The 70462-nt window shown below is 40.0% G+C and overlaps 7 protein-coding genes and 1 long non-coding RNA gene across 17 annotated transcripts in view; 6 read left to right on the top strand and 2 right to left on the bottom strand.

Moving 5' to 3' along the window:
- Positions 1–26, top strand: part of LOC115634722 (probable serine/threonine-protein kinase cdc7) — an 8803-nt gene extending 8777 nt beyond the window's left edge. The window contains exon 2 of the mRNA XM_030532605.1: positions 1–26. This exon is cut by the window's left edge and continues 538 nt beyond it. Coding sequence (XP_030388465.1) covers positions 1–26 — 26 coding nt within the window.
- Positions 18–5103, top strand: LOC115625815. The gene is made up of 4 exons (XM_030521005.1): positions 18–706; positions 882–2309; positions 2862–3530; positions 3700–5103. Exons 1-3 carry the CDS (start codon positions 90–92, stop codon positions 3331–3333), a joined length of 2517 nt encoding a protein of 838 aa, XP_030376865.1. The 5' UTR covers positions 18–89; the 3' UTR covers positions 3334–3530; positions 3700–5103.
- Positions 5104–18932: 13829 nt separating this feature from the next.
- On the top strand, positions 18933–19370 carry LOC115634749. Its single transcript, XR_003996456.1, has 3 exons — positions 18933–19049; positions 19116–19296; positions 19350–19370. It is a non-coding gene; the product is annotated as an uncharacterized LOC115634749 (long non-coding RNA).
- A 371-nt stretch (positions 19371–19741) lies between these two features.
- LOC115630214 (E3 ubiquitin-protein ligase Topors) lies at positions 19742–26629 on the top strand. The gene is made up of 4 exons (XM_030526780.1): positions 19742–19880; positions 22422–22876; positions 22943–23418; positions 23475–26629. Exons 2-4 carry the CDS (start codon positions 22511–22513, stop codon positions 25732–25734), a joined length of 3102 nt encoding a protein of 1033 aa, XP_030382640.1. The 5' UTR covers positions 19742–19880; positions 22422–22510; the 3' UTR covers positions 25735–26629.
- On the bottom strand, positions 19906–21590 carry LOC115630229. Its single transcript, XM_030526786.1, has 3 exons — positions 21319–21590; positions 20619–21237; positions 19906–20558 (listed from the first exon to the last, which is right to left on the bottom strand). Exons 1-3 carry the CDS (start codon positions 21517–21519, stop codon positions 20308–20310), a joined length of 1071 nt encoding a protein of 356 aa, XP_030382646.1. The 5' UTR covers positions 21520–21590; the 3' UTR covers positions 19906–20307.
- Positions 26630–27618: 989 nt separating the features above from the next.
- LOC115634720 (E3 ubiquitin-protein ligase Topors) lies at positions 27619–28804 on the top strand. Its single transcript, XM_030532604.1, has 2 exons — positions 27619–27870; positions 27928–28804. The coding sequence occupies exons 1-2, from the start codon at positions 27758–27760 to the stop codon at positions 28802–28804; spliced, it is 990 nt and encodes a 329-aa protein (XP_030388464.1). The 5' UTR covers positions 27619–27757.
- Positions 28805–37374: 8570 nt separating this feature from the next.
- LOC115634495 lies at positions 37375–40031 on the bottom strand. Of its 3 annotated transcripts, none has more exons than XM_030532254.1 (4): positions 39910–40031; positions 39704–39833; positions 37603–37747; positions 37375–37542 (listed from the first exon to the last, which is right to left on the bottom strand). In XM_030532254.1, the coding sequence occupies exons 2-4, from the start codon at positions 39731–39733 to the stop codon at positions 37442–37444; spliced, it is 276 nt and encodes a 91-aa protein (XP_030388114.1). In that variant the 5' UTR covers positions 39734–39833; positions 39910–40031; the 3' UTR covers positions 37375–37441. The 3 variants fall into 3 exon arrangements, with proteins under 3 accessions (XP_030388114.1, XP_030388113.1, XP_030388112.1); XM_030532253.1 differs by having other exon boundaries at positions 39704–39857; positions 39910–40004; XM_030532252.1 differs by lacking the exons at positions 39704–39833; positions 39910–40031 and adding an exon at positions 37827–37980.
- Positions 40032–41306: 1275 nt separating this feature from the next.
- LOC115634361 (RING finger protein nhl-1) lies at positions 41307–68452 on the top strand. 8 transcript variants are annotated; one of them, XM_030532058.1, is made up of 13 exons: positions 41307–41620; positions 44853–44937; positions 50632–50772; positions 52401–52536; positions 55064–55206; positions 55282–56580; positions 59164–59840; positions 63723–64001; positions 64775–65512; positions 66764–66923; positions 67338–67478; positions 67766–67842; positions 67913–68452. In XM_030532058.1, exons 3-13 carry the CDS (start codon positions 50638–50640, stop codon positions 68124–68126), a joined length of 3999 nt encoding a protein of 1332 aa, XP_030387918.1. In that variant the 5' UTR covers positions 41307–41620; positions 44853–44937; positions 50632–50637; the 3' UTR covers positions 68127–68452. The 8 variants fall into 8 exon arrangements, with proteins under 8 accessions (XP_030387918.1, XP_030387901.1, XP_030387884.1 ...); XM_030532041.1 differs by having other exon boundaries at positions 59116–59840; XM_030532024.1 differs by having other exon boundaries at positions 55282–56607; positions 59116–59840.
- The last annotated feature ends 2010 nt before the right edge of the window (positions 68453–70462 follow it).

Raw genomic sequence — 70462 nt, 5'->3', positions numbered from 1 at the left:
AGGAGGACGAGCAGCCAGTCCAATGAAATTTACTCTCATTTAATGTTCAATTGGCGCGCAGCAAACTGCTTTCGTTTTTCAACCGCGACATGGCCGCCACCGATGGCCAAATAATATTGGCAGCCTCACGGTTCGGCGACACCACGCCCGTGTACCTGCGCGACTTTTCCAAACAGCCGCTGCCGGCAGTGGCAAAGATCCTCAAAGGTCAGCATCAGGCATTGGGTGTGCCCACACTATCGGCGCCCTCCCTACAGAGCACGGCGCTGTTCCTGAGCGCGGGCAAAAAATATCAGATTTTGGCACAGCCCATTAAGATCAAAGAGGGACGCAAGCCGACCAATGTTGGCGCCAAGGTGCTTATACCGGAGACCTATTCGGGCTACTTTGAGCTGCTCAGCGAGGACGGTCGTTCAACGCGCTGCATCGACTCGGTGCTGGAGCTGGCGCGTCGGCGAAACACCCGAGTACTTGTACGTGAGACATTCCGTTGCACGCAAATGAATCGCACCATTCACGCCGGCGAACTGCTGACCACCATGAACGACAATGGCAAGTACTTGCAGTGCCGCAACATCAAAGACGAGATCATCAATCTGCCCCTAGATACCAAAGCCAAATTCTCGCCCATCGCCCGCGAGGATAGCATCAGTGGCGTCCACACCGTCAAGAATCTACTGATGAAGCGCATGCCGGTTATTGTGCGGTAAGAATTCTGATATAAAATCTCAATATCTTCCATATCTAGCTGTAATTGAGAATTTATTTATTTACTATATAGTTAAGTTTTATTAGATAGGCTTATAGGCTTATACAAGAAAACAGTGCATTTTGGTAGAGCAATTCATAAAGTACCATTTTTTCTAAAATTAATCTTACAGCCTTGTGCACGGCACTGCTCCCAAGGGTCTTAAGCAGCCGTTCGTGCCAGAACTGCGATTACTCGGATGCGTTGAGATTGATCGCATCTTCGCGCTGCCACTGCAGAAGGACACAGATCTGGTGCCAGTGCCACTAAATGCCAAGATCAAGCTGCAGCGGGCCAAGAACATGGAGCAGCTAGAGCATTTTATCGAATACACACGGTTCTTGGATAAGGCGCAGCGCCTGCTGGCGGATGCACGAGATCGCCTGCAAATTGTCGATCTGAAGTTGTCAGAGAAGGAGAAGAAGGACTCGAAGTTTAGTAGTCGGAACAAGCTGCCCGTGGTGATGTTACCCTCGGCGGCGGGTATGGCCAGTGGTCTAGCAGAGAGTGGCTATGTGTTACGCAAAAGCGCCAGCTGTGATTCATGGTCTAAACAGCAGCAGGCGCTCCAAAACACTGAAATTGCCGAAGAGTACAGCGAGATCGATCACATCTACGACTATGTGAGGGGACTGACGCCTCTCTCGAAGGGTCTATCCCGCTTCGAACCCATCTGCGAGTCGCCAACCCTCAAATCTCATCACACGGACAGCAGCGGCAATTATTGCAGCCTGATACGTGTGCCCATCGTACAGCAGCAACAGCAGCAACAACAACAGCAGCAGCAGCAAAGTGCTGCAAATAATAACAACCATATTAATGGCAATGCCAACAACAACAACAACTACAGCAGCTTGGAATCGAACAAACATACAAACAGCAGCAGTGGTAGCAACCATCACCACCACCACCAGCACCATCACCACCACCAACCAAGCCATTCGCACAACCATCAGATCGGACTGGTGGTCAACCATTACCAACACAGCCATATACAGGAGGACATAAAGCCGGTGCCGCCGCCCATCGAGACGATACCGGGCAAAAAGCCGGCAGAGAAACGCCAACGTCCCACACTACCAAAGCTTTACATCAAGAACGCCCATAGCGCAGGCAGCAGCAGCAACGGCAACTCGACGGGCGGCACCAGTCACAGTCACAGCCATAGTCAGAGCCAGAGCCAGAATCACAGTCATACCGCGACGCCACAGACGTCACAGCCTCCCCCGCATCATGGCAATACCAACAATGGGAACGGGAATGGAAGTGCCAATGGAAATGGAAATAGTACGGCGGCTGTTGTGGCCAATGCTGCAGCCGCCGCTCTGGCCGCACATCATGCACACACCCACCCGCATCCGCACCCACATCCGCATCCGCATCCCCATCCGCACCCACACCAACTCCAACACCCTCATAGCCATCCACATGCGCATCCACATCACGGCAAGGTGCTGACGCCCAACAATCATTTACCGAGCAACCACAGCCCCAGTGGCCTGCTGACCAGCAAGGACTGTGCCGGTCTACTGGAGCCGCAATCGCCGCTTTTTCACATCAGGTGAGTAAGACTTTAAGTGTCTTTCACTTTTCCGTTTTGGGAAAATAATAATTCTATGGAAGACCGGTTGAAGGCTCTTCTAAAAAGCCAGCGATGTTATAACCTAGCTACAATAATTTGAAATTAAGACACAGTTTTATAAAAAATACAAGTAAATATCTGCAAGCATCACAATTATACATAAAACAAGGGTCATTTGCAAAAATTGCTTATTAAATTTTTAAGTTTTGAGTAAATTGGTCGGTTTTTGCGTTGGTAGGGTTTCATACTTGAATCGCTTTAACATATTTTTTCTTTTGTTTTCTTTTCTAAGTAACTCGTTTTATCATCAAAAAAGGGAAACTAAAGTTGCATAATCAGTAAAATAACTTTATCGCCATCGCTAAGCTCGTCTGCACAACTACCACAACTAACAGCTAAATAAAAAATAAAAAATACAAAATAAACGCTATGTGAATAACTTTTTCGTTCCGCTCCACCTTTGTTTAGATGGATGCTTTGCTACAATTTATTAGAGCATATTTTTCAATTTGGTACTTCTTTCAATCGCAGGTATAAGAGCCTCAGCAGCCTGCAGCTGACGCCCGACAATACCGCCGCCATACATGCGAATGCAAATACGCCGCCGATCTCAACGCATCCCAAAAGACAGTCAGGGCCGGCGGGCAGCGCCGGAACGCCGCCTGATGTGGTGCTCAAGTGTAGCAGCATATTAAATACTCACGCCTATCTGCCGCATAGTCGCAGTTCTAGCACCAATGGTGGTGGTGGTGGTGGTGGCGCCGGTGCAGGCGGTCTGCTGCACCATCACAATCCGCGCGAGGGTACGCTGGACTCGTCTCGTAGTGGCGGTCGAACTTCCGGCGATTCGAACAAGCTGCCGGAGAAGAAGACACGACGGTTGTCACGACCGCGTAGCTTGTCGAATCTTGTTTGGGACTTGAGGCCATCCAAAGAGAAGTCAAAGAAGAAGCTCTACATACACCACTTCGATCATCGCCAGCAGGCGACGCTCTATCTTTAGGCTTTCCATCCAGCCCATTCAGCCCATCCAGCCAGCCAGCCAGTTAGTCAGTTAGTCAGCCAGTCAGTCAGCCAGTCAGCCGGATGCAGTGCAAAGCTTCCGGCCGTCGCCAACTCGTTTTGCTGCCATCGACCCTCCCAACCACCCAAGATTTGCATTTCGTTTAAGCGTGCCCTGCGCTGTGTGTGTTCCAGCAGGTAAGTGGGGGTGCTGTGAATTGCGGGGCTGTGCGAGTGCGAATAAAATCGTGCAACATTTTGATTGTTTTTCTTTATTATTAAATTCGTGCTTCGCAATAGACACGCCGCATTTAACTAAACTCCTTCATTTCAATTTCCCTCTCTTTTTCTCTCTCCCGTTTTACAGGCAGTCGGCATCTTATAGCGCCAGCAGCTTTCACCATTTGGCTCCAGAGTAGTTCTTTGGTTTTAATTTCGTTTCGACGAGAAGCTTTGCTTTTAATTGTGCGGTTTTATTTGTTGTGCGCGGCGCCCGAAATTATGCTTTAAAAGTTCCAACGAAATATTTTCAAAAATATTTTTCTTGGATAAATGATGAAGAAGATTATTATGATGACGATGATGATGGATGAAAATAATACGCTGCCAACTATTGGTTAAATATCCTCTGCGCTGTCCAAAAAGTTTGCCAAGTGAGTAAACTAACTGCTCTTACTAGAGAAGGCAGCGTGCATTACGCATACGCAGCGTGAAAAGTATTCAATGAAAATGCAAAAGAACACACACACACACACACATACACACATCAAGTCTATGAAATTGTGATTTTAATTTTATGTTTAATTTAATATTATGCAACTGTGCAACTCAATCAACACACACACACACACTTACACATTCGTACAGACTTTAGTAGTTAATGACGATACATGTTGATATGTGCGCAGCCCCAGGCGATACATGAAAAGGCCATTTGCATATTGCTACTGCTACTGCTAGCAATTTGAAGTCACATTTAACGAGCAAACAAAAAAAAAGAAAACGAAAAACAAAATAGCAATACATACTATATATAACCTGGCATGTTAATCAAAAGATAAAATTAACTAACGGTGGCCCAATTAAATAATACAACAGAAATGTAATAAATGCGCCCAGCGATTTATATTTTATAACAAAATATATACGATTTATGCGCGCCCACTCGAATACAGCTCAGCCCACTGGCTACTACCCAAGCAGGCAGTGCTTGTAGAATTTGAGACGAATAAACATAAATAAATAAATACATACTCGTACATACAAGTACATGCATATGGACAACAGAACTACAGTAACAACACACAAATACTACATCAAGAAATTGCATAAATATGCATATATGTGCAGCAAAATATAAATAAATAGTTAATAAAGTTAAACAACAGCTAAATATTTAAAGTTATACAACTAGTTGAAATGAATTTATAAATTTCTCCTCATAATTTAAATGTTGTAATTGTATGTGAATTGTAATTGTGTAAGCATTTTAATTAATTAATTAATTGCAATAGAATTTCCCATGTTAGTTTTAGTTGCTCCTGTGCCTCGGCCGGCACAGAAAATTATGTGAAATGCAATGTGAAAATATGTGAGAGACACAAAAGATAACTCGAGCACTTGCAAATGCTGAGCAATGCATTGTCTTAGTCGTTTAGTATGTACATTTTAGTTGCTACAATATTACATATATGGCAAATAAATTACAAATATATACATATATTAAATTGTATTTGTGTCTAATAAATGTCTCAGAAAATTACAAACAAAACAACCAACTCTTCCATTTCTATGAGATTGACTATTACAGAAAGGTAAGCTATTTATAAGATATAATTACACTTCCAAAGGCAAATCATTGAATAATTCTAAATAACTTCCAACAGTAGAGAAGGAAACTGTGCCATACTTTCGAAACATAACTACAGGACTAAAAGTTGAAACAATAATAAAACAATAATAAAACAATAATAATAATATATGCTAACATTTATTTTCCTATTTTAAAAAGTGTTTGTTTCGGGAAGAAAATGTTTCAAATTATTTGGAAGTTTTATTATAATTTTAAATCTTATATTCCGAATAAAACCAGCAACCCAAAACAGTTTCATGTTATTTTTTAATTCAAAACAATATGTAGCTTGCATAAGAGTTACTTGTTTTTTAAAGAATTTCAATATAATATATGATATGTCCAGTCTACTAGCTCTAAAAATGAGTTACATTCTAGTGTGAGCATTTGAAAATATAAACATATCAATTTTTATTACCATGAGCAGGCTTTTTAATGAGGCGTCGAGTTGAACATTTTATAAGCTTACAAAAAAGTTGAGGGAGCTGTTGCTTTAATTTTAAATTTTTGGGGCTTTAAGTGATAATGAGATAGGCCATAATTTTGAAATCTTTGAATAAAAACGATAAGATAAGAATTTCTGGGGATTGTGTAAACATTTTGGGATAAAAGTGCAGGTGCTGCAAGTTTTATGAAAGCAATCATTTGAAAAATCAGTTGCAAAAAGGTTTTCATTTTTTTTATTTACAACTAATGAACCTATGGCAGATACATGATATAGAGCAGATTTTAAATTTTTAAATATAGTGAGACATCCTAATATGCATGGGTTATCTTTATAAACAAATATTTTATCATACTAAGACCACCTTGCCAGCATTAGACAATAAAAAGAAAGTATGTTAATACTTATAAGTATCAAACATTTCGCTCATAAAAATTTTTAGTATTCGAATATATTTTTCAAAATAAATGGTAATCGACATATTTAAAAAAGTTATAACTTAATAATAATAAGTACATTTATGAGTTGCTTTTTTGAATAAAATGTTTTTGTTTGGAATAAAAATGCATCCTATCAATATAAACGCTAGATACTTCACAGTGTTACATATGTATGTCGCAAATTTACGTTATTATTTGTACATAGTAAGTATATGCGAACTTTTCATTTATTGCCATTTACACCTGCATCAACAGCTTGAAATAGGCACAATTAATAGCAGCAGGAACAACAACTATTCATTTAATTAAAACGTACATCAAAACTTGCTGTGACCATAGAGAGCAGAGCAGGTGAAAAACTGCGCATTTGCTGCCTCTATAATGTGTATGAATTTTTCTGTTTTGAATGGCAGCTTTCCGAGCCCGTGACTGTCGACACAGGCACGCACAATCTTTTCAAAATTATAGAGATATAGCCGGGCAGAACGCTTCCTGCTAAAGCAGAAACGAATAGAAGCAATAGAAGCAAACACCTGCTATACTCGTACAACACGCAGCGGCCTAATTTGGCAAGGAATTAAAGTTCAATTATATTTCAGAAGCAAAAAAAAAAAAAAATTGTAAGTGGAATGGTGAAATGGAACGTAACGTGTTGTAAAATTGCTATAATGTTTGTAATTAGTTGCAATATCGATGGATTTAATTTGGGTACCAAAACGGTACGTCATACAATGTATGGCAAACGAGTTCGTTGCCTAAGTCTTTTGTTATGGCAGGCCATATAAAACGCTATGCAAATACGCTCGCAATACTGTTGCTGTTATTGCTGCTTGGACCGCTTTTGCTCTGCGGCAACGAATTGAATAACATGAAAAATGCGCATACATTGCGATATCATCACGTTTATGACGTTAACACAATTAATCAGCCGACATGCAACCGCTAAAAGGCTAAAACGCAGCGCTCAGACGACGCTGGCCACTGCAGAGACCGAGAAACACCGCGGCGCGTAGAACAGCGCTCGCATACAGCTGCATAGAAGAATGGCCAGCATTCTCAGGAGGCTTTCTCAATTTTCTTGCCCAAGAACTAAACTAAACTAAACGTTTCTCGACTCATCAAATGCGCAATTTATAACATTTTCGTATGCAACAACACAACAGACAGACGCCTACGCTGATTTCTCAGGCTAAGGCCACATATTTGCTGCTGTTGTTGTTGTTGCTATCGGTGCTGCATGTTGTGCCGCCATTTGCTACAGTTATGGCACCAGGAAGCCTTTGCCGTGGATTCCTTACAGCTATCAGTTTGTGGGGCTGCCAGTTGCAAAATCAGAAAACAAAATAAAAAGGAGAAAAAAACAAACAGCTGCTCTCAAGTTGCCTGCTTTTTGCTGCTGTTATTGTTGTTGTTGTTTTTGTTGGGCTTAGTAAAATGCGTGCAAAATCGCTGGCTCATGTGCGCGGCGATTTGTATCGCCGTCTGTTTAAACTGTGTAAATCGCCCTAAACTACGCATCAGTTTCGGTTTCAATCTTCGGCGAGGCAGCATTGAACTTGACGTCGCAACCGTCTTTCGTTCCATCGTTTCTTCATAAGAAACCACTGTAGCCCCACTCCGTGTAGCTGCACTTAGCGAAAAGCAAAACGAAACATTCTAGACTGATTTGGCTTGAGCTTCTGCCGTTTCGTACTTAAAGTATGGACTGAACAATTATAATTTTAAAATATATGTAATCGATATTGAAAATAATAACAGTAGAATAGAATAAAGAAATCAATTAGCGCTTTTGTATCACAAGGAACTTTGAGACATGTGGTTTTATAGCTTAGATTTATATCAGGTATTGCAGCATAAATTGTACAAGACTTTCAAACTCAGCGAAAAATAAAACGAAAAATATTTATTCTATTTGGCTTCAAATATATACTTAAAAGTGCGAGTGTATTGCATTAACAGTAATGATTAGAAAATAAGACAAAATATGCTTAAATGGAAAGATGTTTTAAGAAAGCAGCTTCATTTTTATTTACGCGGACATTTTTTCAAATTGATTTCGCGCCTTATTGCTTGTAAAAGATTCTTTTATGAAAGTCCATTGAAAAAAGTTTTTTGAATTTACTTAGTTCTGCTTTATTTGCAGTCTCCTTAGCTCTTATTTACATATAATTTGTCGATTCTATTGTGATACTGATTGATGGTTTTTGTGACTGAGCGTTCTCGATTGCTCATAATTTTTTTATTTATAACATAGATTTAAGTAACAACGAAACTACACATAGAATTGAATTTTGCAATGAGATACTTGATTTCTCCTAAGTGTACTTAGTCATATAGTCTACACAGTCTGTATTTGTATAGTCGAGGAAGTAGTTTAGTTTCGCTTTAATCTGCAAGCATTTATAAATGGCCGTCTGTGTGTTTTTATCGCGATATACAGCACACTATAGCGGTAATAAATTGGTTGGGTTCTTAGTAAGTCCTGGCCCAGTTCTTCGCATTTGAGGCGTTCATTTCACGAGGCGGAAGTGAGTGCAAAATTCAAACAGCTGTACACGCAATTAAAAGAGTACCCACAAATGCATACACACACAAAATCACATTAGGCTCAATTATTGCTCAGCTCGAGTGGTTGTACCGGGCCGGGCCGTGCCGTGCCGGGCCAGACCAGGCCAGTTCCTTGGCTAGGGTTGCGTTGTGCCCCACCATAATTAGCTTGATCGTTGAGTTGTATGCGATTCGCTCGTTCTTGGCAATTGCGCAATAACTTCGCATCTGGTTGCAATAAGCAACTTGCAACTGCCTCGATAATCATTCAAATTTACAAGAAAACAATCAAAAACAAATTCCTGGAACACAAATCGACGAAACTCATTTCATTTCAATTAAAGTTGCACGCCGCAGCGACAGAGGCAGCAGCCTGAGAAAAGTGCATAGACAGCAACGTCTGGCATGCGCTAGAACAAGCGGGAGTAGCAATGGCAATGGCCATGGCCATGGCAATGGAAACGACTATAGCAATGGCAATGGCAATAGCAATGGCAATGACTATAGCATTGAAATCCAGAAGAAAACAAATTTAAATAAGACAAACGTCAACCAATTACCGTCAATCGCATTTTCCGCAACTAGCGACGTTGCAACCTTTTGAGCATTTTTGCTTGTTTGCAAAACTGCAAAATTGCCAAACGGCAACCCAGACGAAGACGCTTGCCATCCCAGCTATCCCAGCCATGGCTGCAACTAGACCCACAGCTCCAGCTGAGGGTGAGTTGCGGAAGTGGCAGCGTACTGGGCCGGCGCTCGCGCGCATGCGCAGTTACACTTGAAGCGACGTCAATGGCAGCGACATCGACTGCGTTACAACAGCATGTGGAGGTCAAGAAACTGTGCACGGCATTTAAATAAGCTTAGCGCAATGGCTCGAGACGAGTGCAAGACAACAGCAGTAACAACAAAAAAGAAATCAAATCCAAATCAAACAAGCAAACAAACAAACGAGAAACAAACACTCACACACTAACCGCAACACTAACAAAGAGACAAGGCATCGAACAAATTTCCATGTTGCTGTGAAATTCCGCAATGTGATGTTCTATACCTGTTGTTATTGTTGTTGTCACTATGGGTGTTTGTCGAACTTGGCCGCAATTATTCGCATCGTAGTACAGTACAAAGTACCATGAAGTTAACAATTCTCTGCACAATTCTAGATACTTGAAAACCATAGCTCTTTATCGTTTTAATTACCCGATAACTTCACGCAGGCAAAGTGGCAGAGAGGCAGAGGGGCATCTAGACAAATGGTCAGGCCATCGTTATGCCAAGTTAGACAAACAAATAATTTGTAAAACAGTTTCTGAAGCTTTACAAATATGTCACGATTTCGAATTATTAAAAAAATGATCCTAATTAATTTGTGTTCGTTATTTGTGTGTGCGTAGTTCTCAATTAATTTCTAAACTGGATTGTTATATCATAAGGGCAGCTATTTCTCGATTAACGATGGAAAGTAGTCAAGTCACCTAGATTGATCAACAACTAACTAGAAAGAACTAATTATAAAAACAATGACAATTTTAGATTTTTCCAAAATATAATTAAGTAATTAAAATGATCAATATATTCGAAATAAAAAAATATTTTCAAATATAAAGAAACCAAATTATTTTGGAGGTGGCTGAAAAAGAAGGTGCTTTTGGAATTGTTGTTAAAACAGATTAGAAACCTATGATTAAATTAATGATTTATTTAAAGCTGTTGGCCAACATAACCAGTTTTTACTGTATACATAGATATCGGTGTAGCCCAAAATGTGAGCAACGCTACTTTCCTTCAGTTAAATGGCCCATGACGAGTCGCACGTACTGACAGCTGAGCAACTGCCTAACTGACGTACCCGTCGCAGTGTCCAAACAGTGTATCCATCATCAACATGCCGCAAACAGCAACAACAAATACGAATTTCATGCGAAAAGGTCAACAACAACTGGCAAGCGAAGCGACGGGCAAGAAACATTCCGCCATCCTTTAGCATTTTGGTTAGAATTTCAATCATTGGCTGTAAGTGAAATGCGCCGATGAATTTGAAGCTGCAGCACCAATAGCAACAGCTGCTGCTTCAATAGCTGCAACAGCAACAGTTGCTGCAGTTGTTTCTGTTGCAGTTTGTTTCTCGTTGTTGCTTCTGTGCGTTGCTGCTGCCTCGGACGCTGGCACTGACTTTGTCGCTCAGTTTGATTTGATTCGCTGCTAGAATTTCGCACTGTCTTGCCTAGCTGTCGCTTTTGCTGTCGTTGTTGTTGTCGTAGTTGCTGCCTCTGTCGTTGTCGCAGCTGTGTTGCAAGTACCTAAGGTTGTTGTTACTGAGCGATATCTAGCAGTTTGTTTTGTAACTTGAGCTGAAACTGATGCTAGGCAGCGCTAGGCGATCATGTCCGCTGCATGCATACAAAGTAGCAACCAAGTCTAAGACCGAGTCGAAGTAGAAGTCGAAGTAGAAGTCGACATCAATGTCTAAGTCGGTGTGCCATCAATTGAGTCGGGGAGCCCGGCCCGACCCGACTCGCCCCGATTTGGCCCTGCCAGACATTGAATGCCATTTTCAACGCCAGTTGATTTTTCATTCGATCCATTTGAAATTGTTTGATGCCAGTTTGATATGGCCATGATAGATGTTTGCTCGTTACTTCAATCATATTCAATGCGGCCAATCTGAAGCGACAGGGCTGGGAGCGCAGCTTGGCTTGCAGGCTCGATAGCAGATTTGGCTTCATTTTCTGGAATTGGAATTGGCACAAATTGCTGGAGTAGCCAAAGGATTGCTAAGTACAAGTTCCTCCAATTAGGCCATTTTTGCAATTGTTTTCTTGTTTTCGGCATAATATTCAAGTAACAAGTTTACGACTTTGTTTTTATTCAGTTAAGGGCGAAAGCTAATCATTTAGCATACAAAACCCCATTATATTACTGATAAAAAATTTGAAATCATGAATTGGAAAAATAAATGTTTGCATCGACTGTTCTAAACATAATAAAACAATACATGATTTCTAATAAACTTCTGCATTTAAAAAAAACAAACAGACAAACATACAGACAGATATATCCGTATCGATTCTTCCAGCCATCTAGCAAACTTCACCACTTAAATTCTAGAAGAGCAAATGATCGATCTAAAAATATAAAAATATAGCAATTAAATTGCATAAAAATGTAAAATTTGTTGGAGCATTGTGGAATTTAAAATGAAAATAATTATGAAAGTGCTCCTAAAATTTAACGATTTTAAAACATACATAACTATTTGTTGCTTTGCAAAATTATTTTTAAATTCATTTCGCGCTGGTTTTCCTAATCCATTTATGCTCATTATTGAATCAAAACTGAAATTGAGTTCTAAATAAAGGCTATCTGTTTTTTTTTTAGATAAAATATAGGTTCTTTTCAGCTTTCTACAAAAAGGACACTTTAAAATATCGAAAGGTTAGAGCGATTTAATATGTTTTCTAAATTTAAATCTTTTCTTTTTTTAATTAATTTTGTTTTTTACATTAGACGTTTTAATCTACTTACTACTTACTTAATTTTAAAGTCGCTTCTTCCTTCGTCGACTTCCAAAAAGTTGTCATTTAACTATGAGAGCAGAGCTTGTAGAATTCATTTAGTGTTTAAATATACGAAATAAATGGAATCGACAGCTGAGACGGCTACTGAAAGGTTATGGACACGTACACAGCATAAAATCAATAGCTGGGCTCTCTCTCACACACAAGCACACAGATGAAGGGGCAACTGTTGTAGCATGGCGTGTTGCACTGTCAACAGTCAAGTGGCAGTGCATTAAAATTGTAAACTTAAACAACAAACAAAAGCCACAAACAGACGCTCGGCCGGTTGCTCGTTCAATTCGTCGATGCCGATCCGAATCGGTGCGACGAAGGAGCGCCCCTAGCCACACAACCAAACTGAGGACGCAACTGCAACACCAACAATAACAGCAATGTAGAGTCCCAACCATTCTGCAATTGTGCATTTGTTGGTTGGTCGGTCGGTCGGTTGGTCTCTTGGTATCCGGCTTATAAGCTGGCAATTTCAAATTGTGCGTCACGTACACGCATAATGGGCAAATGTAATGAAAACATATGAACAGGCACGCAGGGAGTTGTTGTTGCCACTGCATCACACAGAGAAGAGGAGGCAGGTTGCAATGGCAGGCACGCACTCGGCCATGCCGTGCACATTTTCAGTAGGCACCAATGCAATTGCAAATGCACAAAATAATAATTTGCAATACGCGCAGTTCAATTACAACAGCAGCATGAGCAGCAGCATCAAGGCCAACAAGAGCGGCTCCAACAACAGCAAACCAGAGCTTGTAATGTTTGAGCGCCAAGGGGCCAAGTACACATTTGAGATATCATTTGGCGAGGGCACTCATTTGATCACTTTTATTTTTACTATTTCTGTTACATAATTGATATGCCCTAAGTAATTGGTGTTGACCACGCGAGCTTCTTCCATCCTCTTAACCAGCTGAGCAACCTTTTCAAACATGTAGTGCTGCCGGCTCTTGCTTCTAAGGAGCAGCAATAAATAGCTAGATACTCGAAAATTTGCTTTCTTATATATAGTACAACGCTCTACCAATGGCAGATAAAGCTCACAAACTCAGACAACTGGAGATAGTACTGAAAATTATTAAATAAAATAAGCTGGCACAAATGCCAACAATTTGTACACTTCAACATTTTTAGTTTACGCGAAATACACTATCAATTCCTTCAATGCATGGGGGTGGAAAAGAAATGTAGATAATTGGGATTTAGGTCCATTTTAAAGCTTAGACAAATTGTTATACTTACATTGGTGCTCAGCGCGGTCAGATCAGATGAGACACCAACTCCTCCTTATCCTCATCCCAAAAAAAAATATATATATCTTCATAGTCTAAGTAAAGACTAAAGAATAAGATGTGTAACTTGGATTGTTTTGTCAAGGCCTAGCTACAAAGACCTTTATGAGCAAGAATGTTTACCATTCTAGAGTGTTTGAAGCTTCCTTGGAGGCTTTTATAAGCGTAAGCTATAAAACGAACGTTTTTCTCAAGTGTGAAATCAATTCAATTGTCTACACGAAGAGATGGCGGCAACACTTGCAGCAAATAAGAGATCACCAAGAAGAAACCAGAGGTCTTTGCAACGAAATGTACTACTCCTCTGTATTTGCACTTACATATATTTATATATAAGTATATATAAGCACAATATACTGCACACATACTACAATATATTGATCGGCAATCAGCAAATTGAGGTGTTCTCTGCTCGCTGCTGCCGCTGCTGTTTACAGCTTTAGGGCGTTTATTGTTGCTGGCTTTGTGTTGTTGTCGATGTCGTTTATTCGCCTGAGTGCCACACAAAGGATGCACGACTATTATAGCTTTTGGACCGACCCAAGCCCTTTTTCCAAGCCCTACTTCTGGCTTCTGGTCTGGCAGGCATCCATCTCGTATTAATTTTATGCCAGCGCCACTTGTATGAACTCTGCTCCGGCCAACATACTATAAATTCCGACAAGCGCCAGCAATGCCTGCTTCACTGTCCCGCCTATCATCAATCCACAATCCCCCCGATTTACAGTGGGTGCAGCAGACAATGCCATTGCACAAATACATACAAAAAAAATGGAAGTGTCTGGCTTTTATTATGAAATAATCTATCAATTAACTACAACAAATATGCGTTTCTGGGTAGCTCTTATGTTCAGAAATAGATTTTCGGGTACAACGTAATTTTGAAAGGAACTTAAAATTTGTGTACTTGTTTGCATTATATTAAAAAGAATTATTATCTAGGATATTTTTTTAAATATTTAAATTGAAAGAAACAAAATCTCTTTTGATATTCCACAGAAAATGATAAAAGTTATATTCTTCTTCAATTAAAAGTTAATGCTAATGCTTCTGATGCTAAAGAGTAATAACGAAAGTTTATGCTTTAATTGTCATAAAATATCGCTAGGCTTGATCGTTCTGAATTAAATTTCTTATATTGTTTCAAAAATTATAGAATTTAGAATTGATTCTGCGCCATTGTGCGTCGTCTGGTTATAAGAACAATTTAAATGCAACACGATGTGCGTTCCTTTACAGTGATGTTAAATTTTTGTTTATAAATCAAAAGCAAAACGGTTGGCAACTCGCCCAGCGATGTTCTCGATCCCTACATTGCAGTGGTTGTTGTTATTACTGCTGCTGCTGATGGTGTTGTTGTTGTTGTTGTTGCTGTGTCGCCAGCGTTTGCAATTCGCCTGATGATAGGCCAGTTTATGTGCAGCATGTTGCCGTTGTTGTTGCTGTCATTGGTGTGTTCTCTTTTTGATGTTGGCGCTGAAAACTTTACGTTTGATGTCGCCACAGTTGGTTGTTGTTGATGCTGCTACAAAACTGCCATTTATAGGCAATTAGGCTTTTGATTTTAGTTGCAGTTTGCAGTTTTCAGTTTTCAGTTTGAACGTCTATGGACTAAGGACTGTCGCCGCATTAATGCAGTGTGTAACAAATCATGGCTGCAATTAGTCCGTGTTTATGACATGCTGAGGGGAGCTGAGCAGCTCATCAAGCCATTTCAGCGCTCAATATTTTCTGCTAGCCGATTTTTGCATGTTTAATACCGCACACACACACACACACACACACAGACGCACACATGAAGGTACACGCATTTGCATGCAGCCACAGCCACAGCGACAGCAACAATGGCAACTGATGATGTTGCTTGTCAGGCGGCTGCGGCAGCAACATCAGCGACTGGCGTCAATAATGGCCTGTCGTTTGCCTGATATGCATTTGCCTGCATGGCCATAAACGGCCACAGGCAATATTGTTAGCCAGAGCTCAAGTTACTGCTCCACAACACGAGTCGTTCTAGTCGTCCATTGCACTAATTGTGCTATTGATGCAAAATACGCGCTGATGTGTGTGTGTGTTTGTGCGAGTGTGTAATGATTATAATGGCATAGATCATGTTAATATAATTATAACTAAGTTTAGCCAGCAGCAACAGCATGAAGAGCAGCACCCGGAGTCATCCATTGAAAACAGAGCAGAGCTCATAAAATGGTCAGCAGCTCTCGAGCTCAGCGATTCCCAGCCTAAATTCGGCAAATAATTTCTTTATTAAAAGCACAACGAAGCCATGAGAACTAGGCGATCCAGCGAGCCAGCGAGCCAGCGAGCATCCAGAACCCGAGCCAAACTATCGTCGTCTTGAAATTACAAATTTCAAACATGACAGCAATTTCGAGACGCAAGCCCTAAAGCCAAAAACTAAAAGCAGCAACAAAAGACCAGGCAGGATGATGATAAGCACTGGAAGTGGCAACGGGAAAGGCAACGGACGTCAGGAAATAGTTGAAAAAATATCACCAGTGATATATCAAGAGTGCGGGCACACTGGCATATAGCGGGCAATGGCGTCTACGGAGTTGGAGGAGGCAACCACTCTGGCTATGGCTGTGGCTACGACTATGGCGACAACATAAAAACCAAAACCGAAACGTTGACTGCATTTTGTGCTGACGCGTCGTTGCTGCAAGCAAAAGAAATGCAATTTTGGCAGAGCAACAGAATAGAAGTATGAAATGAGCAACTAAACAAAAAAAAAACTATATATACTCCTCGATGACGAAGATGAGGACGAAGACAACGACGATGACGACGGGGACGAACTTGTGCTGCTTAAAATTCCAAAGCAAATTGCGGGTAGTGCGAAAAGTACCCTGTAGTTCGGAGTACCCATAAAGCATACCGAGCTCACCACTTACTATCAGCGTACATGTTAAGTGCCATGTTATTGCCATGGAATATTTCCTATCCCTTAAACCCATTTAAACATTCTATTAGTTACTTCACTGGCAAATAATGCCTGGCGTTCTTCAGTTAGAAGTATGTCATAAGCGAAAAAATATTAAGAAAAGTAGAATCCTTTGTGTTTATGAACATTTTTTTGTATTTTAATAAATGATCATGAATTATGAAAAGTACATAAATGTATTTCTATGAATATTTTAAATAATATTTTCTATGATTTCAATAGCAATTATTTCTTATTAGCTTTGGTCTTAATTAGAATGTTTAATTTTTTGAAGCTTATCACTTTTGGGCCTCTGCTCTCGTCTGTAGTGAGGATTAAATCCGAAAATTTTAAGTGATGTGCCGCAAATACCCTTTGTTGAACAAGAGAGAACGCTACAGTCGAGCAAGCCCGACAGTGTAATACCCTGTACCCAGGTAAACTTCCGTCACTGAGTTATATGCGCCCATAGCAGCAACAAAAAGAGGAAGAAGAAGAGCGAACTTGTTGCTGCAGTTTGTGGGGGTTGTACTGGCGAGAATTTGTTTCGCTAATAACTTTTCTTAGAATTGACCGAATTGAATAAAATTTTGAACAACAGTAGACAATTATATATAAATTATGTGTGCAAAGTTTGGTTTAGGTAGCATTTGAAATGTGGACGCTATTGACGAAATTCTGTAGCGGGGGAAGTGGGGAAAATTAAAAAAAATAAAATAAACTCGTCCTTACTCGGACCTAGGAGAATCTGGATGCCAACTTTGGTTATTCTAGCTTTTATAGTTTCTGAGATCCTTGCGTTCATCCAGACGGACGGACAGACGGACAGACGGACAGACGGACGGACATGTCTAGATCGACTCGTCTCGTCATGCTGATCAAGAATATATATACTTTATGGGGTCGGAGATGCTTCCTTCTGTATGTTACATACTTTGCACAAACCTAATATACCCTGTTTACCCTACGGGTACAGGGTATAAAAAGTGCCTTAAAATAATGTTAGCGCACAGCACAAATATCTAAAATATTTGATCACTTCCGAGTTAATAGGCTCAACCTTAATCTAATAATGACCCAATAGTTAAGCTCTGCAGTAACTTTTGTTGGTGGATCATAGATGATGCGATACACCAGTGATACCTTGATTACTTTTCAGCAGACATTTCACTTATGTAGCAAAGGCAGCGATTGCAACCAGCCGTACCAGAGGGTCCTAGAGTGCTGTTGTTGATGTTGCCGTTGTCGGCAACATTCAGCGTCATCACAAACATCAATTGACCCTTTGGTGCTTTAAGATCAAGCGTAATAATCGCTGGCATAAAAGCGCTTTGCACTTTTGCGCCAATACAGACATAAAGGACAGGCACAAATAGGTACAGAGAAGACGGCCGGGAAGACCAGCTAGCTAGTTCGAACGAAGTCTGTCTTTTTTTCAGCATATGTGAACATTTCACATTTTTTCTCATATTTATTTTTTTTTTTTGGTCAAGCTATTGAGATTGGCCTCGTTGGTAAAAAATATGATCCACAAGCTGAAATGTATGTCTTAAATGAACCTTTATGAATACTATAAGCATTAATAAAAATAACATTCCAGTCTTTCATAATATTTAGTTTTGGTTCAGCTGGGTCACATGTATTACATCATTATTGGACATCGACATAGAATTTGCAGTGTCGTTCTCATGCAATGGCAGCTTTTTGAAACGAAAGATCAGGTGGTCCTGGGAGAGCTGCATATACTGGCAATAGGCCTGCATCAACTTGTCCATCCGAGCGTTGCGTTGAATCTCAAAATCCACCGTTCGCATGTTTCGGGCTACAACTTTTAATGTGACTTTGTCCATGTTGAATTATTATCAATCGGCACACATACAAGGCTATATGTTTAAGCACAGTATGTAGTAGATCTATGTTTGAACATAATATGACGTATATGTCGATACATGCAGTGTAGAAGTATACGAGAATATGATATAAATATATACTATACTTTACTGCCTCTTTTTTGTTGCCTACATTTGAAGTGCGCCCCTGGGGGTCCACTTAACAACTGTGTCATGTACGAGTACATATAATCGTAGTATATGACGACTGCAACACAAGCTATTTAATGTACTGGACATGCAGAGACTACAGCCACAGTGGAGCGAATGCGAAAATGTTCTCTGGTAACAACTTAAAGACTATATTTTCTTCAGTTTTATTGATTCACCTTTAAATTAATGGTACTACTACTTTTGTAACGTTTCACCTTTCAGAGAACGTAACGTTAACATAAGGATTAATGCAAACTTAAATGTGATTTTCAGATGCCTAAATCAGTAAATTATAATAATATGCTATTCAAATTTATGCACGAAGAATTGCCAATAATTAGTATAAAATGTTTTGCAAATCAGTGTTTTACAAAATATAACCGAAACTTAGATTCCCAAAAAATATATATAAATATAGATAGAATTCGAAATTTTCCTTAAAAATGTATACGCAGTTAAGTTTCTACATATTAATGATGTCTTTCTGAATACGCTATTGCCAATTTATTTGCTCCCACTACTACTGTTTGCTTACAATTTGACCATTAAAGTGAATGCGAGCTCCATAGTGCATGACGGCTATGTAAGACGACAACATATATGCAGGTAATCAGATTTGCTTCCAGGCCTCTCATCAAATTGTCCCCAGGTGCCACCCACACCCATACATGCACATACACAACATAAAGTGGTAAGCATAGAGAAAAGCAGATTAAGCATACGACGTGTTGTGCAGCTATCATCAAGCGAAGGCAACCGAAGCGGCAACTGCCACATCGAACAAGACCAAGACTGGATCTGAGACGAGTCGTAATCCACAAGCATTGCAGGTAATTTATGATTCGCAGCGCACGGCGTGCAAATGATCTATTGCCATTGCCAGCGTCATTTTCCCAACTCAGGCAAAGCCATGTGTTTTGGACTGAGGTTGATGGTTCATTTTGTTGCACTTCGGCACTTGTTGCAGCATCAGCATAACCGTTAAAATCATTTTCGCATCGGTTAGACCCCAAGGGCCCTTTGTCTGACAGTTATAAAGTATGTCCACAAGTTCGAGGCCAGTCCAATGGTCGCTTATGCTGTTCAAATTAATTTCAGGCAACCAAAACACAATGATGCATGCGTGCATTGCCATAACCCGACGATATTGACGACGGCGCCGACACCGCCCCCGACGCAGTCGCTGCAGCTCTTTAATGATTAATGGATTTTCTGTGTCCCATGTCCAGGCATAGTAAAAATTCTGGATTGCCTTGTTGTTGCGTGCTTTGGAGGCGATTGCCATAAACAAAAATGCAGAACGCAGTCAGAACAAGCGAATGGTGGAGTAGAACATCTTAGCCTTGGGGCGCACACACACAAATCAGTCGTATACATAGGCGTAGTAATTGTTTGGGTTCTTGGATTGGACGTGGTGAGCAATGACAATACTTGGCAACTATTTATCATTGGTAAACTTTATTTTTTTACATTTACAATTTGTTTAAATTAATTTGTTGGCAGAAATCCATGGATTACACTTTAAACTTACACATATAGCACAGAGCATTAAGATAATGCTCAGTAACTAATTCATTTTAATTAATACATAGAATCTACGTAAACTTTTGATTTAAAACTAAACATGATACTATAAGCTATGGTCTGTTATGGATCAGATGCAGCAGCAACGAGTGAGTTCAGTGGCTAGGGATGTTCACACATATACATTTAAGATATGTGCATTTTGTAAAAACGATTTTAATGTGCAGGCCCCAAAGTGCCGGTAAATTGATAGAATTAGCTGCTGTTCTTATGTTATTTGTTTGCTGTTGAAGTAGTTGCCTTATGAGACCTGGCTACTATAATGACGGCGGGTTATAGTGAAAGCCGGGATTGTTAAATTTAAAACGTGCAATCTCGAACTGTAGCGCCTCGTAGTTGATGTCCGCCAGCCTCTTTAGTTGATGCGCAATCTCCTGGGCGTCATGGCTGCTAAGTGCGGATGTCAGAGTCGTAACGTTGCTCTCATGCTGCGCAATCTTTGTATTGTGTAGACTGTTTGGTGGCGGGGCCGTTTGTAGCGTGGCGTAAGAACGCGACGCATTTTTCACTGCAATATAAATTGAAACATTAGTGTACTGATCACATTTATGGGCAAAAGCCCACCTACCCTCGTATATAATTTGATCACGGGCTTGTGTTCGCATTCGCTTTACCGGAAGCTCGCCGTTGATAAGCTTTGTGGCAGCGGCGGTGTTTGCTGACGTATTGACTACTGTGTGGAGGCTGGCGTTGCTGCTGCCAGCGCTTCGACGCGCTGGAATAAACTCGATGGGCTCGGCGTTCGGCTCTTCGTCTACGTAGGACGTACTATCAACCACTATGGTGCGGTAGGTGCCACCGCCCGTATTGACCACCGTAGTTGCAGCGCCGACGGTGGCCGCCGAGCTAGGGACAGCTGTAGTTTCATGTATGGGCTCCTCCAGTAGATCGTCTTGTTCCACGTGCTCTTCCTCCTCAATCTCCTCTACTTCATCATTAATGGCCTCTTCGACAGCCGCTTGCAGTTCTTTTTGAAACGATTCAGATGTGCGCTGATGCTCCATGTCTTCCTCCTGTTCTTCTTTCTCCGCCTTTAAGTTCAGAAGCGTTTCATTTGTTGCTGTGGGCACCTTGCCAAACAAATCAAGCGCTTTTAGCTCCAGCGCCGACATAGTTATGTCCTTCTCATTAGGCATAAGACTACGTCTATACTTGCAACGAGTCGTATTTTTCCAGTCGTTAAGTCGCTGCAACAAAAGTAAACATAAGCAAACGAAAGGGCGCCTGAGTAGGCGTCTGAGACTCAATAGTCCCTCACTCGTTCTCACCTTTCGCCACTCTTCCGCTGTTAGTGTGGGCCCGGAACTACATTTGTTCAATTTGTCGGACAAATCCTTCCACTTCTTTGTCAAGTAATGTATATCATAGTCCCGGGGAACTCTTCCGCTCGCGAAGATGGGATCGTTTTCCATCATTTCGATGTACATCATGTACTGGTCCGTGGAAGTGCGCTTCTTGCGGCGGTCCATTGCTGCAGTTAAATTTTTAAAAGCGATAGTTATTCTTTTATTTTACACAAATTAAAAATTGACGCCACAAACAGAAGTGAGGGATGGTTTTTTTTGTAGGTGGCAGCCCCGCAACAACTATAGTTAGGTGGCAGCCTCGAATTAGAGATGGCTCACAATCGATTTTTTGACTTATTTGGTATTTCCTTTTCGTGATTTCGTGTTAGGGTTACTTTTGGAATACATTTATGTTAAAACCTCTTCACATTATTACGATCAGCTGCCTTCACATTTCACATTAATGAAATGAAAAAATGCAGAGATGGAAATTTGCAACTCACTTTCTGTTATATATAAAATATTTTTATATTTACAAATAAAATAAAAATGAGTTTGTTAAGTCTTTAATAAGATGCTTTACCAATACAAGAAGGTCGCAACATGATAATAAAAAATAAGAAACTAGGCGGTCGGTTATATTATTCAAATAAATTTTCTTTACCTCCACTTGCCAACAATAAATAGGTGCTGCCCAGCACTGTCAAAGTGCTACCAATCAAGATACAGAATTGCTACCAAAAAGTGCTCGAACAAAGTATTTTCATCCACATTTCCTGAAAAAAATGTCATCTATTGTGAAAAATATAAACATCAAGAAAGTTAAAAAGAGTAGTTCATTAACTTAAGATTATATTCCGCTAGTGTTATTCGTCGGGGTCGTTCTGCGTGACTCACAAATTACAATTAAAAAAGCACCCATGTGAAATTTTCCTCGAGTCGAGTGAAACAGATGATAGAAAAGTGCGTTCGCTCGGTCGTACATACAAATCGGTCTCGGGCAGGGGAAAGACGAATAGTTGAGGAGAGACACGAAGTTCGCGCACAGGGAGCCCATTAAATTGTGAGTTTCGTACTCTTTCCAGTTCCAGAGTCGGCCTTCGCTTTGGCTTGAGGATTTTACAAAAAGCTGAACTGTGGGCGGTGGCGGCGCTGTTTTGAATTAGCTAACAAAATGGCGCAAGCCATGCTTGAAGAGCCAGGCTTACCAGATGACTTAGCAGTGTCTGTTATTGTGGAGCCCCAACCACCAGTAATTCTCGGTGCTGGAACAGATACTACTACTAATAGTGGACCCTTGCCACCAGCCGCAATTAAATTTGCTGTTGCGGATTTAACGGAGACTGGCAGCGAGAGCGGCGAAGATGCTGATGCTGCTGGTGGAGGCGGAGCCGGTACCAGCACTGCTGCTGACGACAATGATGCAAGGACATCTCCACCGCCAAATTGCGCAATCTGCTTGTCGCGGTGCAAGCAAAAGTGCTTCACAGACTCTTGCCTCCATCAGTTCTGCTTCAAATGTCTGTGCGAGTGGAGCAAGGTATTATTTCCATTATATTATCATTTGGATTTAGTATATCGAATCCCTTTTTGATTCCGCTTGTAGATAAAGGCTGAATGCCCGTTGTGCAAGCAGCCATTCAAGACTATAATACATAATGTGCGCACCTTGGATGACTATGACAGATACACCGTGCAGGCTGCTTCTAACCCACCGTTGACAGACCACGCATCACTTCGATTTCACATTGTCAATATACGAAGACCCCGTTACGCACCCTTGGTGCAGAATCAAGGAGTTATGACCTCTGCCATTGACGACATAGAAGATATAGATGCAGCCGCCGAATCCGAGGACGGAATTCCTACGGTTGAGCCCTTACGGGTAGTACCGTCCGCCAATCGCTTTGAGCCCTATCGCACTGAACTGATGAACTATTATCGGCATGACCAAGATGCGGGAAATTTGAGCTCATTGAGCCAGCTCTGGCGGCGCTATGTATACGATCGTAAACTTTACGCTTTGCCGGTCAGCGACAGCTTGACGGGCCATTTCCGAGAATGGAGCGCTCGCTTCTATAGGTAAACATGTTGTGCATCTAAAAAAAACATATGCTATACGTTCATTTAAATTCCAGAGATAATCCTGCACAAATGCACCGTTTAATGCCTTGGATACATCGCGATATAATGTGCTTGCTACGTAACACGCAACAAAATGTTAGCCTTGTGATGCACCTTATGCATGATATACTGCCCATGACAAATATATTGGGTCCGGCCTTCCGACGGCGTCTGTCGCCCTTTCTTGGCGATCGCACCAGCCATTTCATCCATGAGTTATTTAACTTTGCTCGCTCGCCGTATGACATGATTGGGTATGACCGTGTCGTTCAATACTCAGCACGTGTGGCCGAGGAGGTGGAGGTTGATTTGCTGGATATTATGTCGCCACAATCATCTAACGAAGAAGCCGAAGCGCCAAACCATACAGCTGAGTCCTCTAACGATTGGGCACCGGTCGCTCAAAGTCGAACACCTCGTCCTGCCGCCAGTGTTATTGTGACCAATCCAAGCGCCACACATTCCTTTAGTGTAACGATGGCTACTGATGGTTCTGAACTGCCGGGCATCTCAATACGACGCACCACAAATGTTGGCTCACAGACAGTAGCCATCAATTTAAGCATGCGTCGCCCAGTCAACGAGGTAATTGAGATTGATGATGGCGATGCGGCGGCAAACGCCGAAGTGGCGGCCATCAACGACAATAGCAACAGCAGCCAAAATAGACGCAATGCCGGCGCTATGTTGCCGGTAAGTGCACACATCGAGCTGCAGAGCAGCGACTCGGGATGCAGCAACAGCTCCGAGGACGATGAGTGTGTATTCGTTCTAGAGCGTAAGCCGCCACATTTGCGCACACCCGAGTTGGTCAGCTTGGACTCGGCAAGTGACTCGGATGTGGTGTTTGTGGATGAACAAAAGCCCGCAAAGTCTGCGGCCCCGACCACAGATAACAGTAAAGGCAGCGTTGTGGAGCAGGTGGCTGCAACTATGGCAAGTGAGCTCTTTATGGGGCCGAGTACATCGTCTGGTGTTTGCTCCTCGGGTAAGCACTGGAAGAAAGTGATCGAGGATGCGCGTTTCATTCATAGTAGTCGGCAAAAGCGCGCCAATAGAAGATTTTCGCAAATGCCTCATCGCTGTTTCGTGGCTGGATCCACGGAGACAGCTAAATCATCCAGCCCCAGTGACAGCAGCTCTTGGACGACGAGCAGCAGTAGTTCAAGTGAGTCTGAGTCGGATTCGGATGTGCCCAAAAAGCGCAGTAAACGCCGGAGCAAAAAAAACAATGGTAGCTCGCGTCCAAAAAGAAAACCAACATCGATAATTAAACGACGCAAACGGGATGCCTCCATCAGCCAGGATGATGACGATGAAATGGACAGCAGCAGCTCAAGCAGTAGCAGCTCATCCAGCAGTTCGAGCAGCAGCTCAAGCAGCTCTGACAGTTTAGATAACGTGCAGTTAAGTGCACTTCGAGCAACACTAAAATCTGAGGCGCCACTCAATGAAAGCAACGATGCTTCGCAAAACAGAATGATGCCAAAACAGGAGCAGCCAGTAGAGGAGCGATTGTTGCTGCCCGCTGGCGATCCTACTCCCGATGTAGATGCGCCCACGGCACCAAAACGACGACGTACCTGCAGCAGCAGCTTTCTTGATGCCAATCTGTCCTGTCGCAGCAGCACCATAGCTAGCACCATAAGCTTTGGCACGTCAAGGTCGTCATCGGCACTGAGCCTATTTAATACAGATGCCAACGATGCGAACGATCCTCTGGTGCGCGGAAGTACGGATTCACCTCATTTACATCCAACATCCGAGACTATGGACAATTTAATAATGCACAACGCTATCGCAAGTTCTCTGATCGAACTTTCTGGCGCAGGACAGCAGCGCACGTCTGCCGTCTTTAACGATCAGTCTGTTGGAGTACAAGACGCCATTAGCTTTCTGCGCAATGCATTGCCCAACAGCGGAAACTCGCTCGATGATGACGCACATTTGTGTATTTTTTCAGATGCTAGCAACGAACTTACCCATTACCGGGCGGAACCAAATATCGATGTGGTCGGGGATGCAAGTACGTTGGGCGCAGAAATGGAGAGCATAGAGCAAGGCGAGGCTGATGACACAATTACGGCAACTACCATATACAATGATGACGATGAACGTGGCAATGAGAATACTAATGAAGACTTTGGGGATTCAACAGCTAATGAGGCAGTTGAAAATGATGTCGATAGTAATAATGATGCAAATGCTGCTGAAGACGCTGATATTGTAGATTCTTCTCAAGATAATCCTGATGCAGAGGCAGGAGCCACATAAACTGATTCTGTAGGTATATAATTTGAAAATACCTACTCTAAGTTCGATATAGCACCATTCTCCCCAATGTTTTTTTCTATGGAGTTTTTATTAAGATATTTTAAATAAATAAGCGCTTCTCTATTGTTTTAATTTGTAACACAAAAATTGTTTACTGTATACAAAGGATACGGCGCAAATTGAATTGTATATGTATGCATAAAATAAGCTTATGTCACCTATAGTTAAGTAAAATCTTAAACTGTTAGTTTTAAGTAATCCCGTAAGCTATAAGTCTTTCTTTTCATAAGATTGCCATTTTTCATTGTATATAAAACCTATAAAACCTAAGCAAGTATGCAGCTTATATACCTATATAACCATACATATGCGCAGCACATACACAAGTTAGTCCACGTCGACCGGTTAATGTACATTCTTTCATCCCGTACTATTTTTACTTTGTAGTACAATGTGGCGTTCAAATGTATCTTTACACAACCAAACGCACTCATATAAATAAATATGTATATGAAAAACATACTTACATAGGCATTTTGACGAACCTTCATGTTCTATAATGAGAAATCTTGGGCGTATTCCTTCTCCCTATGCCAAGAGATCGTTGTACGCGTTTTAGGCATAAACATACATATATATGTGTTGTAGTAGGTTAATATATGACTATATACATACATATAATTATAATATATGTTCATCATTACATGTAATCTATTTGCTATTTAGGACCTTAATGTACTTATAACTAAGATGCAAACGTCATTTGCACTGAAAATGTTGGGTATATGTACAAGTTATAATAAGGATGTGGCATAGAAGCTATCATCTGCGACATGCCCATAAATGATGTTACAATATGAATTTAGTTCTCAAAATATATTACCATACTATTTAATGATTGCTTCAATTCAATTTTTATTGAGATTACAACTAAAAGTCCTTTAGGTACTTAGGTTGGGTCAGCTAGAGCTGGTGGTGTCGGAATTTAAGGACTTTTTACTGAACCAGATTTTTTCCAATATTATGAGTATGGTGGATGAATTTACGAAAATTTTAACCAATAAACTATACAGCACAACGTCAAAATAGAGGTCCAATTTTAAAAACAGAAATGCCCGTTTTTTACTGACATTTAGAAATTCGGTCTAAAAACGACCATCAGTTTTTATACAATGTATATAATTACTTTAGCTATAATATAAATTCTGTTATCAAACTCCGAAATTTATTTCCTAATATTATATCATTGTTCATTTTCTTAGCATTCTTTCTATTGCTTAGCATACATACATGAATACTTTGGGTATTATACTCTGTACCTAAACAAATTGGAGTCGCGACTGAAAGTCAACAAAGCAATTCTACTTATTTATATTATTATCCTTTATCGAAGGATTTAGGGAAAATAAAACATTCCACGTAATTTAGCGGAGCTTAGCTGTTATTGTTGAAATGTATGTCTTTGTTAAGTTGAAACGATTGTTTCTTATCTAGACTCTTTACCTGGGCGTTATGGTATTTACTAGCGCACTTCGATAAAAGCTTCCACAATTAGAATTCAGATGCTGATTAGAAATTGAAAACTTTTACTTTTGTATGATGAATCATTGGTTGTCTTCTTGTATCTTAAGTTGGAATCCAAATTTCCTACTTCAAAAAGGATAACAAATTTAGAGTTTTTACTCCATTTAAGGGCTGTGCTATGAGAAAACTGTTTCCCCGAAATCAAGTTGGCATTTACAGGCTTTGAGTTATAGATACTGTTTATGTATGTCATAAGTCCGACAGTAAAATAATTGTTCCTTTTTGAAGGTTAATAAGTAGAACTAAGAGGCCTCAGGTTATTTGTAATTGCGGAAACGTACGCAGCAAATGGAATGAAACGCTATGCTCCATTACTGCAGCCCTGGCCCACGAATTGAACTAAAGAGTATTCAAGTTTTGCCATTGTGATCGACATCATCGACAATTTTTGGTTGTATTTCCTATCTGATTTCAAATTGGGAGAGTGGATTGCCGAAATATGGGGACTCGTCGTTTTGCTCTTTGGCGTGTTTTCGTTTACAATAACAATTTGTATTCGTTGCCGGGTGGCCAAGCTCCCAGCTATCGAGATTGGAGGCCCTGTGTTTACAGGTAGGTTGAATAATATGTTATTTTTGGAACTGACCTTGATCTTTTGTATCCTTGCAGGTGCCATTCAGACGAACTGCAAAGGGTTATGAGTTGGGTGAATCGAGATATTCCCGTGCTGATAGGCACCAACAAAGGGGACATTGTGACTGTCTACGACCTAATACTCAGTCTTTTGCCACGCATTAGCCTGAAGAGCTATCAGTTCAAGGCCGCCTTGGCCTCCTACTTGGGGGTGAAGACAAATCAGTTTATCCACGAGCTGATCAATTTTGCACGCTCGCCCTACGACGATCTGATTTCGTACGAGCTAAATGTGCACTACTACTGTCACTACTGCGACGATGCGGATGAGGAGCCTTCGTCATCGGCTGCTGCCCAGAACAGGAAAATGGCTATTCAAGGCTTGCACAATTTCGTTGAGTTTGCGCGTAGTGTCAACGACGACGAATGCAGTGGCTACGATCTGGAGCTGGAATTCGAGGACGAGGACGAGGGTGAAGATGATGCGCTGGACGCTTTATCCGCGATAGAGGAGAGCCAAAAGTTTGAGGTTCTTCCCGTATATAGTGTGGAGCGAAGACGTCCACAGGCAGCAGCTGTAAGCACTGGCGGTCGTGGCTATATCAATGGCCCGGATATGGGTGGTTTTGAACTTGAACTGGCCATTGAGCGCAGCATTTTGGGTGAAGCCGACTATTCCACATCAGAACCCCAGTCCGCTCGGACGTTCTTGGTCCCCACTGGTGCTGCCCCCTCCAGCGTTGGGCGATCTGCCCGCACCATGACTGTGTCCGGGCTTAATACCGCTACAGACTCGACTGTGGCTGCCATAGTGGGCCCTTCCTCTTTTCGCAATCAGGTCGCCGATGGTCGCGCCTCTGAAGGCCGGATTAAGAGGCGACGCATGGACTTAAACGCTGGGAACCACCCTTAAAGATCTGAGGCTGGTATTGTGGACGGAGGAATAGATCGTAATGATACTAAGATCAGCAGCAATACTGCTGACCAATGCAAAAGAAATTTAAAAGAATCATAAGCACATCGTCACACTCGGCTGTAGAAGTAATTTTCCAAGGCATCGCATTGCTTTCAGACCCCCTTGTTGGCATTATAAATATGTAATAGGGCAAGTTAAACATATTGTAAGTTCAATAAAAAGTTTTTCATATGAACACGCAGCGTTGACGACTGTCGGCAGTCGGCAGTCGGTAGTCGGCGAAAAGGTTCTGGCTAGCAATGAAATATTGATAACGGTTTAACAGAAAAGGGATCGCTCATCAATAAGGACACGCTGTTGAAATTGCGCGCATAATATGTACAGAGTATGTCTGCAGTATGCCTTTGAGGCATATTTCTCAGTCCTTTGTCTTCGTTCAGAATGGCAAAAGGTAGCCGAGTGAAACTGTAAACTCCTCCCACTTCCCACGCCCTGCCACTGTCTTCGACCTCAATCCCCCCCATGGGTGATTTTCTGTCGCTGTGCATGTGCATGAAAAATTGAATTATACGCACTTTGCGCATAAACGGGAATGAAATAAAACTGAACAACAAAAGCAAAGAGCGGACGGAAAATAGCAACAACAACAATAACAAAGACAATTGTGGCTGCTACTTTGTTGATTGTGGCGAACATTTAGGACAAGTAAATTGCTTTAAGTTTCCTTCCACATACCACCAACAGAAGGATACGGATAATACAATTGCCCTTCGAGCGAGCCAATGTCTTACCTTACCTTTCGAACTCCTGTAATACAATGCATATTTGATTTCATGATTTTGAGAGCATTATGTAATACGTGTATAGTATGCATTTAGTTGGCTGTCAAAAAATTTGCATTACTGAAGGTCGTTCAGAAGGGCAGAAATATGAATTAGGAGCGATCATTTTTCTCGCTGAAATAAACAACTGTTCACTGCGAATGAGCTACAATCTGCTATGTACGAATATTTGATTGAAATCAACAACTCATTAGGCAATTTTTTTGATCTAATAGGTCAAAAAATATGATCAAATCCATCTTACTTACAGCTTAATAATGAAATAACCAATATCCGAAATATGGAAAAGTTAGTGAGAATAGTTAGGGCTAATGCCCTGAGCCCTGAACTGCCTATATATTAATACAGTGGACGATTATGGCGAAGAAGCATTCTGGATTTTTCAACTTACTTCTAAAAAGTCTACACGCTGCATTCCACAGTGAGAATATCTTTGCGAATACCGAGCTTAATGTTACTTTGTGCAATGGCAGTGCAATTTTCGCTTTTGAAGTAAGCAAATGTTTGTTAACAAAATATTTGTTTGTTGAAAAATATTTAGCAAGTTAAGAGTGATGTTTATTTTATTTTTATTTTATTTGTTATTGTTTCGCACCAGATCTTATGAGTGGTATGTACGATTTGAGAGGGACATCAGCGATAGTTTTAATAAAAATAAGCCACACGAAATGATTTATGATTTATGGTATTTTAAGAGAATACTAGTATGTGCTGTTTTCACAGAATTTGTCTGATGACATCTAATTGCATAGCAAATGGTCACTTGTAATTCAATTATAATTCTTACACTTTTGTGTTTGCTCCTCAAATGTTATTCATAATTATAATCTATGTTTTTAAAGCTTTTTTTAATCATTTGAAATTCTTACGCATTTGCGGTTGCTCTAAAAATGTGGGCTCAGGTTACCTCGCTGTGTTACTGGCTTAATTTCTTTCTTCGAGGTTCGCGGAAAGGTTTTGTTGTCGAACTAATTTGCATAACGCTGGGGAAAAGTTTGTTGTTTAACTTGCAGAAAGTCTTGGTGTCGTCGTCGTTATCGTCGACGCATTTGTGTGAAGCTGCACCCTGAGATCGGCCTCAGCCTTCTTGCAGTATAAATTGCATTTTACGGCATGTTCTTTGAGGGCTTCTTGCCAATTTGATTGCAAACAAAGTTGGCTCCACAAAAACTTGTAATGTTTTCTTAGCCGTCTGCTGTTTGAGTTGCGTTTTAACGCTTAAATTACTTGCATTCGTGGAATTGGGATAGGGAGATTTTATAGAGTTTGCTTAAGTATCTGCACAAATGTCAGCGCTAAAATAAATCTACGGCATCTCATCTATATAGTTGTTAAATGTATTTAGGCATTTGGCTTTCAGAGCAGAAAAAGCGGAAATCCGCTCCTTAATATGAGTTTTATGAAAATGAGTCGCGCAGCTAAAGAATTTCGGGAACGCTGTCGGGTATCTCTATAAAGAGAGGCAAATACTTCCACAAAACTTGTATGCTTGCGGTAGGTGGGTTCATATGAATTGAATTTTATGCATAATATGAGCGGCTGGCTCCTTTGAGTGTCAAAAGAATTATGGGCCGGAAATGTTAAATTTTGCATTCTGGCTTATCTCGAATTATGCGCAGACTTGACTTGTGGAATATATTGTGCGCCACATCTACCAAATTAAAATAATTGCCACATTTGGTGTGCTACAGCAGCCAACCATGCGCAATTAATCAACGTTGCGCGATATGCCAAGTACGGAAATTATGAAAAATTCCTGAAGATGAAATAACATTTGAGGCGTTTAACCCTAATGGTTGTTGTGCCTATCAGCATGGCTGCCTGAATACGAGTCCTCTTCACTCTCAGTTATTTGATTTATGTGCACGCATTTTATATTTCAGCGCACAGGTGAAAGCTAAGAGCACACATTCGTGTATATGAAGTATATGAAGAAGCACCCATCCTCCCATTTACACGTCCACACAGTCATGTGTTGGAGGCTTTCGTGGACGTAGTTGCGTATGTTGAGAGGGTACACGTGTTTGTGCCAATATCCTGCTGCGTTTTCACACTCTCATGTTGTCACTTTCATTTTTATTTTCATCTTCATCTTCATCTTGAGCATGTTTTGATTTTTCGTTGCTTGCAGTTCTTGTGTCCTCTTATTGCGATTTTCCAAGTTAAATGTCTGCACACAGCATGCTGTGCGACTTTGTTGATGCCCGGATGGCTGGCTTGTCAGGCAGCCTCGGTTTCAATTACGACGCACGACGTTTCTTGGCTTGGCGCCAAAATGCTTTAAACGCCACAAGTGCAAGTTGGCTGCTGCCAGCTGCCAAGACAGCGAAAAAAGTCGTCCAAAAACGAACCACTTCCACTCCCACCAGCTCGGATCTGTGAAACGGAAGCCGGATGCTGAAATTGTTGAGGTTCTCAATCACTTCAGTCGTCACAAACATAAGCAGCTTAGCGGCAATGCGATGGTTGACAGTCATCATCATCATCACCACCACCAACACCAATACCAGCATTGGAATGTTGAGGAAATCGCCATGGATACACCGCACAGCATGCGAAACTGAGCCACGGCATTGCTTTAAATTTTCAATCAAAATCCCACTGGTTTAAGAGGCATTGCGCCCCAGCTAAGCAACGACTCTATTTAGGCACAGCAACAGCCACACCGACGGATAACTTGGAAATGCCAATTGCTTTAAAATCTATATAGTATTTCAGTCTGCGACTGTGGGTAGCTCTGCATTCCATTCCATGGTCATAAAATGAGTACACGCTTCAAATTGACGCTGAAAGAATGTGAGAGATGTGGCATCCAGTAACCTAATACTTATGGACTAGGAAGTTGAGTGAAAAAGCATTGGGATAGCACTTAAAAGGTCTCTTACAATCACTTCGCTAAAATATATAAAATCATGGATCTGCTGCTGCAAAGCTCAGCTCGATGCACGAGAGAAAAATGCGCACCTTTACTACAGCCAATGAATTTAATAAGTAGTTGTAATTGGAATGTATTTGTAATAGTTACCAGAACCCATAAAGATAATCCTTTGCCTATGCGGCTCACATTTGGAACTAACTTCCTCATAAACATACGACTAGTATGTTATTTGTTCTTCGTGATGTATAAATGCTTAGTTTTTGAGAGAAAAAAATGATTTATTTGTATACATTATTTAATCCAAAAATTTAGATGGTTCCGATATCTGATATAACTTTACCTGCTGTTTAGCTCAAGTGCTGGGATTCTTGGATTCTATTGGTAAAAACGGTCAGCAGTTGTGGGCCCAGAGTCGGGGCTCTGTGCAGCACATTTGACTTTTCATCAGAACAAATGCCTTTGTCATAAATCTTCGCTTTCCACCGCTTGGCTGCCGTTGAAAGTCGTCCTATTTATCATGGCAGCAGCCAGAGGCACAGGCAGAGGCGACATGTGGTGCCCATGATCAAGTGTGTGTTTGTATGTGTGTGACTGGAAGGCGCTTATCAAAAACGAAGTTACCATCACTGTCCTTGCTGGCATTGCTTTGGGCGCATATGTTTTGTTGGACGATGTTTCGTTCTTTTATGGCCGTTGTTGTTTCTGTTGCTGCTGCCGGTGGTCTTGTTGTGGCAGTTGCTGAGAATGGATACAGTTTTTCGCCTTGTGGAGCTTTTAGGTAAACGTGTTTGTCACTTCGGCAACAAATGCGTCTGAGAGACATTGTGGGCGAACAAACTTTATTTTGCACACTCTGCATCGTGTGTGGTTGTGTGTGTTTGCGAGTGTGACACCTGGGGGCAACAAAAATCCGGTAATTTGTGCTTCAAGGTTAAATGTTAATGTTGGCCATTACAACACATTTGATGTTTGTTTTATGATGCCTGAACGCCTGAACGCCCGAACGGGTTATGAAATCGTTGTCTTCCGTTAATGTTGCGTTTATGTAATTTTTTACCAACTTGCTAATTTGCCAGGACGGAAGGTGTGTAATGTGTGCTGTGCGTGCTGTTCCAGCCATCATACCACAATTTCTGCATAGTTTGCTTAGCATCCCAAAAAGTTGTCAATAATTTAAAGCAGCGCTGGCGAAAAGCCAAACTAATTTTACGCTGCTTTGTTGACACACTTGGAGTGGCAGACAAGTCGAAGGCTCCAGCGGCTGGATGGCGGCCCGACATAAATGACATAAATAAAATGCGTCAAAAACATACAGACCGTGCACATAAAGCGGCGACGAACAAATGAACGGTCGACGATGTTTACGCATGTTGCTTGCCATTAACCGAAAAGGCTGCCCAAGGTGCTTTGTGGTTTTTACGACGGCCTGCTGTTGCGGTGGCGGCTATGGCTATGGCTATGGCTGCGCTGTGGCTTGCTACAAGTTGTGGGCAACCGAGCTGTGCTTGGGCCTGGCCAACTAACTGGAGACCAGAGTGTCTACAAAGCCGAGTCTTAATGGCGGCTGCAAAAGCTGCTAATGTTAATTTAAGAAAATGTTTAGTAAAACATCAAGGAGTCAGCCACTGCCCCTCCCTCTCACATACACATGCACACACACACACACACAGACACACTTACACATACAACTAAAATACTTGCGGGCTGAACTGTTTTGCAAGACACTGGCAGTCGCTGGCAACATTTCAGCATTATTATTTGCGGTCAATGTTTGTGGCTTTAGGACGAAAACTTGGCCCAAAATGATGCGCCCAACAAAGAAACAAGGCTGGTCTGTTTCTACGCCAGCCTTCTACTTTGGAGCTCACAATTTGGAAACTGAGAAAATTTTGCTGCACACAAATAAATACGTCCATACCCATACCTTGTAGCTGTTGCCGCTTGTTCAGATGTTGACTCAATTAAAGCAATGAGCTCACGTTCTTTCGGACACGGGTGGATGTGTTTAAGTTATGGTGACTGATAAATAAACTAAATTATTTTCTTATTCTAAAAACTTAATTGCACTGCTGAGCTGCAGGTGATATGACTAATAAATAATGTTTGAAATTTTATAAAACTATATTTATATTTTGTTAGGAAATTTGTAATTCCGATATATTTTTATTCCGAATTTGTCGGTAAAGACTAAATGAATTGTTTTTCGTTTGCAATTACTAGCTAATTAGGAGGAAGATCATTGATAAACAATTTTGTTTTTTCTTTAATAATTATTTTGCTTTATTGATTATTTTATTATTGCGATGAACCATTTAACATTTGTCAGTATTTTATTTCAATCAAAACTAATAACAATAATTTGCTAGTCTTTAGTCTTTAAATTTTTTCAAACAAAAAATAAAATATTGTACATTTTGTTTTTAATTTCTGATTTTCTCAGATAAGACAGATAGATAAGGCTTTATAAAAATGACTTATAAATAATTAATGTGATATGGTGAATAATTATTTTCACAAAATTTGCTTGGATTTGTAATTGAACTTAGAAGTTGAATATTTGAATTGACTGAGGTTTATTTATGGGGTCAAAATTAAGGTTTTACTGCGATATACTATACTACAGTCATCCTACTTCGTGCTCGCTCTGAAGATGCAAAAAATAAGTATAACAAATATACCTGACCGGATCAGCACACAAGTAGCCTAAAGTGATGAAATGCTTCTAAATGGTTGCCCAGTTGTGCAGATAATAATAGAGCAGCGTGACATCTTTATTTAGCTTAGGCAAACTAATTAAATAAATATTCATTGGAAAGTGGTTTTAGTGCCAAAAATAAATGATGCGTCGGTTGTTATACCGCTGCGCTTACTTTATCATTCGCTTGAATAGGGTGAGAAATATTAAAATGGGTTTGTAGTATATACAGTTACGCAAGTTTTTATGCTCCGAAGTATTTTTTTGTATGTGTGCTGGCGTCAAATGTGGAAAACAATCAATTACGGCTGCCGGTAGTTAGTTAACGAAAAGTGTTGCCTACTTCGAGGAGCGCGCGCACTTCCAACAAGAAAAGACGCAATTAATTATCCATATACATAGTATTTTGTATGGCCTATGAGTATCTAGCATGGTCGAGGTAGCAGGCATACATAGCCTGGAGCTCAGACGACAGCATATGCTTATGCACGCGTAATTACAACAAATCCTTGCCACAGCAACCAACCAAACAAACGAGCGCAAATGAAGAAAAAAAACTCTCTCACACACACACACACACACACACACAAGGCATTGAGGGCGGCCTGCTTTCCGTTCATAATTATGGTGTATTTAGCGAAATTGGTTATTATGTGCTTAACGCTATTTGTCTGACTGGCTGCTCTGCCCTCCTTTCCTTTCGCCAGCATATTTATACATATAGTATTTTGTTTCTCGCACTTGGACACAACATGGTTTGTCTTTGGCCGCTTGATGTCTGAACTTGTTTGCTAATTCGTTATTATTGCCTGCTTACTACTAGTATTTAAGTAGCGCAGCACGTATTTCCATGGTGGGCGTCTAACGTGCCGCTTGTTGCGCCTGCTGGCAATTAGCGAATGGTGTACAAGTATGTTGGACTGCAGCTATACACATATACTATATATGTCCATCAATAACGCTTTAAGCAGCGGGCAGCCTCTACGCAGTGTCAGTCTATGCTGGCTGTCATGCGGCTTTATTCGCCGGCCATCCATCAATTGTAATTAATTATGCTTTTCCTTAATGGTTTCACTTTGAATATTCAACAAATTGATGCCGTAATTAGTTGTAGTTATACTTATAGTTCAGTTTGGCTATACATACGTATTACAGTTTAGATATATTTAGTAATATTAATTTTTTGGCCCGTCAAAGGTTTATCAAATTAACTTAAACATTAAAATGTTTGTTTATATCCAGCGATCATACTTTTATTTATTTACAAAAAGGGCGTGATTCTATTTCAGCAGTATAAGAATAAAGAGAAGTTATCCGTACGCAATTTCAAATGTCAGCTAACATTTTCATTTGAAATCAATGAGTTGACAAAATTATGGCAAATCATCAGCACACAATTGATATTCTCAATGTTTGGGCTTCGTTTGTTTATGCAGTCATTTTCAACATCAAGTAAGGCGGCGACTTATCAGCATTTCTGTTGGTGTTGCTTTACAGCTTTGCATTGCGTTAGAGTAAACATTCTCCGTTCCCAAGCCTTCTGTTGATAATGTTGACATTGCGTTTTGTGAGTTAGATTTTATACTAAGTACCCGAAGGCGAAATCGGTATTAGTGAATCGTTCTCCAAAAAGGAGGCATAACCATCCCCTTCGAATTTAACAACTTACGTGTATTTCATTGCCTGTCTGCCTGTCTAAGTTCAGATAAATCACTTAGTGCCTTATGGACTTAGAGTGAAAACCTAACTTTAAGCTGTGTAACACCTATGTCTCAGTCTATACATATGTAGGTGCCCATTTATCATACAAATATGTATTATTGAAAGAGGTCTGTCAGACCCCTAGTTATAGGTTCATGAACGATCGGCACGACGAGACGAATCCATATAATTCTCCGTCTGTATGTTTATACTCTAGAACTTTATTTCATTACAGCACATTATTTGTCAAAGCCTTTTGGTTCGGGCACTTTAGCTGACATATAGCTACTATAGAAGACTTAAAAAATACTTTTCTGTAACATTCACTGTATAGTGAAGGAAGCATCATACACTTCGAAGACAGGTTATAAAAATAAATAAATAAATTTCAAACTTTTTATTTTAATTATTCAAGGCCTTTGTCTTTATTTATTGAAATGATATCGACATGTTATATGTATGTACATACTATATGTGTACGGGCTCGAATATATAGAATATAAAAAAATAGCCGCTTCTTAGGCAGCTGTGGTTTCATTTGGCCTGGTTGGTTTTGACTCATGCTCGCGATTCCCATTAATTACTGCAGCTATTTGAGAGACTGCTGCCATGGTGAAAACTGGAAAGTCAAACGATTTAGGTAATTTGACAGACTTTTTGTTGACCAAATTATACTTACTCAAAATAGTTATGAGGGCCTCAATTGGTATGAAATTATAATTTTGTTTTATGGGATCGCGCCACATATAAAGAGTGAAAAGCACGCCGGCATACCAATTGATTAACATGTGTGCGATCCAAATGACCATCAGACCATAAAACATCTGAAAGAGGCACGTATGTGTATGTATGGATACATATAGTATACATACATATATACAATAATATGTAAACGTTACTTACTGCACAAGCTGCGATTAAAAGAAGGATGCTGAAAGCTAGGTGAACTACAGAAATTGCAAAAAGTACATTCATACTATTTTTTACCGAGTAAGCTAGTAACCCAGAGGAAATCACGCCTTGCAGGATAGCAATTGCTAGGCATGTTATTATGTCTTTAGCTTTTTTGTTGTTATCTTGTGGCATTGCGCAGCTTAATGTGCTCAAGTAGATATCTAAAATCGAACTGAGGCGAGGGTTTGGATTGTCTTTGCAAGAAAACAAGCGCGCATTCATTTTTCAGTCGCTTATTAGGGAAACCCCTATCTGATGCAGTGTTGGAAAAGCTTCCTGGTACTGCAGATTACAGTATTAACAGCAGAATGTTTTCAGTATCTGAATATTAATGCAAAAGACTAATATTGTAATATCTAAGAGCGTAGAAAACAATATTTACTTATTTTCTACTAAGATGTATTATTCATTCGCTTTTCAATAAAATCGCCGCAAATCGTTTAAAAAAATTAATTTCTGTTATTTTTTGTTTTATTAATAAATATGGTGGTAGTTATCGAATTATAAGTTGTGAGAAAGGTAACATATTGGTGTAATATAAAAATAAATTACAGGCAATTAAATCACCTTTGTTTTATGCTAATGTTTGCTGTTTCGCATTACATTACATTGAAACCCAATCATTAGCTGGAATATTTCAAAATAAGTTCATTATATTATGTTTGCAAGCTTGTTTAAATACGTAGTATGTGAAAATCTTTTAGTTTGAAAAAGATATAAGCGATTAGTTAAAAATGAATATAATTCCATATAAGAAATATTATATAGCTTATATACCTTACGAACTATTATTGGCTTTAAATTATTATGTCTATTTAGAATCTAAAAATGTTATGCAATATTATATTTATGTAGGATGTGGGGAATAAGGCGGGAGTAGAATGCCCTACTAGCAACCCTGGTCTAATATGGCATCGGCGAGTATCGATAGGCTTAAGAATCGAACACAAGAGGAGAATAATTCATTCGCTTGAGTTGAGTGGCTAAAGTGAGTTGCTTGGGAGTTGCGGGTCAGTGTGTAGACAGGGAGTGTTCGTGTTGAGTACTAAAAAAGACAATAGTTGTTGCCAAGGCCAGTTTGAAGTGTTGTTCGCGGAAGTGCTGCGCATTTCTTTTATTTTAACTATTCATGTAACTTTAAAACTTATGTATATCCCAAATAAACTAATTTGTATTTCAAACCTACATTTATATTTAATTTTACGTAGTTTTTTGAAGAATTCATTCTTAGGCAGCTTCAATATTGCTTATATTTAACTGAAAAGATATCTGACATCAACTTAAGATATCATTTAAGTAGTAATAAATAACAAATTTGTTTTTTCATAAAATGTAAGCAATCAATTTGCATTAAAACATAAATTGTTTTTATAAATTATATTTACAATCGGTTTGTCATAATAATCTCCTCTATTTAAGACAAAAAGTTTCATTGACGATATCAGACCAAGGTTTTTTTTTCTAAAGTTGTTCTTACTTTATCTAAATTAGCAGATTTGTATGCTATTTGTGGTCTCTTCGCTTAATCAGTGGCATTGCATTTAATTAAATTATAACCAGCCAATATGTGCTAGTATTAAATTAAATGTACGTGGAAATCGGATGTCATGAAAGGTGATAAGTTCTGTTTATGTAGGCTTTCTTGAGTAAATATATAGTATTGCTATCGACTAGAGCATGAGCTGCATTGTCAGTCTGCAAAAAAGGTCATCGAATTGTGCACTTGACAAATTCTTGCACGCCACTTAAATAATTATGACAATCTGACCAAGACAATGCGGCCAATAAATGCGCATTAAACAAAAGCCAAATGCACTTCCACATACCCATATATCCACATGCATGACCGAGTCCATCAGCTGATGTGTTGCGATTGGTCTATAATGGACAGCGCGCGTTCTGTTGTCTGCACTGCGAATTGTGGGGGGACACGGACATCGTTTGTGCTGCTGACATCTTGGTGATGAAAAGTTATCGTGCCTGTCATAAATTGCATGTTTACAAATACAACAAAACAGGCACACACACTTACACAGACGCATACGCACTCCCGGCATTGGCCTGCACTTGGCGGCTTTTGTATTGTTGCGGAAAAATCACAACATAAATTCATCAACACAGATTGACAATAGCCTGTCAACTAGACAGACGGACAGACAGAGGGACAGAGAGCCAGCCAGTCAGGCAGACAGCAAGCGAGGATAGCACGTTGTGCGTTAAACAAAAGACAAGCAGTCTAATGGCGGCGCAAATAAACTCCCTCCTTTCACTATAAGGCTGAGCCGTTTGTACACTGGAACAAGTTATATAAAATTGGCATCGATGTAATAATATTTCAAATTATTTTCTACTTAATCTTTCACAAGAAAATCAAAATCTTATTTCCACTTATCAATGTAAGATTTTTTAGTATATTTTTTATAACTGCGATTATACTTTTAGCAGTATTTTCCGATATAGAACGTAATATTATTATGCGATGCTTCATTAATTTATTAACGTTGGCATATAACAAATATTCGAACTCAAAAAACCTAATTGAAATTGGCAAGTGGTTTTCTGAGAGTGTATGTTCTTTCAGTGTATACTACTTGAGGTGTATATGTATGCAAGTATTTCAGAGGCCTTCGTTGTGTAGTAGTTGACTTTTATTGTATAGGGTGGTCAGATTTGCTCTGTGCGCTTTGTGACCTATGTACGAGTATAGTTTTATGAGTTTTTATTATAGCCATGATATTTTATAGCATTTGCCATGCAAATTGGAAATGAAAGTTTATTAAGACAACAAGCATTGTAGCACATAAATTTTGTTGGCAACATTATATGGGTACGAAGGTATTTTCGCGCGGCCATTTCAATAAATATTTATAAATTCAAATAGATAGATACGAAAATTGCAAATGATTCACACATTAAGAATACGCGTGGGTTGCCTTGACAGCGGAACAGCGCTGGACATCAAAAGTGAATGTTGTCTATAGATGTGAAACAAATTTAAATTCCGATATAAGGAAAGACCTCGGCCAATTGCAATACGATGTGCGATAATGTGTGTATGAATATCAATTGCTCGCTTCCTTTATGCGAGCTACAAAGAAAATTTCATTACAAAATTGCAGTAAATGCACTAATATTTCCACATTTTTTTATGTGTGTGTAGGCAACAGACAACTTATTTTTCATGCGATCGTGTAAGGAAAGCTCTTGTGAAAGTGGGCAAAAAAAGAGGAAATATATACAAATATTTGTACGGTTTTTGTTGTTGCTGCTGTCGTCGTTGCTGTTGTTTTTTCTGTTGTTGTTTTGCACTTTATTTTTATAAATTCACCTCAGAACGGCTGATCAGAGTCACGGAGCTCTTGAGAACATTCATTTTCATTTGTAGCACGCTCGCGAGCGGACGTGTCGCATTCAAACCGATAGATTTACCTTTTTCGATACACATTCTGTGTGGATATATATACGAATATATGTATATAAATACCTGAGCGTATGCCCGAAGAACTGTGCCAATATAACTGATTTAAATTCCCGTGCAACGGACAGGGTGCAGAAACGCACTGCACCAGTGAACGAAACCGCGAGTGTTGAAAATTTATGAAAAATCTAATTTGATAGAATCAATCAATCAAGAAAGTGCCATCGTCACCTCAAACGCGCCGTCAAGGCATGCGAATGCATGCCACACGAAATAAATATAAAAAGTCTATCAAATTATTGCCAAATTGCAGCACAGCCGCCAAGTGAGTGAAGCGCATTAAAAATAAATATGCTCCGCGCTGCCTGATTATGTAAAATATAAAGCAAAACTTAAACATTTTTTCATCTGAAAATGTCACCTGGCATTTGCGCTGCCGTCGACATCGACATCGTCGTCGCCGCCGCCGTCGTCATCGCTGGTGCTGCCGCTGTCACCGTCCCACAAGCTTGAAAGCTGTCAAAATTATTTTCATATTTCTTACACTTTGCTCAATGTCGCCCATGCCTGTTGTTTGTTGTTGCCTTTTCAAATTTATTTATTTAGCCATAGTTTTATATTCATACTCACTTATGCATATATGCGGTATATTTTTTTTATAGTCTAGCCACATTTTCATACTTCAAGCGACGTGTTGGCGTTTTATTTTTAGTTTTTATTCAATCAAAAGCGCGATGGCGCACAGAAAGCGACATTTTCATTCTATTTTATTTGATTCTTTTTCCAAGCTTTTTATGCTCGATTTTTCTTGTTGCGTTTATCAAATGTGCTTTGCGCCAAAGTTATTGCTCATTTATTGTTTTTTTTTTTGCGTTTTGCGCTTTGGCAGCAGTTTTCGGAAAAAGCCAAAAATGTTTACTGCATAGTACATTGGTTTGTTTATAGCAATTTATTTTTATATTCACACCTGATTATTTACGCCAGTTATTTTGATATATAAAAATATTTAAATTTGCATGCGTCTAATTTTGTTTTTGCTATTTTCTTTCAGTGCCTCAATGAAAGCTATTCTTTGTTTCACAATTTTAATTTATTATACATGTGTATCATCACCTACACTCATACATAAGTAAATACATATACAAGTATATGTATTCTTCGCACACGCCTGTATCTATTATTACATTTCATTCGATGGTTTATTTGAAATAGCCCAAAAGTATGCTACATAAATTTCGCAACTGCATAACACAGCTGTGCCATCACCGAAGTTTTAGCTTCTCGGCTACTCGCACTCGCATTGTCACGTGGTGCAAGTTAAAGTTCAAGGCCATTGCAAACGCACTACCATACACACATATTCACATGTAAACAGGCCACGCATGCAAACATAGTTGCAGATTACACACTTCTGCTATACTTGGATGAAGTGTAATTAAAACAGATCTAGCCATTTTCAAATTAAAAATGATGCGTTTTTTACGAGCCGACTGACTGGCATACTTATGACATTTGATGTCTTCAGAATCTACACTGTAGATATTTATGATTTGTAGCAAATGCTTGACTTGCGTGTTCCAATACGCATTGAAATTTCATCTGAAGATTCTGCAAACAATCGTACATTAAAAAAAAAATCGTAGTATAAATGAGTATTTTCGTATTCAATTCAATATTTTAATATTTTTAATTTACTCGTAAATCTAAAATAAACAACTTTAATTTAACTGAAAAAATTCAATTATTTATATAAATATGAATAATATTCAAAAAAAAGTGTAAGTCTTTGTTATTAAAAGTGTGCCATAATCAATTTAATGTTGAACCATAAAATATAGACAGATTCACTAAAATTCCCCCAGTCGGTTTTTATCGGCTTTGTGGTATAAACACAAATTGTAAGGCACTTGTCATATGTGTCAAGCAAGTGTAATCAGTTATTCCTCACTTTCATGTCAATATTGAACTATACTCTTTTAAATAGTAAAAATTCAAATATTAATAATAACTAAATAGTTTGGAAAGTTACTTTCTAATTAAAATGGTCAAAATAAATAAATAAAAATGCATATTGAATGAACGCGATATCATTATAAAACTAGAGAGAACGCTACAGTCGAGCAAGCCCGACAGTGCAATACCCTGTACCCAGGTAAACTTCCGCCACTGAGTTATATGCGCTCAAAGCAGCAGCAAAAATAGGAAGAAGAAGAGCGAACTTGTTGCTGCAGTTTGGGGAGGTTGTACTGGCGAGAATTTGTTTCGCTAATAACTTTTCTTAGAATTGACAGACATTTTAAACAACAGTAGATAATTATATATAAATTATGTGTGCAATGTTTGGTTTAGGTAGCATTTGAAATGTGGACGGTATTGACGAAATTCTGTAGCGGGGGAAGGTGGGGAAAATTAAAAAAAAAATAAACTCGTCCTTTCTCGGACCTCGGAGAATCTGGATGCCAACTTTGGTTATTTTAGCTTTTATAGTTTCTGAGATCCTTGCGTTCATCCAGACAGACAGACGGACGGACATGTCTAGATCGATTTCTCTCTTCCGCTACAGTATTTCGTCAATACGGTCCACATTTCAAAAGCAAAATAAACCAAATATTGCACTCGCAATCAATGTACAGTTATCTACTTTAGTTTAAAATTCTTGCGAAACAAATTCTCTCCAGTACAACCCCCCAAGCTGCAGCAACAAGTTCGCTCTTCTTCTTTCTCTTTTGGCTTCTGCTATGGGCGCATATAACTCAGTGACGGAAGTTTGTCTGGGTACAGGGTATTTCACTGTCGGGCTTGCGTTCTCTTTTGTTATGAGTGTATGCATGCTCACACTCAATCTTTGGGTGCGTCTTGGCAGAAGTCTTCGGTGACCTTCATTAGCAGCTTGAAATAAAACCATTTCGATGAATGCATCTTGTTAATTACAACTTGCTCAATCAAGCTGAAATATATTTGTATGTCGTCCCTTGAAGTAGCCTGCATTTCAATTTGTATACAATTTACAGTTACCTTTTGTTTTAATGTACCTGTATATGTATTGTTTCCTTTGTCTTGATGTAATTAAATTACCAAACTATTATTATTTGCATTATATGCATAATACAATTATGCACCGTAGCGTCAGTTGCACATAAAAAAGGGCCATATAATGCTCTGCATTTGTTAATGTTCTTTTTAATGGGATGCTGAGCATATAAATGCACTTTTAATTGGAATTGCGAAATTAATTAGCGCTGAGGCGACAATATGTGCGGGTGTGGTGGCATTGAAAGATGATTAAGAGCAAACTCGCCAGCCTTGCTCTTTGTCTGTGTTGTGGTAAAAGCAAATTAATTTGGTTTCTGTTTTCATCTTATATTAATTCTTCTTCATGTGTGTGTGCGTATGCGATACTTCCGCTTGCCTTGTTGGCTTTCAATTGCCGACACGGCAGCTAATTGCTGAGCGCGAGCCAAAAATCAATTGATTAATCATTCACCCATACTATTAGCTGCTAATTTGCCTTAGACAATCTTAAATAATTGAAATGGTTTCTATATTTGCATTTGCAGTAATAACAGTTAACAGGAACGTAGCAGGGCCCCACAGGGCGCCTCGGATAATATTTCCTGGTGAAACCAGAGTAAACAAGAAACTGTAAGTACTACAACATTATAAAAAGACATTTTGTATTTTATTAATATTATTCGAAAATTGATCAATATCTTTAATATTCAGGTTCGAATAGAGTTTAGAAAAGCCGGAAAAATGAAGTACTATATGTATGTGTATGTACAAGTATGTTAATTTTTCCTCAACTTTGTTTCTGGCTTAAGGTATAAGTGTTCCTTAAATAGTTGATGTTTTGATTTGTTAAATCATTATATTAAATTTGAATGAGGAAAAGCACTGTTTCCCGAAAAGATTTTGTTATAAATAATCTAAGCAGCTGAATAAGTATTGAGATCGAGTGAAATCAGATGTTCAAGATTTTTAGATTGTCATTGGGCCCTGTCTGAGAGGTGTCAGTCCCTTTTTTTGTGGATATTTATAGCATAAATTCTTGCTAGCATTTAAATCCTGCAGTCAATGTGAACAGCGCATATTGAAAATTCCAGAGAAGAGCACTATTTTTAGCAGTTACTTCGCTCTTAGGTGCATAGAGGCCGACCTTGAAGAGTTGACTCTGCATCAGCTCACGAAATTATACTTGTAATATGCCTATACGATGTACACGTACTATGTTGTGCACAGGGAGTTGTTGTTTGGGTGACAGCTGCCCAGCAGTGGGCGATGTTAATGGACTTCAGGGATCGAAAGCTCTGACATTATTACACGAAATACTTTAATTGATTTTGCAATGCATTACAAAATGCTGGTCCTGTCGCCCACACTAAAGGCCAGCAATGGCCAGCAGGCATGATATTCAATAGACCCAATTAAGCGATATCGAGTGGTTCATTTAATGAGGATAATTTCAGAAGTTCATCATACATGTGTCAATAAGCTTCTCGACACCGCTAGAATGAAGTGTGTAGCTCGAAACATCAAGAGGGGGACGGATTGGGTGGGTCGATTGCTCAAACACTGAGATATAATTGGTGCCATATGAAATGCTTGTAATTCAGATGGCAAAACGCTCCAATTTTCAATGAAGTTTAATTTTAGATTTTACATGATGTTGCACACACCAGCTTCTATATGTATATAAACTGTAGGTATATTCGAGCATATACAAACAGATACTGTGTAGGAAAGCCGGCAAGTGCTGGGAGCCCAAGACGGTATCTGCTTGCGGCTTTATTAATAGCAACCTCAACAGCAGCCGTGTCTAATGGTAAAACATTTAATGACGTCAACGAGGTGTTGCCCGAGTATGTGTGAGCTGCCAAATGTGCGTGTACTCGCACGAGTATCTGAAAAATAACATAAATAGTTGAGAGCACGCCAGACGGAATTGAAAATACTTTCTTGTGGCTTGAACTTAATTGAAGCAACATAAGGACTTCATTTGAAACTCTAATGCTCATACTTGTCAGATAGTCTCTCGCCAACTTTACATATAGATAAACAAATATATATATATATATATTTAAATATACACACATACATGTGTATGTCTGGGAGTGCCAAATATAACATATGTTGCCCTCTCCGGACACTTTTCTCGCTCTCTTTCCCAATCTCAAAGCAGTGCGTAAGTGTGTGCCAAGAATATCTTTTGGCGTTTGTATTTCGATCGTGGTGTTTGTTTGTATCTGGTCGCCATCTATGTATACACAACGAATTGTATACATATATATTTAAATAATATACAGAGCCTCTTTTTCGCTTTCATGCGCGCAACTTGCGGCTCATGTGCTTGGCAATTTTCACTTCAGTCGGTTTTTACATTTTCAATAAAATTGTACCAAGCGCGTCGCAATATACGATCACGATAAAAGAGCAATACAAATAAAAAATAGATATTCAAGAAATAAAGCAATCGATTGAAGTTTTCAATTTAATAATGAATATTGAATGTTATATACATCTGTGCTAGAGTAAAGAGTTCAGTTGAAAATTGTGTCGAGTGCCAAATATTCAAAGTTTATTTTATTCGAAAAGTTACAAATTATTTATAGCAATTAATCAAATCGGTACCGAGTGGCTTTGCCTTGCTGTTACGAATAACTTTCAAAAACCATTTCATTTAGCCCAGTTTGAAGCCAATTGCATTTTATGATTGCCTCTGAGTGCCGCTTTGATAGAGCAGCCATATTGAAGGCAGCGGCCAGTGAACAGTTTCTGAATTTTATTGGTAAGCTGTCGCCAAGTGGGCTCCCTTTTCTAGGATATAAAGTCTGAGGTTTTGCGTTTAAACTGTTAAATGTGTCAATGTGTCGCGCTCTTTGTGTGACCCAAATTTGTATTTTTATTTATTTATTTTCAATCGTTTGCCTTTACTTTCCTTGGATTTTGGTTTGGTTTAGTTGGTTTGGTTGTTTGACGTTTGACAGGAAATCGTTTCATCTATTTCGTTGTCGATTTTTGGCACTTTCGACAGTTGGTAAAACGGGTGTCCGTCTTTTTATTTTTAAACAGTTTCTGGTTTTTATAATTGATTGTTTGAATGACCCAATTTCGCATTGATTGATTGCTAAATATACTGATTGTTGCTTTTGAGTTGGCAAACAGTTTACACAGTAGCTGAGAAGCTATGCTGGCAAAGTAATTGCATGTTACATTGACAGTGTTCACGGCCAATAGCTTCAAGTCTTTGAACTCTGGCAGAAACACACGATGGCCATTCACAGTTGACCACTGCACGCTCTTCCGTTTCCGCTTAGGCTGTCGCATAATTGGCTAATTTTAAAATTCAAGGTTACTGTGAAACGAAAACAAAGCGCCTAACAACTGCGCACATTAATCTTATGATGGACGCACGCCACTCGTCGGATAAACAATACTGCTCTACGCACTGCCACTGAACAAACAAATACTGGCGTTCCAAAGCTAATCACTTTACATATATATTGAATACTCTCAAAGATATTGGGCTTTCCTAAATTAAGACATCGTTGTTTTTGGCATAATCGGATTATAAGTGTTACTTCACTTATTCGTTGATTTCTTTTTACTGACCTTGTGTACATTTTCTTTTTTTCTTTCTATTTAGTCTAAGATGAGTTAGATAGTTTTTTTTTAGATTGATGTATTATGTATAGTAAATTTGCCTGAATTGAAATTAATAAAAAACTGCGAGCCTTCGATTTATTGCTATATACTATAGTCAGCTTTAAAAATAAATTGAAATAAGTACGATACGATTTTGATGAAGTTATTTAAAAATTATATTTTATTATTAACAAATGCGTAGAATCTTTTAACTGAGGCCACCCACTTCTATTTATTTACCCGTTTTCATAGAATACACAAAGCAAAATTAACTTTTATCGAACCTGTACGCCATGCAATAAGCATTGTTGAGCGGTGCTTAACCCTTTCCAATGAAGCTAAAGCCAAAAGGCTGACGCGCACTTGCGAAATTAAAATGAAGGCAAAATGCGCCAAAAGCTTCGAAGGAATTTTAATAATAAAAATGACACACATTTCCTACGCCAAAAATGTATAAATAAATACATTCTGTGCCGCCCGTTGTCTACAAGTATGTGTGATGTGCGATGTGGCGTGTTGTGCACGACCGAGTCGTTGGCTGCATCGCGTATAAGCTGTGTATGCTTGCCTCTTCGTCTGCGCACTTCCTGCTTTACTGCACCGGTAATATCGTAAATAAACAGCTACACCGCTAATTGTTGTACGCCTTTTTCCATTATTACATTTTCCACACGCAGACACAGCTGCAGAGTTTAATGACTGATTCTTTAAACGTACACTTTCGCTTTAATGTGGCCAAAAGTTCATGCAATTATGTCCGATGAACACATAATAGTATATATAGAACGTATAATAAAGGGTTGCACCCCACAGACCGCCCGCAGCCGCACAGTTTGTCATTTAAGAGCACTTGGTGGAAAATCACATGCGAATAGCGTGCAATTAACTGGAAAATGCGCTTAAAATACGAATTGAATAGAAATTTCGTCGCATTCACATTCGTCGAACTGGACGCTACGTCAAATTGTGCGTGGTAAAGTGGTGGGCGTGGTGGGCGTGGTGGGCGTGGCGGTCGTGAGAAAAGGGCGGTGCGCCGCATGTGTGTGGCAAAACTAATTTGGCCGATGCATTTAAATTGACGTGAATAGGATTAAATTGAAAGCGCTTGAAGACCACAGACACACACATACTTACATACATACAATATAGTTGTTTGTATTCATTGTCCAATTTAGTAGTCCGTTATTTCCCACCACCCTACCAACCATTGCCACTTAAAATCCCATTCTGTGAAATCCAAACGAGTTAAGTTCCTTGGCTTTCAATCGAAATTGGCAACTTGTAGATGAATGCGTGCTGAAATTTCTCCATAGTCGTGTTGGTAACATTTGAATCACCATTTATGGGTGAGTGCATGTGTGTTTTTATTAATAGGATAGTATGCAAAAATAAATATCGGACGCTTTATTGAAAATTGTGTGCAAAGCAAACTGAAATAAAGTTAAGCACTTATTTCAAGCTTCCGTTTTATTTGTGTTATCCGCAGCTTGACTTTGTAGTTCACAAATGGCGTTCATTACTTTAAATATTTTTATATTTCTCATATACATGCACACATATGTACTAAATAATAATTATTTAAATATTGTGAACCAATGAAGAGGTTTTAAGAAGTTAAAGAAGAACGTTTTTCATCATATAAATTAAGACATATTGAATATTTATTATTTGTATTCATCTTTTGCATGTTTTAAAACCCTTAAAACGATTGTCTAGTTGGCACGTTGACTTCTCTTTAGCACACCGAACTACATTTTACAAATTATTTTATTCTTTGAAATATGAACACAAAATGTCACATGACATTTAAAGGCTAAAGAAGAAGCAAAATAACATTTACCTCAACTGCCAGTTTAAAACCCAAGCTTCCAAATCTACTTTTAACACAAGACATTTGATTTTAAAGTCCTTGCACTACACAGTCACCAATAGAGAACATAGGAAAGTACTTAGATGTGTATATCTATGTGAAGTCTCTTGTGATATACATAATTCTTATGCTAGGAGCTGTTTGGTATTTCGGCACATTAAGCCACCCACCTTCAAAATGTTTCCTTGACTAGTGACCAGCTGATTGCGCTCCTTCTTCCTGTTGTCAGCTTTTTCCCTCCCCCTAGTTAGCTGCCTTTTGCTTGCTTATTTTTGGCAGGAGCTTCGACTTCTTTTTAAATAAACTGCTCAGCTGCTTTTAATGAACGTCATAAGCAGATTTTTGGCTTAGAATATTATTATATACTCGTATACGTAAATTCGTATGCGGAGACTAAATGAAGCGCAAGTCGTGCAGCCTATTTAGATTCCGTTGTTCTTGTGGACGGGGTAGGGGCTCTTTATTGCGGTGCGGTGGTCTCGCTGGTCAATTTATTGTGGAGCTTTTGTATTTCAGTCGTTGTTGGCATTGACTGTATATAGCATATTGTTTTTGCGAGCTTGTGTTCATTCAAATAATGTAGCAAATCGGATTTGGAGCTTAGCGGTGCGTTCCCACAAGGACGAGGACGGCAATGTCATACATACTTGAATAAATACGTGCTTAGTGATTCGGTCGCGACTGTGATTAGGGCGTGAATTTATAATGATATGAATACTAAATTGATGGCTTAATAAAGCGTCTTCAGCACCAATAGCTGATGCATAATTCTGCCTAATGAAATAGTCCGAGTATTAAAAAATTTCCCCTCTCTTTATTTGCAGTGAACCATGGAGCAGTTTGAACAATTGCTGACTTGCTGCGTGTGCCTGGATCGGTATCGTATACCGAAACTGTTGCCATGCCAGCACTCCTTTTGCATGGAGCCCTGTATGGAGGGCCTGGTGGACTATGTGAGGCGGCAGGTGAGTTGAGCTGCGAACACTTTGCAGAGAGCTTTGCGCAAGTCGTACAAATATCATAATGAAAGCGCATGCAATTTGTATGTGGGTGGACGAGGGGTAATTTCGTAAATGCTGCAGATTATTCTATACTACGTCACAAGCTAGAAAGATACTTAATAGATTGCTCGCAAAACAAAAAGGAAAACAAAAAAAAGCTAGAAACGAAAACGCATAAAGCAAGTGAAAACAAAAAGCATTCCGAGGTACTATATTTGCGTGGGGCAGAAACAGCAGACATTGTCGAAATGAGTTGAGTTTTTATTTTTCTTTTTCGAACATTTATATTTTTTTCTTACTTTGGGCGCATTTGCGTAGATTTTTCTTTGCTGCTGAAAAATATAAATTTTATATATGTACATATAGTATGTCTATGTACAAGTATATGTATGCATAGATATACGTATTTTGTGCGCGTCAAGCTAGTATATATGCACTTATACCTATAAACGCGTGTGTGTAAGCATATTTATAAATTTCCTTTGGCTTTTCGCCAGCAAAGGCGAAACGCCACGCAAATAATTGGTAAGAATTCTCTTTGTGCTGCCAAAACACATTGTAGACTCGCGCACCAATAACTGTCCTGTAATGCCAAGCTAAAGACGCCTAACACTTTTTCTTGGCTTCGAATTCGCGACAAAGATGAAGAATGAACCGGGCTCAAGATGCCTCTGCATGCGACACTGATTGTGCAAGAGGTTTTTATAGCACCACACATTCGATTGAGTTGAATTGAAAACAGGTTGAAAATATAAACTAATAGTTTATATTTGCAATTTGGAGCTACTACTACTACATATTTGTTATTCTAATTCAAGAAAGTACAATTCTTAGTATTTGCGATGAAGTTTCATTTCTCATATATAATTTCAAAAGCTGAGAGTGAAATTCTGCAATATTGCTATGCCACGAATACTTGTAGTTTAAAAGGCCTTTTGCTGGAATATAATTGGTCACTTAGGATAGCTCGCAGTTTACAAAATAAACAGCCAAGGCATTTTATCTTATCTTATGAAGAAGCTTATATAATTTCATCGAGAATTTTTCACTTGTATGCAGCTGCTGGCACTATAATAAAGAAAACTGAAACTTATTTAAAGCTTGTTAATCTCATTGATAAGAAAAGCGTTAAGGAAAAATGTATACGCAAATAAGTATAAAGATAAATAAATTTTTCAAATGACTATTTATATTTTTCCCATTTATTGATTGGAAACTTAAGGAGATTTATGTATTAAGAATAAAAATAGATAACCAAAAATAAATCATGCATGGCAGGAGAAATGGGTTGCAGAGTCGATCTTTTCAATGATATGTAACAATTATTTAAAGACAAATACAGATTCATTCAAAACACACATCGCTTATAACCACAATCAGATGGGGTAAGAACCTTGAGTGAAGGGCAGTGAACAGAACAAAATAAGAAAAATTATGAGGGAAAAAAATGTGCATTGAATATTCATTACATCTGTGGACTTTGCTGGGCAATGGGGATGTCCAATTATTTACAATTATTTTTCGTCTGACAGCTGATGAGCTTATTTATATGTACATATCTATATAACACAAGAACTCGCGTCTACTTATAGGTCAAGTGCCCCGAATGTCGTGCCGAGCATCGCATACCCTACAATGGTGTTCAGGCATTTCCCACCAATGTGACACTGCAACGCTTTCTCGAGCTGCATATCGAAATAACCGGAGAACTGCCAGATCCAACATCAGGTGGGTAAAGCTAATGGCTATATAATACGTATGTCAGAATAAGGCTTTTTTATTGATTATAAAAAAAAGAGTAAATTCTTTGACTTGATTGGAATTTCTTAATTACATTTTTTGGATTCGCTTTGACCCTATGCATTTGGCGCACATGATTCCTTTCAGGAATGTCCATGGCTATGAAAAATTGCAATAACAACCGGCATACTTTTTCTCCATTGGGAACAATTTTTAATATTTGTCCAAAAATACTCTTTGCCTTTGTGATGGCAATACGTTGCACATATCAATTTCGATTGCAAAAAAATATATTTAATTTAATTTACGTTAGAATTTGTGCCAGTTTGTAAGCCGAAAATAGTAATAAAATATTTTTACAATTCATATACTGGGCCACAAAGCTCGTGAAACTTTAATTAAATTCAAAAAAAGGAAATAATAGAACATTTGACGCATTTTTGGTTTTCAATTAAAAGCCGAGTCTTTGTGTCTGGCTGGCTTTGTTTTTTGCGTGTAACACGTTACCAAATTAAAACTAAGCAAATTGATTTTTACATCCGACTAAATTATACAAACGAAAGCTTGGCATCGTGGCCAAATTGCGTAGGAAATTGCAGGGTGGCTGACTATGCAAATGAGTCAAAAGTTGATAGTTGAAACAATTTGAAATAACAAATTGCTTCTTTTTTTTTCTATCAAGAGGAATGTAGGGGGTTTGGGTGGAGGAAACGCTCATCACCAAATGCAAATAAGTGCCATTTGCAATCAGCATCAAGCATACACTAGTTAATAAGCAGACAAAGAAAGAATTTCGACAATTGCTATGTAAATATGTAAAACCAAAAGGGGGAAGCGGAGCAGGCAGCATACAAATCCTTTCAAACAAGCAGCAACTTTTGTTATGGATAACTGTGCATGGCATATGATATGTATGTATGTTTGTGCGAGTATGTATATATGTATATATATGTAGGTATTTGCAAATTCACTTTTCCATATGATTACACAAGAAAATACGGCCAACTATTGGCACAGTACGACAAGCACTGCATACTTTCCAGACCAGCTGCCTTGACAGAGCCAAGCAATTGTGTGTGTGTGTGTGTGTGTGTGTACTACATGTAATGTGGCAGTGTATATCGACGTGTCTGACTATGTCGTGCAGCAAGTTTATTGTCATGCAAAAATGAGAGTGAGCAAGAAGAGATTGGGCTACCAAGTTCATACCCAATATGCAGGCGAGCAATCGACGCCGGCAACTTTACATTCAGAGCTCTGCAGTGGTGTTGGTGAGTTGCGACACAACTTGTTACATGGCTCTTTTGCGGCTGGTGGGTGGTGGTAGTTGGGATGGTTACTATATTGGGAGGCAAGTATGCAGCTTACGCGTCAATTGTGTTGACTGCCGAGCAATGAGCCGCAGCGACTCATACGAGCCAATGTGAAAAGTTTGCATAGTTGTCGCATGCCGTCCCCACAGTTAACAAAGAAGAACGGATCATGGGTGGAGGAGAGGGGGATAGCTTGTTATTTGCATAGCACCGTCAAGACGATTTAGTAAAATATGTATGCTAGAGAAGGGTATGGTAATAAGGTGATCGTGAGCAGAAAAGAGATATGAATACAAGGACATTTTATTTATTTAATTTGAAAATTTAAATATTACATTAAATATAGTTAGATTTTAATGTGCTGCCTTCGCGGTCCAGCAATCTAAGGATGAAGGAAACTTATCCCAAAAAATCTTATTTTATTGATAAGGTGCGATTATGGCGTTACCTATTAATGAGTCGATGCATCTTTGGATATATTAATAAGTATTTGTTTGGTATACTAAGATAGATACGTGATCACACCAATAAACTAAGCCAGGTTCTCTTTTTGAATATCAATGTTAGAATTCTTTACTGAGTTCGATGTCATATTGTCACGCACCATCTTTAGTGCAAACAGAAACACAATAGCTGTTTGGGATGGCAGGAGGGCATGCTGCCTGCATCGACATATAAACACAAATAACAGCTTAGGTGCAGTTGATTTCTCACATTTGGTGCTGCTGTTGCCTTTGTAACTGTCAGATGCAGAACTGGTTGCTGCAAAAAGTAGTTGCAGAAGCTGTTGGAAGCGCATTAGTCGAGCTGAGCAACAACTCAGTAGGGCGTGTTATGCATGTTTGAGTGCTGCTTGCTGTAGTTGTCGTTGTCGTTGCTTGTTTGCTGAAGTTGTTTGCAACATTGTTGCATTTTTATGCCGCAATTGAAGCTGAAATTGATGAGCCATATCAAGGGGTATGCGCCTGCATTTTATTTGTTTGGGTTCCCATATTAGAGATGCGCTTTAGGGCGAATAGAAAACTAAAGCTAGTTTAAAAAAAGACATATGGGTTTATTCATATTTTGTTTCGCTTTTTAAATAAAATATGTTTTTTATATCTTTATTTTCCTAATTAAGATTACGTTACAATATTTTAAACAGGGAAAAAACGTTTTATATATTGATTTCTAATGCATATGAATCAATGACTCCTTTACAGGTCAAATTATGGAACGTTGCGGTGTCTGTTCAGAGAAAGCCTATTTGTCGCACTGCGCCCACTGTGAGAAGAAGATCTGCGACGACTGTAAGAGCGCCCACATGGACATACTGAGACGTGAGATCACGCGTTTTAACTCACAGGTAAATATGACGCGGTAAATGCATAAAATTTTTGATCTACACCGATTTGTATCGTCCACATTTTAAAAATGTTAGATACGCCGCAGCTTGCACCGACTACAGGACTCGCTGGCCATCATCGAGAAGAACACACTTAGTTTGCAAACGAACGCCATCAGCGTAACTGAGGAAATTGATGAGATCTACCGTCGCATAACTAAAGCGATTAAGGATCGTTCAGATCAGCTGAAGGGTGAAATCGATCGGTATCTGGCTGTGGAGCTACGCAACCTGACCACGCTCAAGGAAAACCTTGACCTCGAAATCAATAACATCACCAGCAATTGCGATATTGTAGATAAGTACATGAACGAAACTGTGGAATGGGATGATTGCGAGCTTATGGACACCAAGGAGATCTTCCTGAAGACAGTCGAGTTCTTGCGCCACTTCGAATATGAGAATGCTGATTACAGCAGGCGTGTGCGCTTTATGGTGTCGATTGATCCCAATCAGCTGGTCATGAATTTGGCCACATTTGGTGATCTGAACATAACTCCCCACTCTGCGCCTGGCAGTTCGGTCAGCAGTTCCCATCTGGCACCACCCACTGGCCTTCAGCCGGGCTTGATGCGCTCTAAGAGCGATCATCGCCTGGCCACACAGTTCAGGCAGCAGGAAGAGCGAGGCGGTTACAATGACGAGCCCGTCTTGGGCGGCCGTAAGTTTGGCGAGCGACCCGTCCGCACTGTCAACCCTGACCGTTATGGAGATGCAGGCAGTCGCTATGGGCGCTCCGACTACGACTACGATAATGAATACGAAAATGAGCAATCATCACGTGCTGGAAAATCCTCGCGCTTCAGATCGCGCTTTGTGCGCTCTCATCAGAACGATGACTCCGACAGCGAACAGCAGCAACAGCAGCGTCAAGAGCTTGACAAGCGCAAGGATCGCGTCCTAGATAGTGAGGACGTGTCCCGTGGCCAGCTTAGCGGCATCATACGACTGAGCGACTGTGCGCGTGTCGTACAGCGTCTGGCGGACATCGGCAAAGAGAAGAAGGAGAAAAAGTCGGATGCAGCGGCGGCAGCACAGGCTAATGTCCAGGCAGCCATTCAAGCTCAAAAGGCAGCCATGCAGCGGCAAAAGCAGGCCCAACAGCCACCAGCTGCACAGCGTCAGGTGTCCGAGGATGATGAGCTGGCGCGCCAGAAGCGTCAAAATAAAAACGCTCCTGCCGGCTCATCTACAGCCACTCCGACAGCTTCAACGCCAGCAGCGGCGACCAGCGAAACAGGCGAACGTCCGAACACGGATCGTGTAACGGCCCTGAAACGTGGTGGACAGGCAGCAAGTGAAGAGAGCGACAGTTCTACTCAGGCGGCATCTCCAGTGCGTACAGCGGCGACGCGAGCTGAGGTAAGTGTGAATGAAACAAATGAAGAAGATGAGCAAGGCGTTCAAGCCGCGCCCGAAGAGGCGCCCAGTGACAGTGGCAGCGATACTGAGAACGAGAGTACTTCTGAAAGTGATAGTGGGGATGAGGAAGAAAGCGATAGCCCAGAGCAGGGCTTGGAAGAGGTGGAAGACCAAGAAGAACAATCAGCCACTCAGTTACAAAATGTAGAGATAATGGAGGGTAATGATGGTGGGGATGAAGACGACTCTTCAGAGTATGAGTACGTTGAGGTAACAGATAGTGAGAGTGAAGACGCTGAAGAAGAAGAAACACAGGCACATCCAACGACGCAACCTACAATAAATATTGTGGCTCCAGAAGAAGAGTTAACAGATAAGGTAGAAGTAGTTGCAAGCGAGTTTATACAAGTAAGTGAAAATGCGGACGCTGTAGAGCATGCATCGGTAGTCGATAAAAACAATGAGAGCGAGGAGGAATTAGAGGCTAGCGACGATGACTCTGTGGCAGTCACTGCCGAGGGTCTTGCCGAAGAACCGGCTGCAGAAGCGACACAATCTAGCGACACAGAAGAGGAATATGAGACCGATGATGATGAACAAGAGGAGCAATAGCAAGGGGTTAGACTATGAAATGCACAGCTACAATTTCAAAAAAAGTTAAATTTTTTTTTATTATATTAACCTTTTAGTCGTATAGAACTCAGTTCAAAAAAACCCTAACTATAAATTGCACACAAATCGAAAGTTGAAATAAGATAAGATAATTTTCTTATTCTTCACGAAAAATATGTAATGTAAGAGATTGCTTAAACAAGTTTTATTCCACTGTCACTGGTGCTGTTCATACATATTTTATGCCCTGTTTTGCTATTATAATTATAATGTGAATGGCACATTACGTATACGCCATGTTATGCCCACTGTTCTTATCCTACTCTTCTTTATTTGTCTTCACACTCTACCCCTGCTCCGTAAGTTTTCGTATATGATTGATATATGTATTAGAATTACCTTAACTCGTTGCCTAACCTAACTTCCCTGAAAATGCCACAAACTATTCTTGTTATATGTATGTGTATGTTAAGTTTTGTCATTTATTGAGAGCGCCTCCACCATTTAACACTGATTCGCGATGAACGTTTTCTTTTCGAACTTTGCTTGCACACAAACTTTCAACTTAATTCGAATAATTTTGCGCCGCAAAACGAAGCTGCCACAAATGATTTCAGCAAAGTTGAGAACAAAACGAAGACGCACTCTGAAACACAACCCTACCCCCTGCCCCGAAACCAACATTGTGCCATTTAGTAATTTAACATCTCTTACCCTGTCGTTAAATTGTCAGCTCTGTTAGAGAGAGTGCAGCTACAAATTTTTGTGCAATAAAAATTACACTTTTTATGTCAAACTAAATAAAAATAAAAAAAAACGCAAGTAATTTTATTCTCTTTTGTTCTGTTCTGTTCTATTCTATTTCTTTTTGCCGTCTGTTTTTGCCGAAAACTGTACAAGTGGACAAACGATGTGGTAGTGATGTTAATTTGCTTAACCCTTACTAAATACCTGTTTGCAATTTTGGCCAAGAAAACAAGCTGAATAAAACCAAAATCGATTAAGAGCTGAATGCTGTAAATATACATACTATACTCGAATATACAAAAAAGTTAAAATGGTAAAAGGAGGGGGAAAACCCGAAAAAGCGCGGCTGCTGACATGCAATTGTGTGTTTTTTTCTTCTGTGCTGATGTCCGCTGTAAATATGTTGCTTGCTATTTGTATTGTTCTGGTTTTTCTTACACACAGCCCACAACGGTGTGCTCGTATACGAGTATGTGTGTGTGCGGTTGTGTGTGAGAGAGTGGGAGAGCGTGTTGAAAACAGCAAACATTTCAATCATTACTGTCAACGCCATTGCCATCGAAGTTGCTCATGACAAAGCATTTCCGTCAGTTTAACAACATTTTCACCATTTTCAGGAAGCATGCCTATATATACACACATATACATATACACACATGAACACATACATACGATATGTACATACAAGTACAATACATTTGTGTAAAAATGCGCTGCATATTTGTCTTCTTTTGTTTTTGCAACGCGCCTTCTTTCGGCTTTCGGTGGTTATTTTTGGCATTTTTGCAATGTTCTATCGAGAAAAAACCGCATGTCATGTCAGCGTAAAGCAAAAACTATGCCAAGCGCTTGTATGAGTTCGAATATGCCTGTTGTTATGGGCACATATGGGCATACATACATACATATAGTACATATGTATGTATGTACATACGTATGAATATGTATGCTATTTGCATAGCCCGCGCCAACTTGCTCACTAACTATCTCTCTCTCTCTCTCTCTCTCTCTCTCTTTCTCTGTTGCTGTCATTCTAATTACACATTGAATGCATTTCATTTTTCCAAAAATGCTTGTTCTAAATGAAAATAAAATGCCACGAACGCCACAAAAACCAAACAAACAATCAAACAAAAACTGAACTAACAGGTTGCCAGCGCAACAGAATCTGATGCAACTCCCACTCCTACCCAACAGTCGAAGCCACCGATGTCCGCCCAAGTGGCGGCCGTCAAGAAGACGCAACGATCTGGCAGCAGCGACTCTACCGCTTCCACCGAAAGCTCAGCCAGCTCGGGCCAAGCAGCGGCGGCCAGCAGCTCGCAAAAAGCGCCTTCGACGGCACGATATTCAACTGCACGCGAGGCTAGCACGACTGCAGCCGCAGCAACGACGCCATCCACGCCCGAGAAGAAGCCCTTCGTGAGTCGTTTCCTGCCACAACACAGCGGCACAAGTGCAGCCAGTAACGGAGCGGCAGACAAGAAGAAAGCTGAATCCGATTCAAGCAGTGAAGAGGAGACCAGCTCAGAGTCCGAATCGGAATCGGAGCCAGAGACAAAGCCCAAAACGGGTGCGACCAGCAGCAGCGCTAACAAATCCACGCCCAGCAGTGTCTCCAACTCAACGTCAGCTGCCACAACGGCGTCTTCCTCGTCCACGTCCTCGTACCGCGATCGGCTCGAGGCACGACGCGCATCTCGCGATGATACCGGCTTGTCGGCTCGCAGCTCCGCCTATGCCACGCCCTCGAGCAGCGGGTACGGCAGCAGCTCGACAACGACTTCGACGCCGCGAACCCGTGCCGTGCCCGCGCCGCATCACGCGACGGACAACGAGGATCGCTATGGCAGCGGCAGCAACAGTGGCAGCAGGTATTTGATCAAAATTTCAATTGAATGGTTCCACAAGTTTCCCTTTTGATTTTTCAAACTTAACTTTAACTAACTTGCCTAGTCCTACGAGGCTACTCAATCAACTGGCTGTGACTAACTTGTGATATATGCTTTACTTATTGATTTACAACGCAACATCAATTAAAAACTGAACCCATTTAGAAGAGACTGATATAATGTAAGAAGTATAAGTGCATTTATTGGAAGATATATATTCGGACATAAAATATTGCCAAAGCCAGTCGTGCAGGCTATTATATTAATTACCACATTTGAAAATAATAACAAAGTATTTGCAATTAATTTCAGCTTTTAATTAGTAACCTACATTGTGCATTCAATGATATTCATAATAAAATTAATATTCAATATGCCGTTGGCTGCCCACAAATATATTTTTTTGTTTTTTTTTTTTTTTTTTTTTTGCTCATTGTCATGCCAATGCCAGTCAGCATATTTTTGTTCGTATTGTGCTTTAACTCTTGTTTCATATGCTCTTTATTTTTTCCGCGCACACACACACAAACACAAACACGCATACAACACACAAACACACGTACGAGGATTTGGCAGCTTTGTACAATTGCGTGACGTGGGCTTTTATCTAGCGGCCATTTTAATACTCATACGCCTCGTGGTGCGTCTAATTGTCAAGTTTTTAATATTTGCATATGTAACTGCCAAACGTAAAGCTGCGAGCCTGCACTTTAGGTATGAGTATGTTTTAGAGTCGAGTCGTCGCCTAGCAGCACGTTGCTCATCTATTCTCTCTCTATCTCTTTCTCTCTTCTCTCCCTCTTTTCCATATCTGTGTTTATATTTGTAGCGTGCTGCCCTTTAGCGTACCGTATATAAGTAGACCCTACCGGGCTCGTTACCGTCAGCGGCTTGCGGATGTTTCACGTGAAGTTAAATGATACAGAAACTCCCCTTTTAAAAAACAACAAATAATATACCCCCCTCAAAAAAAAACCTCCTTTGGCGAAATGTTTATATGTATTTTGTGTGCCATTAAATGTGAAAGTGCATTAACGGTTGTTGATTTCTTTCTTATTATTCACTAGCTCCCTACCATCTCCCCTATACCATACACATCTCATGCCCCCCACCGCCTGTGCATTATGCCAGTGCTTGTATTTTGCATAGTTTGCCGTGCGTTTTGTTTGCCATTCAACTGACCGTTTAGCAATTAAGCGCATTCATCATGCTAACCAATTAAAGAGTGTAGTTATATAAAGAAACATAAATAGAAATATATACTTGTACAAAAAAATATACGCGGCATACATACTAGTATTTGCACAGCGAAATGTGCAAATAATTAGACGGTAGTATTGCAACTGGGACCGTCATCAAACTTTACTGTAAATTGGCGCAAAAGTGTAAAGTGGGCTGCGTTTTCATGGCAAGGCAAACAATGGCGCCCGTAATGGCCAAAAAGGCTTACAAGGAAAAGAGGAAAAAAAGAAATAACGTGCCTGCCTGCCATTCACATGGCCACTCAGGCGGCCAGTCTGTCGGTCAGACTGGCTATCTGTCTGCCTTTCGGCCAACATAACAAACATTGCTCACTGCAGACGGTTTGTGTGGCAATAAGCCAGGCCTGTCGTCGGGCCTGGCGTTTCAATTGCCTTTGTGGCGCTATCTTTTGTGCCAATATTTCCAGAGGATCAACGGTCGTTGCTTTAATTAGAGACCAACGCGTTTTTATTGTGTACTGGTGTTCCTTAGCTTCTTTCTTCTTACGCGTATTTGTTTGTAGATTTTTTTTGCTCGGCAACTCTGTATTGACTCGCTTTGGCAATCCTTTTTGTGTTGAGTGGCGGGCGTGAACGAAATCTTATGTATTGTAATTAAAACTTTGATTTGGTCACGTAAGTGCAATCCTCCGACTTCGTCCTTTTGCTTTGGTTCAGGTAATTTTCCCGTTGTGTGTGTGAGTTTCTGTGTTTTGGCCATTTTGGGCATTTATGACGATTTTGGCTCGTTAAGCCGTGGGACGCCTTACATTGAATGAGCGACTGAACAACCGTCCATTTTTGACAATAGAACAACATTAATATCTGCTCCCTCCTGCAGTGCTTTAGTAACTTATACGAGTATTATTATTGTTGTATTGCCAATGCCAAAATGCCGGAATTGACTGACCATAACAATGACAATAACAGCAGGATGATATTCGAAAGTCAATTTTTTATACATACTGCTGCGTTCTGTTTGTGAAATGCTTTGTGTGTATATATTGTACTCGTATAACACTTGGAAAAACCATTAAAAATTTTAAATTCTCTTTAGTATTATACTACCAAGAGTATAGCTGTTTCTTCTTATAGATTTTAAAACAAATAAATGTTCAAGTACATTTTTCTTGATATTTCAGATTAAATTTAAATTTCAAGTTCCTACATATTTCAGTAGTTCAACTAGCTGTAAAACGAACTTATTTAGCTAACATTTTTGATTTAAATGTTGGCATTAAAATATTGATATTTGTTCTAGATGTAATGATTAAAATGCCCTTTAGGAACGCAATGTAATGGAAAGTAAAGTGGATTTTGTTTTCCAGTGTACATCGATTTGCATTCACATAAAAACCATGCATATGATAGCTGTTCCACAGTCGAACCCATTTATACTCCATTTTTTTTTTTTTTTTTTGGTTTCTCATGCCTTCAAACAAGTGTATTGCAATTAATAAACAGATATCGAGAAATACATAGCTCCATCAATTTTTTGTTTGCTTTTGACGGCATATTGAATGTTTGCGAAAATAACCATTGTCTTCAAGCAAAAAATATTGTATACTTTAATGAGCAAGATGCAAAGCGCACTTTAATATCAACTAAAGCCGCCCACACATAAATACATACACATATCTTTACAAAGTAATGCCCACACACTCCCCACTTCCCACTATTTGCGATTTATTAATGAGCTTTCTGTGTTTATTTCAGTATTTAAATAGCATTAATATTATAGTATTAAATTTTGCTTACTTTTATTCCATTAGTATGTTGTTCTATTTATTGTTGCTTTTCATGTATTTGCCGTAGTTGTTGTTGCCATTGTCGATGCTTTCCACATGTTGTTTGCCAACCCTTACCTGTGCCGTTCCCACACCTCTTGACTATCTACACTTGCCATCCCAAGCTCCTGCTACCAATACTACTTACTAGCATCCAAGCAATCCACTTGCTGGCTGGCAAACAGAGCAGTTATTCCTCGTACTTAACATTTTACTATTTAACTTTCGATAATGTGAAATGTGAATTTAATTATAAACTTTTCGAGAATTGTTGGTTTTTTCGTTTGTATTTTAATTGAATTTTGTTACTTTGAAGCAGCAGCCTAATTAACGAATTGAAAGGTGCCACGGTCCCGGCCGCGACGCGCATTAGTAAGCTGTTTGGTGTCTATGCTGGGAGCATTAAGCGAAGCAGCCATACAGACATGACATACAAAAGCCAGACAGGGAGCCAGGTAGACAGACTGAAAAACATGAAATAGGCAGGAAGACTGGAGGGGGCAGACAACCCGTTACACAGATTTTTGTAAGCTAGTTAAAAGTTAGTTCATTAAGCGGTCGGGATTTAGTAATTTGCTTCAGCGCTGGGTGAGGGCTTATAAAGTTTGGAGCTGTCCGCACAGCATGACTAACGACGATACGTAGATAAAACTACTGGAGCGTTGTTTCTTCTTTTAAGGTCAGGTAGCTCGTACTCGTACTATACAAACGAAAAAATTGCAACGTGCAAAAAACATCAATTAAAGGGTATAGCAACAGCAACTACTATACATAGCAAAATATGAAGTTTAAAAAAAAGGTGAAAAGCAGCAATATCAAACACGAAAATTTTCCAGCTACACAAGCCGCTTTCTAAACAAAAGCAAGAGCAGCGCCATTGTAACGCAACCCTCGCTGTCCACGCCCACCGCCTCCTTCGATGACGACGCCAATGGTACTGGCGACGACTCGGACAGTCGCTATGGCACGGGACGCTCGCGATATCTGGCGATGAAGGAGCGACGCACTCGTCTGGCGCGCAGTCGCTCCTCTCACCAGTTTGGAAATGAAGATGAAGATCTGGACGAGCCTGTGTCGCCGACGACAGCCTCACCATCTGCTTACTTAGCTTCAAGGTGCGAAGACTAAATTGTAAAAAAAGTTAAACCACAAAAATCAAACAATTGTAAATAAGATCCTGGGCACATATCAAATCTGCTGTATATATAAAATAATATTTATTGTGACAGCTTATTAGAGAGACCCAATCCCAGCGTGTCCAGGCACTTGAAATTTGTGCGTGCTGCTTTTTCCCTCCTGCCACGCAAACAAACGAATCGTTTTTAATTTATAAATAAGATATATGTGAATTTTTTTATTTTATTTTATTTTTAGTTTTTTGAGGTTTTTTTTTACTTGATTTGAATTCTGTACAGGCACTGCGTGCTAGTCCATGTTTTGTTTACGTTGCGCACCACTAATTCACATTTGAGTTATTTTGATTTTATTTTTTCGTTTTTCTCACTTGTTTTCCAAAATAGATCGGATAAGGAAATGGTTGAACTTTTGCGCGTTGGAAAAATTAACCGAAATTAACTCTCAGCCAATTTGTAAAGTTCACGTTCTCCACCCCTCTGTCTTTGTCTCTCAATTTCTATATCTGTATATATCTTCAAATTCGACTATCATGCCCTTTCATTCAGTCGATTGTTATGTACTCGTACATCATCCATTAGCAGCACCTGCAGTCCCTCCATCAGCCACAGCCATAGCCATCCAGCATTATTTCGAGTAGCCGTCACATCACTCATGCACCATTTTGCATGCCATGAGGCAGCTGCCGCTCACATCAGTGTAGTGTGCAGCATCCTGTGGCTCCATTGCTAATCTATTGCTCTACGCGTTGCAGGTACAGCGGCTATGGTGGCAGTGACTTGTCCAGGAGCCGTTCTTCCCACGCTCTCAAGTCTCGCGACAGCTCTCCCATCACTGATCGCAGTGCTGGTTCATCACGCAGCGCCATGGGCAGCTCGACAGACAACAACAAGGATGGCGAAGCGCTGAGCTCATGGGCGCGCTATCTGAAGAACAAGTATGGCAACAAGAGCAGCAAGGATGCGCCAGCCAGTAGCGGCAGTGCACGCGACACGCACGCCTCTAGCTCTGCGGCGACGTCATCGCATGCACACGCCCCTGGCAGCAGCAGCCGCAGCACCGCCAGCGATGTCTCTAGACGCCTCAGTCTGGGCCTGCCGTTGCGACAGGCAAACGAGATTGCCTCATCCGACGATGACGGGTCAAAAAACGGGCTAGGCTCCCCTACGTCCCCTACGGTGGCAGCAGCAGCCGGTATAGCAGGAGCAGCAGGTACTATCCCTAAACAGGTGTATCTGCGCAAGCGCCAGCAGCTGTTCCAGTTGGGGGGCCGGGGGAGCGAGCCCGGATCCTTTACGTGGCCGCGCGGCCTGGCCGTCGGTCCCGACAATAGCATCGTCGTTGCGGATTCGTCGAACCACCGGGTCCAGGTCTTCGACTCAAATGGCATTTTTGTCAAGGAGTTTGGCGAATATGGCAATGGCGAGGGTGAATTCGATTGTCTAGCCGGTGTGGCAGTTAATCGCATTGGCCAGTACATCATAGCCGATAGGTAAGTGTAAATGGTCCGTTATTCCATTATTTTACTTTTCCATCATCATTTCCTTGCATTGGATTTCTCGTGCAGATATTCCAACTACCTAGGAGTATTTTAATTAAGTTGAACAATGACGTGTAATTTATTTTCGGACTTAGACCTCACGCTCTGGCGTATGCAATCGCAGTAGGCCGTTCTAATTGGCACGGCTAAGCGCATAATAGGCGCGTTAATGAGAAACATGTGTGTGCGCATCAGTGTGTGGGCTTATGTGGGCGGGCCGGCTAAGCCGCATGGGCTGCAACGCCTGTGCGTCAGACAGCTGTCAATGTTATTGTTCTACCCTTCCTCAGGCCACATTGATTTCAAAATAATGTTTGCCACTTATATTTGTGGTACATGAAAGTTTAAAGTTGTTAGCATTGTTGTAAGCATAGTATGTACTCGAAGAAGCTTCCACTTTTGTAAAAAGTTCCAAAAATTATGAAATTAGTGAACACCTAATGGATTGTTTCGTGATAACAAAAATTTTCCGTTTTCTTAATTCTAGAAACTTGAGTGCAGAAATAGTGCAAGCTAGAAATAATTAATATATTCCTTACATGTACATAATTAATTATTGATGGTGTTTCACTATAATTCAGTTTTAATTACTATTCATATCTTGTGTGTGGGTAGGGTATACCGTCGTCGTAAAGTGTTCAGTTTTTGTTTTATCTACAACAGCATCGGCATCGCCCTATTTATGTTGCCGTCTCTAACCTTTTTATGTTTCGCTCAAAAGAGACCTGGCAGCTAGATGTCTTTGTTTGACACAAAATCTCGTTAAGCGCCGCCAGTTTCTAGCCGAGCCCAGAGCAGCAGCCGCCGTCGGCCAACAACAGCAACAACAACAATAACAACAATATAAGAGACTCAACTTTGATTTCGCACGTTAAGCGGCTTAGGCTGAGCTGCTAAATTCTAGCTTATTGCCAAGTACGTCAAGGCGTCGCTCGGTAATGAGTTCAGTTGATATTTGCCAAGTTCCATTAAGATCTGCACAAAATGTTGTTAGCGCCGTCGTTGCCCTTGCTGGTGTTTCTGTCAACTGCATTTGTGAAGGTAGCAATTAAAATACGCATGCCAATTTGAATGCTCTTGTATAGAGGCATACGCGCAGACACACACTTAAGAGTTATGCCGTTGTACTCGAAATTGTGTCAACTACTTGTATTACCACTTTCTTTCCACTCACCACCACCTGCATTGTGCTCTGGCCCCTAGATATAATCATCGCATACAAGTGCTTGATCCACAAGGACGTTTCCTGCGCGCGTTCGGCTCGCAGGGCACCGCAGATGGCAAATTCAATTATCCTTGGGGCGTAACAACTGATGCACTCGGCTTCATTTACGTTTGCGATAAGGAGAACCACAGAGTGCAGGTATGTACCAGTACGTCGCTCCATTTGCATGCAAATATTTATAATCATTCGAGCAAGAATGTGAGTTTGAGTATAGGCTATGTGTGTGTGTGTGTGTGTGTGTGTGTGTGTTCGAGGGGTGTGGGAATAAGATGAAAGGCCAGCTGTGGCTGTGGCTGTAGCTGCCGCACCCAATTTGTCACACTTGAGCAGCGGCATGCCATCCACCAGCAGCAGCAATTTTCAGGCGCTTAACTACATTATATTCGACACACAGACACACACACACACACACAACTCATACACACGCTTGCCGAATGGCGATTGGCAACTGCAACATGCCACATGACCAGTAGTCTGGCAATTTTTTCTTTACCTCAGTTCCAATTTCAATTTGAACTTAACTCATTTCCCTTTTCATACTCATTTCGAAAGGTTTTCCAATCCGATGGTTCCTTCGTTGGTAAATTCGGTTCCTGTGGCCGTGGCGAGGGTCAGCTGGAGCATCCGCATTATATAGCCGTATCGAATACGAATCGTGTTATTGTTTCCGATTCGAACAACCACAGAATTCAGGTAAGCCCTCTGACCCGTTATCCATTCCAGCACGGTCCCACCAATACTCCTCCAAGGCTAGATGGCTGTATGCACGTCACGCCTGTCTGCATACAACAGATTTTTTAATTAAAATATGCTTACAATTGCTAGGCAGATGGAAGAGCGGAGGACTGAGCGTGCCTCATGGCACATGCCACATTCCGCATACCTTTTAAATGCCATTTTATTTGCCTTGTCCAAATGTATTTATGCTTTTTTTTACATACACACATACTTCATACATATGTACTTAATTGCTTCCACAGATATTCGATGTGAATGGGAAGGTCCTGTCAACTGTGGGTGGCGAAGGCTCCGACGATGGTCAATTCAAATTTCCACGGTAAGTAAATTAATTACACTATTTATTGGATTTTGGGTCGCAATAACTACTATACATGTTATTTTTCCAGTGGTGTGGCTGTGGACGATCAGGGCTATATATTTGTAGCCGATTCTGGTAACAATCGCATACAAATCTTCAATCCCGATGGCAGTTTTCTAAAGACCTTTGGCTCCTGGGGCTCCGGTGACTCGGAGTTTAAAGGACTCGAAGGTGTGGCCATTATGTCAAACGGAAACATTTTGGTGTGCGATCGGGAGAATCATCGTGTGCAAGTGTTCTGAGGCACGCCCACTACATCACAATAACAACAAGAATAAGAGCACTTTGTATTGCTAAACAACTTTTAATTTCTCTTTAATTATGAATGGTTTACGATTTCTGTTAATATGTATTTATTTTGTAATGAATTGAGTGCTAAATTTAATTTCGATATTTCTATGACCAGAAATTTCCCAATCAATTAAAACACTGACTCAAGATAAGAAAAACAAACAAAAAAAATCGAAAAACAGAGAAATTGTTGAAAAAATGTTAAGCTAGCATAAAATCGAGCAAAGTTGAAACTGAAAATGAATAAAATCCAAAACGAAAACTCGTCAGAGTTGGAGAAAAAACATTTACTTAAATCATTGGTGCGAGCACTGTTTAAGCCCAAAGAGCTAGTCCTATTGGCTTTGCGTTTCCCAAGTGTTCATTACTGTGTGCGCCCTAATTGAGATTTATGGGTATGTGCAAAAGCCCAGCAATTTCCCACACAATTTACGCAGCTGGCTGGCACTTTATTAAATTAACACATTTGGCTGCAAAATGAAACTTTTCTTTTGCCTTTTTTTCTTCTTGAGAATAGCATAAACTATTTGGTTAAGTGCAGCATGTGCCAGTACACTGCCTCAGATTTATGTGCTAACGCATAAATTTGTTTCCCAACAAATGTTCAAATATTACACATACGCCATGTTTGCATGTCTTTGCAGTGAGTGCCAGCGGAAAATAAAAAGAGAAAGCAGAAAAGAAACAAAACTGACATGCTGCACGCACAAGTTTCACACAAATTACACAAAATGTAGCAAGTGTAAGTGAGTTTTATGTGATTAAAATGTATCGTCATGTGTTGGAGTACGAGAATGAGTCTGAAAATATTATCGTATTTGAGTGGGAGGTGCTTTGCAGCTTTATGGCTGGACGGCCCATTTTACACCCAGAGAAAAAGCGCCTTTTAAAACCCAGTCGTGGTTTCAAATTGTTAAATAAAACAAAGAAATATATGTATTTACCTATTTTTTGTAGCATAAAAATAGAAAAAATAGTCTGAAAACATTAATTAAACTTTTAAGTTCAAGTTGTCTTCAGTTGCTAAACCTTGTTGGACCTTGATAAGAAAATTATTAACTAAAATTATATATAAACTCTAGAACGAAGTACACATAACAGCTAAAAAAAGTGTGACTGTTGCAGAATCGCACGTTAATACTTTAAAGGCCGTTTTAGGTTCACTAACCCCAAGCAGTTACATTCTGACATTCAAAATCTATTTCTTGGCATGTGACTTCAAAATATTCAGAATTTACAGTTTTTCGAAGAAGATAAAGAAACACAAGGTAACACGAATTGTTTTATATTTGAAGAAATATATTTAAAATACTTTCAGCTTTTGGTTTCTCTAAGTGTGGAATATCACTGCCTTTACTGTCGACATAATAAACATAATAAACTTCTTTGATTTGTGTAACCTACAGCTTAGCTTTGATTAGAGACTGTTTGGCTTTTGTGTGCACAAGCGAGGTGTAGAAAATTACATGACATTTGTAATTCCTCACGTCATGCTTCCCATGTCCTGATGGTCTATTTGTAATTGAATCAAATGTGGCCACTTGCGGGTCACGCAACACATGCCTGCCCAGTCAAATGAAAGGCCTTTCAATTAACAGAATTTAAACTGAAGCGGCATGAGCTTTTTCAGGCACCGGCAACGGCCCCGCATCATTTTAATCAACTTTGCACATCATTTCAACAGCCATGCGAACTTTTGCAAAATTAAAATGGAAAAACGCGATGCAAAATTAACATTTACAGCAGCCTACTTCCACGACCGGGAGGATGAAGCATTTTTTGTATAGCTTCAGTTCTCGCACATTTTCAACTTTTTGTGTTTTCTTCATTTTTTTGTTCTGGTTTTTTTTGGGAGCGAGCACATGCGACAAAAGCTGTACGAAAATGCCACTGTGTTACGATCGTTATAACGCACGCGTGGCTGTGGCTGTCGCCTGCGGTATGTAGCTGCCACGCCTTGGCACGCCCATACAACCGTCGCCACAAAAATGGGAGGCAGAACGACATGGATGGTTTGGCGGCGAAATAAAAGTAGCTACAAGTTGAGCCGTTTCCTGGTTTCCTTGGTCATAAATTACCGCTCCCGCCACCGAACAGAATGGAAAAGTAACTGTGCACGAGTCAATTTTATGACTTGTAATTTTTATTTTTCTTTTCCTTTATTTGCATATACACTTGCATGTACGTATTTACATATGTCACGTTCGAGCAGTGTGTGTTTGTCGTCGACGACACAAGTGCAAATTTCATTTCATTTAAATTAACTACAATTGCTTGGCATTTAATT

The sequence above is a fragment of the Scaptodrosophila lebanonensis genome, unplaced genomic scaffold (genome assembly GCF_003285725.1).
Source record: "Scaptodrosophila lebanonensis strain 11010-0011.00,11010-0021.00 unplaced genomic scaffold, SlebRS2 tig00000001-arrow-pilon, whole genome shotgun sequence".
Taxonomy (NCBI): domain Eukaryota; kingdom Metazoa; phylum Arthropoda; class Insecta; order Diptera; family Drosophilidae; genus Scaptodrosophila; species Scaptodrosophila lebanonensis.
This window is presented reverse-complemented; position numbering and strand designations above follow the sequence as displayed.

Excerpts from the sequence above, each read along its gene's own strand:
- LOC115634495 (XM_030532252.1), bottom strand. The coding sequence starts at position 37,898 with ATGAATGTACTTTTTGCAATTTCTGTAGTTCACCTAGCTTTCAGCATC. Across the intron at positions 37,748-37,826 it reads TTTTAATCGCAGCTTGTGCA|ATGTTTTATGGTCTGATGGT; the intron begins GTAAGTAACGTT and ends TGCCTCTTTCAG. Across the intron at positions 37,543-37,602 it reads GGCCCTCATAACTATTTTGA|TTTTCACCATGGCAGCAGTC; the intron begins GTAAGTATAATT and ends TTGACTTTCCAG.
- LOC115630229 (XM_030526786.1), bottom strand. The coding sequence starts at position 21,519 with ATGGACCGCCGCAAGAAGCGCACTTCCACGGACCAGTACATGATGTAC. Across the intron at positions 21,238-21,318 it reads CAGCGGAAGAGTGGCGAAAG|CGACTTAACGACTGGAAAAA; the intron begins GTGAGAACGAGT and ends CTTTTGTTGCAG. Across the intron at positions 20,559-20,618 it reads TGATCAAATTATATACGAGG|TGAAAAATGCGTCGCGTTCT; the intron begins GTAGGTGGGCTT and ends TTTATATTGCAG.
- LOC115634361 (XM_030532080.1), top strand. The coding sequence starts at position 50,638 with ATGGAGCAGTTTGAACAATTGCTGACTTGCTGCGTGTGCCTGGATCGG. Across the intron at positions 52,537-55,063 it reads ACTGCCAGATCCAACATCAG|GTCAAATTATGGAACGTTGC; the intron begins GTGGGTAAAGCT and ends ACTCCTTTACAG. Across the intron at positions 57,115-59,163 it reads GCGACGATGACTCTGTGGCA|TCGAAGCCACCGATGTCCGC; the intron begins GTCACTGCCGAG and ends CCTACCCAACAG.
- LOC115625815 (XM_030521005.1), top strand. The coding sequence starts at position 90 with ATGGCCGCCACCGATGGCCAAATAATATTGGCAGCCTCACGGTTCGGC. Across the intron at positions 707-881 it reads CGCATGCCGGTTATTGTGCG|CCTTGTGCACGGCACTGCTC; the intron begins GTAAGAATTCTG and ends TTAATCTTACAG. Across the intron at positions 2,310-2,861 it reads TCGCCGCTTTTTCACATCAG|GTATAAGAGCCTCAGCAGCC; the intron begins GTGAGTAAGACT and ends TTTCAATCGCAG.
- LOC115630214 (XM_030526780.1), top strand. The coding sequence starts at position 22,511 with ATGGCGCAAGCCATGCTTGAAGAGCCAGGCTTACCAGATGACTTAGCA. Across the intron at positions 22,877-22,942 it reads GTCTGTGCGAGTGGAGCAAG|ATAAAGGCTGAATGCCCGTT; the intron begins GTATTATTTCCA and ends TTCCGCTTGTAG. Across the intron at positions 23,419-23,474 it reads TGGAGCGCTCGCTTCTATAG|AGATAATCCTGCACAAATGC; the intron begins GTAAACATGTTG and ends TTTAAATTCCAG.
- LOC115634720 (XM_030532604.1), top strand. The coding sequence starts at position 27,758 with ATGGGGACTCGTCGTTTTGCTCTTTGGCGTGTTTTCGTTTACAATAAC. Across the intron at positions 27,871-27,927 it reads TGGAGGCCCTGTGTTTACAG|GTGCCATTCAGACGAACTGC; the intron begins GTAGGTTGAATA and ends GTATCCTTGCAG.